Below are 72,089 nucleotides of genomic sequence, written 5' to 3' on the forward strand. Positions count from 1 at the left end.
CGGGCGGCGTCTCACATCCTATTTGTCCTATCCTCCCAGGGGACGCGAGAGACGCTACCCCAACACATTACCAATACATTCAAGTCTTTCTATGAATCTCTCTACAACTTGAACAATACCCGACCCTCCCCAGTACAAATAGCTGACTATATAGCCTCTTCCAACATGCCCACCCTGTCGACGGAAATACGGGACGTTTTGGAGGAGCCTATAACACTGTCCGAAATCCCACAGGCAATTAATAACACCAAGAGAGGGAAGGCCCCGGGCCCGGACGGCCTAACGCTACAATATTACAAGACCTTACTCCCATCCCTTGGACATCATCTGCTACACCTTTTCAATGACCTTACTAAGGGGAGCAAGCTCCATGAGGCCACATTACAGGCACTTATAGCAGTGATCCCTAAAGAAGGAAAGGACCCATCCCTATACGGGAACTATCGCCCAATCTCTCTTTTGAACATGGATCTTAAACTATTTACTAAGATCATAGCCATGAGGCTGCAGTCATACATCCCCGATCTGATACACCTTGACCAGATGGGCTTCGTACCCACCAGAGAGGCTAGAGACAACACCACTAAAGTCTTGAACCTGCTACAGTGGTGTGAAAAAGTGTGTGCCCCCTTCCTCATTTCCTGTTCCTTTGCATGTTTGTCACACTTAAGTGTTTTTCGGAACATCAAACCAATTTAAACAATAGTCAAGGACAACACAAGTAAACACAAAATGCAATTTGTAAATGAAGGTGTTTATTATTAAAGGTGAAAAAAAATCCAAACCATCATGGCCCTGTGTGAAAAAGTGATTGCCCCCTAAACCTAATAACTGGTTGGGCCACCCTTAGCAGCAACAACTGCAACCAAGCGTTTGCGATAACGTGCAATGAGGCTTTTACAGCATCCTGGAGGAATTTTGGCCCACTCATCTTTGCAGAATTGTCCTAATTCAGTTACATTAGAGGGTTTTCGAGCATGAACGGCCTTTTTAAGGTCATACCACAACATCTCAATAGGATTCAGGTCTGGACTTTGGCTAGGCCACTCCAAAGTCTTCATTTTGTTTTTCTTCAGCCATTCGGTGGTGGACTTGCTGGTGTGTTTAGGATCATTGTCCTGCTGCAGAACCCAAGTTCGTTTCAGCTTGAGTACACGAACAGATGGTCGGACATTCTCCTTCAGGATCTCTTGGTAGACAGCAGAATTCATAGTTCCTTTTATCACGGCAAGTCTTCCAGGTCCTGAAGCAGCAAAACAGCCCCAGACCATCACACTACCACCACCATATTTTACTGTTGGTATAATGTTCTTTTTATGAAATGCAGTGTTCCTTCTACGCCAGATATACTTGGACACACACCTTCCAAAGAGTTCCACTTTTGTCTCATCGGTCCACAGAATGTTGTCCCAAAAGTCTTGGGGATCATCAAGATGTGTTGTGGAGAAATTGAGACGAGCTTTGATGTTCTTTTTGCTCAGCAGTGGTTTTCTCCTTGGAACTCTGCCATGCAGGCCATTTTTGCCCAGTCTTTTCGTGATGGTGGAGGCATAAACGCTGACCTTAACTGAGGCAAGTGAGGCCTGCAGTTCCTTGGACGTTGTTGTGGGGTCTTTTGTGACCTCTTGGATGAGTCGTCGCTGCGCTCTTGGGGTAATTTTGGGCGGCCGGCCACTCCTGGGAAGGTTCACCACTGTTCCATGTCTTTGCCATTTGTGGATAATGGCTCTCACTGTGGTTCGCTGGATTCCCAAAGCTTTGGAAATGGCTTTATAACCCTTTCCAGACTGATAGATCTCAATTACTTTCTTTCTCAGTTGTTCCTGAATTTCTTTGGGTCTCGGCATGATGTGTAGCTTTTAAGGATCTTCTGGTGGACCTTACTGTGTCAAGCAGCTCCTATTTAAGTGATGCCTTGATTGTGAACAGGTGTGGCAATAATCAGGCCTGGGTGTGGCTAGAGAAATTGAACTCAGGTGTGGACAACCACAGTTATAGTATGTTTTAACAAGGGGGGCATTCACTTTTTCACACAGGGCCATGATGGTTTGGATTGTTTTTCACCTTTAATAATAAACACCTTCATTTACAAATTGCATTTTGTGTTTACTTGTGTTGTCCTTGACTATTGTTTAAATTGGTTTGATGTTCCGAAACACTTAAGTGTGACAAACATGCAAAGGAACAGGAAATGAGGAAGGGGGCAAACACTTTTTCACACCACTGTATATACTGCTAACACGGAGAACAGACCAAGTGTCTTTCTCAGCACGGACGCTGAGAAAGCCTTTGACAGGGTTAGCTGGGATTTCATGTCTGCCACACTACGCCACATAGGACTGGGCAACACCATGTTAGGATGGATCCAGGCCATATATACCACACCATTGGCCAGGGTTAGGGCCAATGGGATGTTGTCCGAACCTTTCCGGATCACGAACAGGACGCGACAGGGATGCCCGCTTTCACCTCTCTTATTCGCGCTCTCCCTCGAACAGTTCCTCTGCCACATTAGATCAAATCCGAACATAACGGGCATCTCGGTTAAACGCACCCAACACAAAGTATCAGCCTACGCGGACGACCTGTTGTTCTCAATCTCCAACCCAGTGGTATCTCTTCCAAATTTGATGCAGGAATTTGAAACATACGGGACGCTCTCAAATTTAAAAATTTATTTCGCCAAGTCTGAGGCAATTGGCGTGGGGATACTAGCTTACCCACCTCCAAGCTAGCTTTGCCCTGAAGTGGACGAACAAGGCTCTGAAGTACCTCGGTGCGTATATCCCACATACACTCTCGAAACTGTATGAGTATAACTTCCCCCCACTACTGTTGGAAATAAAAACACTTTTGTCCCAATGGCAGTCGGGTATACACTCCTGGATGGGACGTTGTAACATCTTAGAGATGTCCGTCCTCCCGAAAATTCTCTATCTGATGCAGGCCCTACCTATACATATACCTTCCGCCTTCTTTAAAAGGGTTCGATCCTCTTTCACGGAATTCGTATGGGCGAAAAAAAGACCTAGACTCGCTCACAAACTCTTGGTGCTCCCCAAGTTATGTGGCGGTTTAGCCCTACCAAATATTCGAGCCTACTATCAGACAGTTCATCTGGGGAGGCTCATAGATTGGTGCCGCCATCAGGATACCAAGCTGTGGGCCCAGCTGGAACAGGCACAAAGTGTGATTCCACTCCGGAGGGTGCCATGGTGCTACTCGGCTTTGCTGGGTGTGATCAAACGTCACCCACTGATTGGTAACTCGGCGAAGGTCTGAGCTCGGATAGTTTCGCAAACGCCCCTTTCCTCCCAGAACTCGCCCCTGTACCCTGTCATAGGCAACCCCTTATTTACTCCAGGTCTTTACGATGGGAGTCTTCGGAACCTGGGGGAGGCGGGACTACATCAAGCATCCCACTTTAGTGCAGGGGGGCACTGGAAAACGACAGTGGATTTCCTAGACCCTGCGGGCCCATTCCGACTAGACTTCCTGAGGACGCTCCAACTCACACATTTTCTCTCTACGATCCCACCCCCCCGGGGAGACGCTCAGACGCTCACGGCCCTAGAGGTGCTCTGCACTGACGCGGGTGACCTGTCACACACACTTTCACTGACTTATAATCTTCTAAATTCTCCCTCAGCAGACTTTATTCCTCCGGGCCTACTTAAATGGGAGAAAGAGTTAGATTGCCAATTCAACAGCACCAAGAGACAGCGTATACTCAGATTTGCCCACAAATCTTCGATCTGTGCCAAGATCCAAGAAACAAATTACAAAATTATCTCACGTTGGTATAGGACCCCTTCATTACTCCATCAGCTCTACCCGAATACATCAGACCTGTATTGGCGATGCCTCGCAGACAAAGGGACTATGCTGCATATCTTTTGGTCATGCCCGAAACTCACACACTTTTGGAAAGTGGTGCGGGAGACAATTCAACAATTCACAGCCCTGCCTCTCACAGACGATCCAGCTCTTTATCTCTTGCATGCCTGCGACGTACCGGACAGGAAATACCAGAAATCGGTGATCCGTCACCTACTTGATGCAGCTAATGCCTGCATACCACTCCATTGGAAATCGCCCCTCCCGCCGACCATTGACCTCTGGCTGCGTAAGGTGGAGGACATTAGGAAAATGGAGGATCTTATCCTCACAGCGCAAAATAGAGAGGAGACTTTCACTAAAACCTGGCAAGGCTGGACTGCGTTCATATACTCGGCTGAGGGCCAGGCCCTGAGACAGGTGGATACAGGCGGGTGATACTGTATGCAGCATCCAAGATCTGCAGAGCCTGGGGGCCATAGTGATGGGCCCCGCATCTGTAATTCAGAATGGTCATATGTGCACTCCATGATTGGGTAGCACACCTTGCTTCCCCCCTTCTTACATTCCCTCCCCCCTTTATACCCCATACTCGATTTACCCCCCTGTCTTCTCTTCGCCCCTCTGTTCTTCCTTCTCCATTGCTTCACCTATCCCCCCTGTACACTGGAAGTGGTATCGATAGGGATACCTAGTTAGTTAAAAAGAAACTGGGAAGTGAGACCACAGGATGATGTGAAGCCCCAAATCCACATACTGCTGTTTATTCTTTTTGGCGATTATGCCAGCAGGGTATTGATGTTGTACTTCAGATACTGCCTCACTATCTGTAAACTATGTGGAGAGTTTGTATTCTGTTGGTCTGTGTGGACCCACTTCCTGATATAAATAAAAAAAAAAAAAAACACAGATATTAGCATCAAGACTACAACCTCTCCTTAAAAATGTCATCCAACCTGATCAGGCAGGCTTTATGCCTACCAAAGGATAACACCACTAGAGCCTTAGATATTATTCGTTTGGCTCGTTCCCGTAAAATACCATTATGTTTGCTATCTTGCAATGCTGAAAAGGCCTTAGACAGGGTGGATTGGATATTTTTGAAGGAGATGTTGACCTACATTGGTGTAGGGAAGGTGTTTAGCAAACGGATCGAGGCTATATACTCGGCTCCATCCGCTGCGGTAAGAATTAATGAGGTGATCTCCTCATATTTTAATATGAGTAATGGTACAAGACAAGGCTGTCCCTTATCTCCATTGATTTTTATATTAACCCTTGAACCATTATTGCGTCATGTTTGATGAAGTATGGACATTCAAGGCTGTTTGATCGATAAACAGGATCATATAACTGCGGCCTTTGCGGATTATATATTATTTTTTATTACTTCCCCAGAAAACACGTTACCAAACTTATTAAGTGAGTTTGACCGGTATAGCCGACTTTTGAATTTTAAAATTAACATTCAGAAGTTGGAAATACTTAATATTACACTGTCAACTAAATAGGTACAGGCTCTTCAAGCATAGTTTACCTTCCCATGGGCATCATCATTTATGACATATCTAGGGGTTAAATTGACTTCCTCACTAGATAACGTTTTTCAAGTAATTTTCCCACTGCTATTGCGAGAACTCTCTTCTGATTTGGATAGATGGAATAAAGGTCAATATACATGGATGGGCAGGAATGCTATTCTAAAAATTAACATTCTACCAAGACTATTGTACCTCTTTCAGACTCTGTCAATAGTCATTCCAGAGTCCTTTCTGAAATCAGTATGCAATGTTTTTATCAAATTTATTTGGGCAGAAAAACATCCACGTCTATCTTTCCATTATTTGGCTATGCCAAAAACCCAGGGAGGTATGGCTATCCCAGATCCAATAAGATATTATAAGGCAGTGCACCTTGCTAGGGTACTAGCTTGGGGCAGAGACGAGGGATACAAAGCCTGGGTAGTGATTGAACAATCATGTACGGAGATCCCACTCCAATGTCTGCCATGGCTACAGTCAAGAATATTGAGAACCTTAAGATATCATCCCCTAATAGGGGCAACCCTAAGAGTACTTCAACAAAGTCATATGTTTTCCAAATCAGATGGGGAAATTACTCGGATATACCTAGTTTTGGGAAACCCGTTATTCCCCCAGGCTATACAGATAGCCATTTTAAACAAACTCTGAGATGTGGTAAATTCCGATTAGGTGACTTCCTTGAAACATCAAGGTTGAAGACTCGAATAGAAATACAGTTGCTATTTGACCTGCCACTGGATCCGTGGTGGATGCAACAGCTTACCCACTTTCTCAGCTCCCTTACGCGTGGGGAGATATCAGACCGTTCAAATACACCATTGGAAGACCTGTGTCTGTTAGAAACACCATGTACCCATGGGGTATCTGAGATACTGTATTTAAAATGCTAATAGATCCCCCTGTGGGCTTTGTTCCAAGATTCCTTCAAAAATGGGAAAGAGATTTAGGTATTATATTTTACAAAGAGCAACAAAGTCACATTCTATATTTTGCCCACTATTCCTCAACAGCTAGTAATTACCAAGAGCTATGCTATAAAATCCTTACAAGGTGGTATAAAGTTTCATCATTACTAAAGAAAATATACCCAGAAAAGATGAATATTTGCTGGGGCTGGGGAGAATCAGAGGGTAATATGCTTCACATCTTCTGGTCATGTTGGAAGATACTTGACTTTTGGTCCAAAGTGCGAGATATTATAGGACAGTTAACTGATTATGATCTGGAATCTGACCCAGCTAGATACTTTCATCATCTTTCAGAGTTCTCAGAACGTAAATATAGAAACTCTTTGGTCGTTTATCTTTTGGATGCAGGAAAGGCTTGTATCCTGGCCCTATTGAAGCAGATACAATCCCCTTCGATCTCACTGTGGCTTAAAAAATAGCGGATATAACTCAGAGCTTCAATCCCAGTTAAAATATGGTCTTTCCTCAATAACCATGCCACCTCATAGAAAGGAGTAGCTACAATATACCCAATTCTAGGGGAAAAAAACATACCCAGCAAACTACCTTCCTTCCTTAAATGGGAACAAGATTTGGGGCAAGACTTTTCAATTAAACAATGGATGGCTTCCCTACGAAGCATATATAGGGCCACTGCATGTGTTACACTATGGGAATTGGCACAAAAAATTGTTCAAAGACAATACCTGACTCCACATATCCTAGCAAAATTCAAGGGGAACTCGTCACCTAATTGCTGGAGAAATTGTACCCAATTGGGGACCCTATTTCATATTATGTGGGACTGCCCAAGCTTACATACCGTATATACTCGAGTATAGGCCGACCCGAATATAAGCCGAGGCCCCCAATTTACCCCCAAAAAAACTGGCAAACTTATTGACTCGTGTATAAGCCGAGGGTGAGACATGCCTGTCCATCCCTGTGTGTGTGTCCGTCCATCCCTGTGTGTCCGTCCATCCCTGTGTGTCCGTCCATCCCTGTGTGTCCGTCCATCCATCCCTGTGTGTGTGTGTGTCCATCCATCCATCCATCCCTGTGTGTGTGTGTCTCCATCCATCCATCCATCCATCCCTGTGTGTGTGTGTGTCTCCATCCATCCATCCCTGTGTGTGTCTCCATCCATCCACCCATCCCTGTGTGTGTCTCCATCCATCCACCCATCCCTGTGTGTGTGTGTATCCATCCGCGTGTGTGTGTGTGTGTGTGTGTGTGTGTGTGTGTGTGTGTGTGTGTGTGTGTGTGTGTGTGTGTGTGTGTGTCCAGCCTACCTTTGTCCCGAGCCTCCGTCCCGTGCCTTGCCTCCGTTCCGTCCCGTGCCGTGCCGTGCCTTGCCGTCGTGTCGTGCCTTGCCTTGCCTCCGTCCCGTCCCGTGCCGTGCCTTGCCTTGCCTTGCCTTGCCTCCGTCCCGTGCCCTCTTCGGCGGCCATTGTAAAATTCAAAAGCCGCGCCTCCTCCTTCGCCTGTGATAGGCGGAACACTGAATTTCCCAGCAGCCTGTGTTCCGCCTATCACTGACATCGTATCATCCTCGTCCGTAGTACGAGGATGATACGATGTCCGTGATAGGCGGAACACAGGCTGCTGGGAAATTCAGTGTTCCGCCTATCACAGGCGAAGGCGGAGCCGGAGGCGCGGCTTTTGAATTGTAGAATGGCCGCTGTCTGTCTGCTCGACACGCTGATCGAGCGGGCAGACAGCGATGACTCGAGTATAAGCCGAGGGGGGCACTTTCAGCCTCAAAAAAGAGGCTGAAAATCTCGGCTTATACTCGAGTATATACGGTAACTACTGGCAGGCAATCTCCCATTTACTCACTTCCGTAACAGGTATTGTCCTTCAACTTTCACCAGAACTAGCCATTCTGAATATGAATTTACATACGATTCCCAAACAATATCGTAAAGTAGTAACACATACTTTTAGCTGCGAGACTATCCATAACTAGAAAATGGAAAACTGACTCTCTTCCTACTATGACAGAAGTTATAGAATTAACCCAACCCCACCACTCCTACGAATTGTTATTTCCTAATGACAAATCCCTATTAAGGAACAACAACTATGGGAACCTTGGAGTACATGGTACAAAAATTATACTTCCACAATTTAGATAATGCTGATTCTTTAATCATATAGAAGAAAGAACTCCTGTGCGTTTTAATATTTTTTGGATGGCTTTAAAAATAATTTCATAACAAAGTGACAAATATATCACGTGTCTGTTTATCTGAATTGAGCTGCGGAGTAAGAATAGATCTTTATTTTCCTTCATAAAAGATAACTACTGTGTTTGAATTTCCTTTAGGATGTTGGCCTAGGTACTCCAAGACACAGATAGATCCCTGTGAGGGGTGTCTTGGGGTCCAGAAGTGGCCATTATCCATATCGCTATTTATAAATCTTACAATAATTATATTACAGACTTTATTATACAAGTTCTAAGAGACTTACTCTTGTTCAAGTCCCTTTATGTCTATGAATATTAGATACTTGGGAATACTACTTTATTCTTTATTGTGGACTATTTGTTACTATGCTATATTGTGCTGAGAAAACCCTGTCACTACATTATACTGTGTTATGTTACTTTTATTGCTATATATTATTTTTTTTTTTGTAACCCTTGTTGTAACTAACTCTGCTAAAAATCTCAATAAAAACATTTGAAAAGAAAAAAAAAAAAAAAAGAAAAAATAGCGGATATATATGCTATGGAAAGAGGTATCGCAATCATGCAAGGTAAAGAGGAAAAATTCAACAAAAAATTGAAGCAAATGTCCTTTTTGCATGTACCAGTGAATATGGCTGTGTGCTAGTGGAAGGGGAGCAGCCCAAATAGACGTGCATTGTTGTCGGCAGACTGTGTTTGCTCTGAGTTTAGTGCCCCTTCTAAAGGAGGTTGTAGATGAACGATATTTTGATATGACAATAGCTGTGCAGCATTTGATACATTCATTTAGTTTATCCCGTCCCTGTACAACCTGAGCAACCAACATACGCCCCACCTGTAATTCCCCTTCCTTTTAATTCCAAAGCAACAAATAACCCATACCCTTCCAGCATTGACTTCCCTACCTCCATTAATGAGACTTCACAATTAAACATCCCTTATCTCATTCCTTCACCAATTTCATCTATAACTGCCCTGCCAAACAAACCTCTAGAAAGAACATCCACTGTTACTTTACCTTTGTCCAAATTCCCTTTCCCAAGCAGACCACCACAGCTCTTATCCATATATGACAACACAATATTACCCTCCAGCAGACTGCCCCAATTACCAACAAAAATATACGTCCAGCTTTTAAGCAATACCCTATTTCAAACACAATTCCACAAACAACTATTGAAAATTATCAACACTATCCAGTCCCATCAAGCCGACTTCAAGTAGCACCTGCAACTGCAATGTATGACCCAAATGCTCCCCATCAGACCTCCTGAGAAATATACTGAGCTGGCTTTGTGTCAAACCTCTTCCAACAACCATATGCAAATGTATGGTTTACTAGATTGAAGATCGGCTCCCCCAACAGCCAAGAATGTTACATAGTTACATAGTATAAGAAAAAGGAATACGGGACTTTAAATTAGGCTATTGATTTGTGAGGGTGAGATAATTAGAAAATATATTTAATTGGCATATTGAGTCTGACAATACATAACAATGATGCACATAGTAGAAAAGGTTTAATATGTATACACACACACACACACATACATGGTGTTGACCTCATGAATACATTACATATACATATCAAAGGGATGGCATATAAAATTGACAAGAGATTTAATATGGATAAAAAGAATTATTGCAAATTCATATGTGTACACGTCACCTAAATGGCACTATGCAGTGTAATCAATATTGACATGGATGACGACCAAGATGGCCCGAGTTTTTACAATTTGTAGTTGTAAGAAAAACTAACATATGTAAAGCTTATCTTGAAATGTTAAAAAGTTTTGGCATTTTTTTGCTTATCTTTTGGAAAAAAATCGTAATTAGTAGACATGTGCATTTGTTTTCGTCCAAATGCATTTTTGTCCGAATTTCAGGTATTTTCGTTATTGAAAGTACAAAATCCAAAAAACGAAAGATCTGACATAAATAAATGCTTTATTTTCGTTTTCGTTGTGACAACAGTTTGATACAGATAGGAGATTCGACGTGACGCTGACAATAACAATCTGTGTCTATTGAACCTGTGGTCGATTGTGCCTAACCTTACCTCTATTAATCCAGAATTATTCTACATAGAGAGAAAAGATATGACATAGAGAGAAAAGATTTGACAGAGAGAGGAAAGATTTGACATAGAGAGAAAAGATCGCTGCTGGAATTGGGTGGGGGAAGTAAAATAAAAATAATGATGATGATGAATGTTATTGGCTGATTGTAACCAAAGAGGAGGAACAGTAAAATAGCTAGAACTAAGTACACAGGTACAGCCAACTTACTTTCGCTTACGATTGCTAGCTGAGAGAGACACACACACTGAATCATTTCAGAAGACAGTCAATCTTAGTTGGTCCGTTTGTCAGAGAACCTGAATTATTTAGCAATTAAGCATAAGCACAGCAGCAGAACAATAGTGAAGCAAGCTACAGTTCAACTTAACTTTTTCATAATAATCTGCTGCTATTGTGTTAGTGTTGTGAACTTGATAGTGATACTAGTGTTGCTAGTGTTGTGATAGCCTCAGAGGCTGCCCATGTTGTGGGGGGGGGGGGAATTTATTATTATAGATTCTATATTATAGATTGAGATTCTATATAGATTCTATATACCCTTTCTTGTTACCTGTCTGATTAGTGATCACTATCACCAGTCTATTTTCTGTTTGAACTATATACATTCAACATGATCTACAAAGATTCGACAAAGCAGCGAAAAACATACGAACGTCGAATCTTTGTCTTATGGTGTCTGTCGAAAGTTCTAAGAAGATTCGACGGAGCAGCGAAACTATATGGAGTCATACAGTTTAGCTGCTCTGTCGAATCTTCTTTGAACATTCGACAAATACCATAAGCCTTCAATGACAGATTCAACCTTAATTAATTTGGATTTTGGGACGAATGCAATGTTTAACGAAAAACTAAATAAATAAAAATGAATTTCAGGAGTAACTAAATAAATGTATTTTTCAGACGAAAACGAAATTCCGAAACAAAATATTTCAGTGTGCACATGTCTAGTAATTAGTAATGAGTAAAAATGTTATTTTTGCAAAATGTCGCAAGGTTCTATTTTTCAGATAAAAGTTCAATAAAGAGTTGACATAAATATATTTTTAGTGTGCTCATTACAACTGCATTTATTTAGCTGAGTACATAGCTAAAAATATTAACAATGACGTTACCTTAATGTGACTAGTAAGCATTCAGCAGGCTCAACACTGCTCCTGAATGTTGTGTTCTGTCCCTCCAAATTACTGTATAGTAGTGCAAGCAATTTGTCAAAACTGCAATATAAAAATAGCATGATAATGATAGTGTTACAATAAAAAGAGAGCTGGTGTAGAGAGAGAATGAACAGGATGATAGAGAGGGAGAGGGTGATACAGAGAGTGTTGATAGTGAGAAGAAGAGGGTGATAGAAGGGTTAAGGTTATGGTTTTAAAGTTGTGTTTAGTCAGGGTTTGTGTTAGAGAATAGAAGTAGGGTTAGGGATTTCAAGGGGGTTAGGGTTAGATTTGTAAATGACAAGAGGTAGGGTCATTGATTTACAGGGGTTATAGTTGGGCATTACAAGTGTAAGGGCTAGTTTACACTTGCTTTAAAACATGCCACCAGACACGCTTTGTTAAAGCTCTCTGAATGCCAGTCAAAGCCCCTGTCACTAAATAAAATGGTTAGCTTACAGTCCTGTTTGCACCTTGTATTTGCTTGGTGCTTCAATGAGGCTTTGGTGGGGCTTCAATGAGGTTTTGGTGGAGCTTCGATGGGGCTTCGTGGGGCTTCAATGATGCTTTGTGGGGCTTCAGGGGGGCTTCAAGTGAGCTTTGCCATAAACTTCTATGGGGGCTTTGAAGATGCTTTTTCACAACTAAAGAGACATGGGGTATAATTTTTGAAGCAAAACCGAAGTAAAGCAAACCAAAAGCAAGGTGTTAACAGGACTGTAAGCTAACTATTTTATTTAGTGACACGAGGCTTTGACTGGCATTCATAGAGCTTTAACAAAGCGTGTCCGAAACCTTGTTTTGAAGCAAGTGTAAACTAGCCGTTAAGGTGTGTTGAAGCCAAAGCAAGTGTAAATGAGCCCTTAGGGATTTAAAGGGTTTAGGGTTAGGAATTAGAAGCGGTAGGGTTAGGAATTTACATGTCACTTTGCTCACCCTAACATCTCTAATTCCTTATCTAGACATCTCTAATCCCTCTATTTGCTCACCCTAACATCTCGAATCCCTTATCCAGACACCTCTAATCCCTCTTTTAGCTAACCTTAACTCCTCTAATCGCTATATTAGCTAACCCTAACCCCTCTAATCCCTATATTAGTTAATGCTAACTCCTCTAATCCCTATATTAGCTAACCATAACTCCTCTACTCCCTATATTAGCTAACCCTAACTCCTCTTATCCCTCTATTAGCTAACCCAAACTCCTTTAATCCCTATATTAGCTAACCCTAACTCCTCTAATCCCTATATTAGCTAACCCTAGCTCCTATAATCCCTCTATTTGCTCACCCTAACATCTCTAATCCCTTATCTAGCCACCTTTAATCCCTATATTAGCTAACCCTAACTCATCTAATCCCTCTATTTGCTCACCCTAACTCCTCTAATCCCTATATTAGCTAACTCTAACTCCTCTAATCCCTCTATTTGCTCTCCCTAACTCCTCTAATCCCTCTATTTGCTCACCCTAACTCCTCTAATCTCTCTATTTGCTCATCCTAACATCTCTAATCCCTTATCCAGACACCGTTAATCCCTCTATTAGCTAACCCTAACTCCTCTTATCCCTATATTAGCTTACCCTAACTCATCTAATCTATTTATTAGCTAACCCTAACTCTTCTAATCCCTATATTAGCTAATCCTAAATCCTCTAATCCCTACATTAGCTAACCCTAACTCCTCTAATCCCTCTATTAGCTAACCCTAACATCTCTTATCCCTCTATTAGCTAATCCAAATACCTCTAATCCCTCTTACCCCTAGAAGGAGAGGGTGATAGGGAGTAAGAATGAGGGATACCGACAGAGTGGAAAGGAGGAGATACTCCTTCTCACATATTTACTCACCTGCTCACTGACATTCGTGTGTAGTTAAAGAACTTCTCTTCATGTGCACGGATGATCAAATACATGACCTTGTACTGTCCACACTCCTCCCTATTTGCTATAACTGGATGGACCCAGTATCTTCTCCTTCTCTTCATCCATATTTTCCTCCCTTTCTATCAAGACTGCAGCAGTAGCAGTAGCAACTGCTGCCATAACAAAGGGCATAGAAGGCTGAAACATGCGTACCAACATACCAAATGACTCTACCAACACACCACTACACTACTCTCCACAAAAACCAGGAAGTGCACAGGAAGTTAATACCTTTTTTTCCTGTCAGACATTAACATGAGCACCTGTCCACCTCAAAACGCAAGGCAAATTCGCACCTCACACATGATAAAAAAACTGTAAAAAATTTGCAGTAAAACACATCACCATAGTGTGAAGCTAGTTCTAAAGTTAAATAATAAAGAAAAAAAATAAAGCCTGTAACTTTGTCTACTAGCAGCTTGCATACAGCTACTGCTCTGAATGAACCCTTCATTACTGGGTCCAGCTTGCATGAAATATATCTCAATGGCTTGTTTTTTTCTATCATGCTCTTTGTGTAAGAACTCCAGTTTTATGTTTCAAAAAGACAACCTTTTCCTGACAATATTACAATTTCTCTTTGCTTGCACTGTTGTTAGTTTTAGCAAGATAACACAAGTTCTTAGTTTCGGTCTTACATTATTTTCCTGATGTCACAACATAATATATTATAACCAGTGGCGACTGGTGCTCAATTTTCTTGGGGGGGGGGTGGCCCGTGATCCCCCCAGCCATCCAGCCCCCCCAGCCAGCCAATCACATGTTAAGAATTATCACAGCTGAATATTATAGTTAACAACCTCATCTTAATCTGAAGTAACCCCATATAACACATTTTACATTTACATTTTTGTCTAAACCAATTAAAATATATCTATATTATTAATAAAATTGTTAACATCATATTGGAAAATAATACTCAATTGATAATCTCAATATCACATTCTATTTCCAATTACACAGCTATATCTAAAAAGGAGAACATTTGACCTAATTTCCCTTTTTTAAGGCCCTGTTTCCACTATCAAATGATGCTAAATTTGTGTTATTTTAAGCTATTTGCACTTTTAAATGTAACCTTAATTTGATCATGCTTGGTAAACAGGTTCAAAATAACTGTGATCACATTGTTTATCAGAATATTTAACCCAGCACATATTGTTATTAAATACTTGTAGCCATATCATGGATGTCCTTGCCAGTGTTATTACTCCTGTCTCATCCAGCACATTCCTTTTCATGAGAAAGGGGGGGACATGTCTACATAGCTAATATGACACATAAAAGATGTAGCACTAAAAGCTCCAGAATACTGTTTTTCCTATACAATGTGACTCTCATTTCTCTGTCTTGGCTTTTATTTTCATGTTTCAGATGCAGCGGGTGCCCCGCTGGCTGCATCTCCCACCAGCCATGGCCGGAATGTACACAGGCATGGGACGGCTCTCCCCCCTCCCCTCTCCTCTTCTCAGACAGTAATGCAAGCGGTGCTTGCACAGGCAGCCACCCATTCTGCTCCCTCCTCAGCATCCTCATTGGTAGAGAGGAGAGAGCCAATCAGTGGCAAGTGGAGTGGCAGCGGAGGATTGTGGGATGTATGGTCCCAAGCACAGGTGGCCCCCATAGCCCTCTATAGGGACAGGACTACAATGCCCAGCATGCTCTGGAGGGGGAGAGAAAAGAACACCATATTGTCTGCCAGAGGAGCGAGGCAGCCACCATGAGGCTGGAGAAGAGACTGGACCCAGGGGAGAGATGTTGCCTCTCTGGTCAGTCTACCATTTCTTTCCATCCATGGCCGGTCGGGATATCCAGCCTGGGAGGAAATCTCGGGGGAACCTCCAGAGGTACCTGTACTGACATTATGAAGCGTTCCAGTGTGAGGTGACTAGGCGGATTATCCGAAGAGCCTGCCTCTTCCAAAATGTTAGTTTTAGGCTTTGACCGCAGGATTGGTGAGCAGGCACTTGCCAATTTGCAGGAAATAAGGACACTGCAGGCAGACAACGTTACTTTACTTTTGCTCACACTTGCCAGCACCTGAGTCTCAATGACGCCCTGCTAAACAGTCACAGTGTCCACCTTGCAACCCAGATACTGTCAGCATACTGCAGTTACACTTTACCAAGCAGGAGTTCTAAGTGCACCAATTAAAGTGGCTAGCCGAAGATTCAAGGCCTCATTCTTCTTTCAAGGGACTGGAGCTACTGTATTGTATTTAGGTTTTGTGCCGCCCTAGGCCTGACTAAACTCATGCCCCCTAATTTCCCGCAGTTTCTGCACATCTTGCCGGAGGAGGGAGACATCCACCTTTACCTCCTCAATTTTCCCCATGAGGGCACTCTTGCAGTCCAGGATAGCTTCCAAAACTCGTGCATCAGGGTCAGGTGCGGCGGAGGAGGAGGGAGGAGAAGCGCCCTCCGCCGCCATGTTGCCTTTCTCCGCGTGGCGGAATTTAGCCAGCTTAGCCGCCGCTTCCAGCTTCGCTTTAGACGGAGACATGTCCCCTGCGTGTCTGGGGTGTACAGGGCTTCGTAGCAGCGTGAGTAATAGCAAGAAATAGCCTCAGGATAGAAGTACACGGATAACAATCCAGCGGAGCTCACTCACAATGCTCCTCACGCCATGCCGGTCCAGGCCACGCCCCGCCCCCTAATTTAAATATGATCCACCCCTTCCCATCAAGACCACACCCCTTGCTGTTTAAGACCCGCCCTCAACTTTTTGAGTGGGGAGACTACTTCTGAAGGCCTGGGGGGGGGCAATGGATTCCCCTAATTTTCATAGATTTCCTCTCACTTTCTGTTTGGCTATGGGGCAGGAAGTGAAGGGAAATCTTTGCAGTGGGACAGGAATGGTAAAAAGAAAACTGACAGAGGTTATAACCCTCCCTTAGTCCAGGATGATAAGACAGTCAAATTTGATGCCACTTTATGGGGGCACTAGATGAATTTGCCACTCAGCCCAGTTCGCCCCATAAGACTGGCGCTACACTAACAGTGCAAGCCAACGGGGACTCTTTCCGTGCTGCCCCCCTGCGAAGTGCTGCCCTAGAGCGTTGCATATAGTCCTGATACTGTAGCAAACAGTATAGACAGGACACAGAGAAGTCTATGTACATTCCTGGCTCTCGGAGCCTATACTCACCTCCAGGATGTGATTTCTAGACATGTGTAATTAGTTTCGTACGAAACGAAAATTCATGCGAATTTCCGGAAATTCATACATTCGTACGAATCCGAAATACAAAATTTCATTTACAAATTTCGGATCCAAATTCATAACGAAAATTCGTTGTTACGAAAAGTTAACGAACCTAAAAGTTAAAACCCCAGGAAGTCAGCACAGGGATGGTGTGAACCCTACAGGGAATTTCTATGCTGACGAATTTTATACTAAATACGAAATTTCGTTAACGAATTTCGGATTCATATTAACAAAATTGTGACTGGTGATTTGTTCACCAATCAGAGGAAGTCAGGACAGCACAGGGATGGTGGGAACCCCTCATAATGGGCACAGCAGGGGTACCCGGGAACTCAGAACAGGGATGGCGGGAACCCCTCATAATGAACACAGCAGGTGTACAGACCTGGGAACTCAGCACAGGGATGGTGGGAACCCTATGGGAATTTCTATGCATACAAATTTCATACGAAATACAAAATTTTGTTAACGAATTTTGGAATTTCGGATCCAAATTAACAGAAATATGACTGGTGTTTTGTTCACCAATCAGAGGAAGTCAGTACAGCACAGGGATGGTGGGAACCCCTCATAATGGGCACAGGGATGGTGGGAAACTGCCATTCTGCTCCTTGACAGTGAGGTGTGAGGTTGCTAATTCCTTTGCTCCTGTGCTTCCAGAGACCAGGGGCTGGAGTTGCTTCTCTGCCCCAGGAGAGAGGCTGGATCCTGGGGAGGACCCTGACGGGGGCCCCATGGATAGGCCTGTGGAAGATTCTGGGTCCTGGCCAAAGGAGTGATGAGTCCCTGTCTGCCTTTAGACAGAGGATTGTTGGAAAGCTGAAGCGGATTGAGAAAGAAGAGGAGAAATTGTTGATTTTGATGGCTGAATTTAGGAAGAAAAAACAAGTTATTGCTAAATTATACAGCAAGAAGAGGCCGGCTCTGAGGCCTGAGTTGAAAGACTTGGAGCAAGCTGTTAAGAAGCAGAAGGAGCTGGTGAGCTCTCAGAAGGAGAATAGTGGCATATTTAAAGATAAATATAGAAATGAGGAGCGATTTAATCGCATGAGGAGAGGAGCCGCTTCCTGCATGGAAAGTGACCCCATCAGTGAGGAGATGCAGATACCAACAGACTCAGCAGAAAGTGAGAAAGTGGGCCCGGAGGATGAGCCCAGCTCTTCAACACCTCAGACATCTGCTGAGCCCTCAATGGTGGAGGCCTGTCTCCCTCCCTCTGCAACAGCAAAATGGAAAATCTGAGCAGGAGGTTGAGGGAGGTACTGGCACACTGGAGTTCATCACTAAGCTAGAATCCCCAGATTATGATGAGAAGATGGACACCGTTCCTCACTCTGTGAAACAGAGACCTGTTGCCAGAGCAAGATACGCCATCAAGTCTGCAACAACTGGGGGGAAGTCTGATCCCACCATCAGCCATGACATTGTAAAGGTAACAACACAGCAAGCAGATACAGTGTGTGTGCAGGATGGTGATGTGGACTTTATTAGTGACAATGGGCTTGCTGAGGGTTGTAGTGCTACGGGCAGTCAGCCCAGACCCATAGACAATGTGCAGTCTGAATTACCTGCTGAAAACAAAGCTTCAGATCAAACTGGTGTGAGTAACTGTGAGCTTCTGGGGGAAGAGTTCGCAGAGAGGTCCATGGACAATACAGAGACTTTGCCTGGACCAGGCACAGTGGCTGTTCCTGTGAATAGTGGAGGAGACGCTAGGAGCAGTAGTACTGCAACTCTCCAGGAGTCTGCAGCAGCCAAGACTGTGATTGATCCCAGGATTGAAGCCGAGTGTTCAGAGCAGGGGGAGGGGGTGGGTCCTGCCTCTGCTAATCAGAAGACTGCTATCCCAGCTGATTCAGACTCTCTGCCAGCAGGTTTGAATGTGTCTAAGGACAAGACTGCAAATGCTGGTGGTGGAAGGAAAACGTATGCTGGTCTTGCTGCCACAGGTTCTGGGAAGGGTGAGCAAGCAGGGAAGGAGCATGGGAATGTTCTATTTTCCTCCCTGTTTAAAAGGAGGAATGTTGTCCAGTTAAAATGGGAGGGCGGTGGAATCCCCCCACATAGGAGGGCAGTGGTGGATAAGATTCTGCAGATGGGGTTTAGGCCTGCAGATATCTTCGACCTGATCAGTCCAGCAGGTTCCTATGAGTATGATTTGTCCTTTATCCGTGGAGTCTTTGGACATATTTTGGAAGAAGTATGAACACGTGTGTAGGGGCCTGCCAGACTGGAAAGGGCTCATCCCCAAGCTTATATCATGGCAGCCCCTCATTAAAATGGTGACAATTCTTGTCCGCAATGAATCCATACCACAAGGGGATTTGACTGTATGGTTGAGGAGGTATGGGGACGTCCTGATCCCCCTAAAAAAAGATTTTGGACGATCGGGGAATATGGACGGGGGGCATGGTCTGTGCCGCTTAAATTTAAAAGTAATTGATAATGTCGTCCAGCATCTTCCATCCTCAGCTTTCCTAGGGAGGGACAGGCTTTTACCTGGGCCAGCCAAAGCTCTGCAGTAAGTGTGGAGATAAAGGGCATCTTGCATCCTCCTGTCCAGTGATGAAGTGCTCTCTGTGTCAGGGTGTAGGACATTTGGCAAAGGACTGTAATATCATCAGGTGCAATCTGTGCAATGCGGTGGGACATCCTTACAGTCAGTGTCCTGAGGCAATGCACAACAAGCCTGATCTTATGAGAGAGTTTTTCCACCTGGACATGGAGGATGTACAGAGCTCAGCAGCTGGAGTGCCTGTGAGTCCATCTGAGTCTGTGCCAATACCCAATGTGTCTGTGTCTCCCCAGTCTTTGGTACCCCTGTCTGTGCCAATACCCAGTGTGTCTGTGTCTCCCCAGTCTGTGCCAATACCCAATATTTATGTGTCTCCCCAGTCTGTGCGTTTACCTAGTGTGCCCGTTTCTTCCCAGTCTTTATGTAAAACTTCAGTTGCAGAGAATGTGTCCAATTCTTCTGTGTCTTCTAAAATTGCAGAGGCAGTAAGAGGTGCTGAGGCAGGTGCATCAAGTGCAGTGCCAGTCCCCTTCCCCTGATGCTGCAGGGTCTCTGTTATGGGTCATGGGGTGCAGAGGAGTGGGGAGGATGGTGAAGAGGCTGGCCTGGTGGTAGATAAGGGAAGGGAGAGTGGGGGGGGGGGGTGAAGGGGAGGATAGGTGTGGAGAGGCTGTTGACTCCGGTTTGTCCAAGGATGATATAAAGTGGTTGGAGGATAAAAGGAAGAGGGGCAAAAGGAAGGAAAAAAAAAGAGGTACAGTTACCTTAAGTCCTAAGGTTTTGCATTTAGCAAATAAGTTTGAGGTCCTTTCAGATGATGATGATGAGTGGGACTCGTTCAGTTCAGCGCCCTCTATGGATGATGAATGCCAGGGTGCAATGAAGCGCCGCTGGTTCTCCAGGCAGAGGGAGTAGTCAGGCTATGAAACGTCTGCCTCAACTACCCTAATGGCTGTTCCCACTCCGTTTTTATAAAAGGCTACATGCATGGTGACGGTGATGTTCCTTAGTCTGGCTCTCCCGTAGGGATTATGTTGTGTGCATTTTAGTTTGCATCATTTATTATGTTCTTTATCATGTAACCTAAAAGTTAAAAACCCAGGATGTCAGCACAGCACTGGGATGGTGGGAACCCCTCATAATGATAAATTCCTCATAACAAACTTTCGTTATTTTTATGAAAAGTTAACGAAATTAAAGATTAAAAACTCAAGAAGTCAGCACAGCACAGAAATGGTGGGAGCCCCTCATAATGATAAATTCATCATAATGAACTTTCGTTATTTTAACGAAAAGTTTACGAATCTGACGAAAATTCGTATTTCGTATGAATCCGAATTGAATTTCGTACACAAATTACGAAATACGATTTTTTTTCTGTACGAAACAGAATGAAACAAAACACATTTTTTGACAGCACCCATGTCTAGCGATTTCTCGTTATTTTTTTATTTTCTGCAGATTATGAATCAAGAGCTAGATCACAAAAACTCTTCCAGAGGAGAGGTCTAGCTGTACCATGATAGGTCCCGACACAGTTGGGGGATGCTACGCCAGTAGCCCAAGGGAAGATCTTTGGGACACAAATACCATTTGAGGTAAGTACAAGTCAACTATAATTTCCATCCCAAAAAGTTTTCTTGTATAAAAGTATGTGGGTGGGGGGAACACATAGAGGAGAACACGTAGAGATCTCGCCATCACACATACACAGGAGAACACGTAGAGATCTCACTATCACAAATACACAGGAGAACATGTAGAGATCTCACCATCACACATACACAGGAGAACATGTAGAGATCTCACCATCACACATACACAGGAGAACATGTAGAGATCTCACCATCACACATACACAGGAGAACACGTAGAGATCTTAACATTCACACATACACAGGAGATGGACTCTGCTATACCAGTGCAGGTCCTTATACCATTCCCATAACCAGAGGGACTTTCCATCAGCCCTCCCAGGGACCCTGCTATACCCCCACAGGTCCCTATACCAGTGTTATAAATGGAGAGACTTTCTATCAGTCCTCCCAGGAACCCTGCTACACCATCGCAGGTCCCTACAAGACTGTCCCTACAACACTCCCATAACTGGAGGGACTTTTTATCAGCCCTCCCAGGGACCCTGCCATACCATCGCAGGTCCTGACACTGTTCCAGTGATCCAAGGGACTTCCCATCAGCCCTCGGAGGGACCCTGCCATAACACCACAGGTCCTGACACCACTTCAGTAACCGGATGAACTTTCCATCAGCCCTCCGAGTGACCCTGCTATACCATCGCAGGTCCTGAAACCACTTTAGTAACCGGAGTGACTTTCCATCAGCCCTCTGAGGGACCCTGCCATAACACTGCAGGTCCAGACACCACTCCAGTAACTGGAGGGACTTTCCATCAGCCCTCCGAGGGACCCTGCCACAATACCGCAGGTCCCGATACCACTGCAGTAACTGGAGGGACTTTACATCAGCCTTCCGAGGGACCCTGCCATAACACCGCAGGTCCCGACACCACTCAAGTGATCAGGACTTCTCATCAGCTGTCCAAGGACCATGTACCAACACAGGCCCCCATATTGATGGACAATTCGCATCCAGTGCGAATCAATTCAAAAGTGACAGTCAGTGTAACAAGATGAGATCGAGGACCACTCCATATGGTAAGTGTTAGTGTCTCAGCATAAAGAAACTGTAAGGCATTGACTTTCTTTTCAAAATAAAACAAAAATTCTTCAGATACACTCAACAATTATTTTATTCTGTGGTCTGAAGCTCTACATTTGTACCATTTCAGAGTGGCACATCTCTATTAGAGTACTAGAAAGCCCCATTATTATCAGAGCCTGACCTATTTTCTAAGATCTGTAAGAAATTTGTGCACCCGCCATGTCCACTCTACATTTCTTGTTATTCTTTTATTTTCTGCAGATTATGAATCAAGAGCTAGATCACAAAAACTCTTCCAGAGGAGAGGTCTAGCTGTACCATGACAGGTCCCGGCACAGGTGGGGGATGCTATGCTAGTAGCCCAAGCTAAGTCCCGGTGCCCAGCCTGAAGTCCCGGTGTCCCAGCCTGAAGTCCCGGTCTTCCAGCCTGAAGATCCCGTGTCCCAGTCTCAGCCTAAAGTTTCGGTGCCCGTGCCTCAGCCTGTTATGCCAGTGTCTGTCATCCGGCTTTCTGAGCCAATGCCCAGCATCCAGCTTGCCATTACTCAGCTTGCTGAGCCTGTGCCTGTTACCCAGCCTGCCGTTACGGTGTTTGCTGCTCTGCCTGATGTTCCAGTACCTGCTGTCCAGCTCGATGACCCGGAGCCTGCTGCCCAGCTCGATGACCCGGAGCCTACCGCCCAGCTCGATGACCCGGAGCCTGCCGCCCAGCCCAATGACCCAGAGCCTGCCATCCAGCTTGATGACCTGGAGCTTGCTGCCTAGCTCGATGACCCTGAGCTTGCCGCCTAGCTCGATGACTCGGAGCTTGCCACCTAGCTCGATGACCCGGAGCTTGCCGCCTAGCTCGATGACCCGGAGCTTGCCGCCTAGCTCGATGACCCGGAGCTTGCCGCCCAGCTCGATGACCCGGAGCTTGCCGTTCCAGCTCGATGACCCGGAGCTTGCCACCCAGCTCGATGGCCCAGAGCCTGCTGCCCAGCTCGATGACCCAGAGCCTGACGTACCCCCATCCGTTGTTCTGCTTGATGCCATAGACTATGGACAATTACAAATAGTTGGAGAGTCTGAAGGCCACTCCTTTGAGGGGGGTACTGTCAGGAAAAATTCCATCCGCTGGTAATATCTGCCATTTGGCATGCAGTACTGAGGTCCACCAGCAAGTGTCTCCTTGCAGTTTGGAACTGTCAGGAGAGCTTTTCCCTGCTGATGATATGTAATTTTTGGGCCGCAGTACTGGCGGATCCTGGCAGTGTGGAGCAGACAGCACCTCTGGCAATCAGGTGTCACTTGAGGCCAATTACAGGCATATAAATACCCAGCAAGCACTCACATGTTTGTCTTGGTTTCATCCTTGCGCCCTGACCTGCCAGCCTGTTATCTGATCCTGATCTGGATCCTGAGCCTGTTCCTTTACCCTGAACCTGTCCTGTACCCTGAACCTGAACCAGTCACCGATCCCTGTGTCCATTCAGACAAGGAGTTGTGACCTGGCCCCACCCCCTCTCTCCTGATTGGCTGACTGACTTTGACTGACAGTAATGGGAGCCAATCGCGGCATGCTGCTGTCTTAGCCAATGAGAAGGGGAGTCCTGAGCAGCTGTGCAGAATGAAAAATTTTAATTTGCTTTGATTCGTTATTTATATAAATTTGTTTAGTTCAAGGAGTTTCATTCATTTTCGGAATGTGGTATGCTTAAAATAACAACTATTTTAGTGATCAGAATACACATAACTTTTAAGATATGTGGAAGAGACCTAATTTTTACCTCTTTTTTATAGGAACTGAGATGTGAAGACTATGTGATGGCAGCAAGCAGGAGACAAGTCCCCACACCATTGGCGGCTGCAAGTTGGTTTCCAGCACCAGTGGTGGCTGCCACTCAGACTTCGACCACAACAGACTTAGACACAGCTGACCAGTCCTCCCAGGGACCAGGTGTAGCTGCAAGTCAGATCCCTGCACCAGTGGCAGCTGTCACCAAAAGTCCCTGGTTTTTCAGATAAAAGATGCACACATGTCTGATTTGTCCTCCCAGGGACCAGGAAAAGAGAGATCCAACAACACATCAATAGAGCAAAAAGACAAAGCGATCTCCTGGAATGTCTTCTAAAGTACCCGACTCAGATTTTTTGAATAGATGGACTACAAGTATATTCCATACCATAAGCATAGCTCCCAACTGTCCCTGCTTTGGAACAAAGTCCCTCTGTCCCTCTTTCCTCCTCATTTGTCCCTCATTTTGGTCTGATCTATATAGTTGTATAAAATATACACTATTTATCTTTCAAAACATGTTTCTCAGTGCTAAACTTTTCATCCAATTTCGAAATTGCTGCATTTGTAAATGTTAAAAGCCAATATAAAGGAATAATAGTGGTAAAAAAAAAGCCCTTGTGGATTTAACTAATCATTTTTTTTTTTAGTTAATTCTCCTTTAAGGGAGCATGGTGGGGGTGTGGCAGAGGTGTTTCCTATGCCAACATACTTTTACTAGTAGGTGTTCCCCATTCCCATCTTAAAATGTTGGGAGGTATTGGTATTGGATTTAGTTACAATTGGCCCTTATTTTCTGCTGTGCCCTACTCTGTTAGAATGACCATTGGGACTTGGAGAAGCAGGGTTCAAATTAAGGCAACAACATTGCTATGTCCTGTATATTACTACAATATTAAAACACAGAATGCATCTATTACCAGCAATAATATAAACACTGTATACATGTATAGCCCCATCAGTAAGTAAAATAAATGAATTGGGTTAGTGACTGCAAATAACATCCTCACTGAGATACTATTCTTTTGGACAGAAAAGGATTCATGTTTTTTTCTCTGCACAGTGGCGGCCTGTCCATAGGGGGCGCCTGGGCAACGCCACACCCCCACCCCCCCCCCCCCCCCAGCCCCCCAGGCTAATCCTAAAAAAAAAAGAAAAGAAAAAAAGGAAAGAAAAAAGGTTACTTTAAAGCTTGGTTCACACAGGGGCAACCCGCCTTACAGTGCGACTTTGCAAAGCGAATTGGAGGCGACTTCAGCGTGACGTTAAGTAACTTACAGCACGACTTAAAGTTGCCTCCAGGACAGGCGACTTTGGCTGTGGTCAATCAGAGAATAATCAGCTCTCTGGGAGTGAGGGTTTACCTGGGTAAACTAATTTCTTTTCCTGTAAAGTTGTTTCAATATAGATGGAGATCCGACTTGGATGCAACTTTCATTGAATTCTATGGGTACAAGTCGCCTAGAAGTTGCCTTGAAGTAGTACAGGAGCCTTTTATGAAGTCGGAGCGACTTCAGTAGTGTACATTAAGACCACTCTCATTCACTTCAATGGATTTTTTTATGTCCAGTGACTTGGGACGACTTGAGGTCTGACAAGTCGGATCCCAAGGCGCTATAGTGTGAACCGGCACTAACAGTGCCCAGGCGCTGGACACACAGCTGCCTATGGGAAGCTTTCATAGCTTGCAATCAGCTGATTGCAACTGGGAAGCTGATTCGTCTGTGTTTAGAACGTGTTCAGGGCACAGGCAGTGCGCCCCGAACACTCCCACTCTACAATTATTTGTCTCTTAAGCCTTCTGTGCTGTTTGGATTGGCGAGGATCAGAGGACAGTGGGTGGTGCTTTTTTCAGCACCACTTCTGGTTTCCGGGCACCTCTCATTGTGCTGTGGACTATGCAAGGCGTGGTACGGAAGGCTTGAGCGGCGCCTCTGTGATTCTGGGTGGCTAAGGGTAACATAACTGCTGGCACTGTGGACTCAGTCTCCTCTCTCTTAGACTCTGACAGCTGCCCCTCCGCCCCGCACACACTTCCCTGCGTTTCTCTGCTCAATCTGTCATTCTCTAATCTCTTCACTCTACCAGTCCTGAGCGATCTGTAGTACTCCACTGACAACTCCTCACCCCCGGGGCACTTCATGGCCATCTTATTGAGCGGGTGTAGTGTCATATTTTCCTCCCCATCGTAGAATGCTCTGTAAGTGACGTTGCGGCAAAGAAATTCCGCACTGCGCATGCGTGATGCATTCCAAACACTTGCACCATGTGTTCCAAAGGATTTGCGGCAATGCAGACCACTGAAACCATCAAATAATGTCTCGGAAGTGATGTTAAACTTTAGACAGTGCGGAGAGTGGCGGAGAGAGAGCGGGTAACCGTGACTCGGGAGGAGGTTACCTCCCCTATGTGGATTCAGGGAGGGAATTATCTGACGGTTTCAGTGGTCTGCATTGCCGCAAATCCTTTGGAACGCATGGCGCAAGTGTTTGGAACGCATTGCGCATGAGCAGTGCGACATTTCTGGCCGCAACGTCACTTCCGGAGCATTCTACGAGCAAAATATGACACTACACTGGCACTGTCAGGGCCAGTTCTCCTCCAATATATGATCTTGTGGGATGCGGCAGTGTGAAGATTAGCTGGAAGGACTCTGGCCTCTGCACACTGGCATTGCATGGATAATGGACTACTAGCAGCGGGGCAGCTGGGCTTGGGAGTCCGGCTGAGTGGGCACCAGTTCTACTTTTGCCTTCCAGCTGGAGTGCCAGTGTCACCTGTCCTGAACCTCCCTGAGGGTATGTAAATTTCAGCAGCTCCGCCTCCACGGTCCACCCACAGCCCAGCCTGGACTCTGTGACTGGAAGCTGGATGGGTGTACAGTGAACTGTGCTGCCTGTGGAGCTGCCTGTGCTGATCCTGCAGTGTCACTCAATACCTCACTCCTGTGAATGAGGTATTGGATACAGCAGGATTCAGAGTGAACAGCACAGGCCCCTAGGATGCTGAAGACCCCTTGTAGTGACCAATCCCTGCTGTGCCCACACTAGCAGCCACACCCCCTGATGTACACACACAGCATGGTGCTAGATAGGTGTGTGTGTAAAGTTGCAGCAGGCCAAAACTTCAATTGGAGGACATAAGAGATTGCAAAATTGGTGAGTCCACTGTCATAACGGACAAATGTCCCTCTCCTCTGATGCTCTGAGTCTCTTAGAACTTACTATAAAAAGACTGCCACTCCTCTGAAAAGCTGGCTGCTATATACTATCTGTGGTGCTGATCTATATACTATCTGTGGTGCTGATCTATATACTATTGGTGGTGCTGGCTGCTATATACTATCTGTGGTGCTGATCTATATACTATTGTGGTGCTGATCTATATACTATCTGTATACCTCCCAACTTTTGAACTTCAGAATGACGGACAAATGAGGGAGTAAGTGAGCTGCGGCACACGTAACGGCAAAATGTGGGTGTGACCAACATCTTAATGGTGGGAGGGGTTTAAGGGGGGTTGTTAAACAAAACCCATCCCCCCAGTTCTCTCACCAATGCCCCCTCCTCTCTTAGTAATACCCCCCAGCTCTCTTACTAATGCTCCCCACAGCTCTCTCGCCAATGCCCCCCTCCTCTCTTGGTAATAACCCCCAGCTCTCTTACTAATGCCTAATTACTAAAAACCTACCCGATTCCTACAATGACCACTACACTAACCCACCCGATTCCAACAATGACCACTACACTGACCTACCTGATTCCTAAAATGACCACTACACTGACCTACCCGATTCCTACAATGAATACTACACTGACCTACCTGATTCCCACAATGACCACTACACTAACCTATCCGATTCCTACAATGACCACTACACTGACCTACTTGATTCCTATACTGACCTACCTGATTCCTAAAATGACCTACCTGATTCCTATACTGACCAATACACTGCCCTACCTGTCCACTATACTGACTATTACACTGCCCTACTTGTCCACTATACTGATCAACCTGATCTCTACACTGACCGTTACACTGACCTACTTGATTCCTACCCCTCCACTGGGGGAGTATGTCACATCCTCAGCTCTGAGGTGCTCATGCTGAGACTTGCAGTCTTTCACTTTTGGGGGCATCACATCCCCCCAAAATTAAGGACTACAAGTTCCTACTTGAACTCCTCAGCTCTAAGAATGTAACAGAAAAAACAAATATATAGCTGTGCCAATAAACAATGATTAATAAATCATATCTCCTTGGGATATTATCTGGATCTGGTGGCAGAGGAGCATACATATTGCCATTCAAAATACGATACTGTCCTGCGGAACACCATAGTGGCTTGCTGTGTGTGAGGTCTCAGCACTGGGAGATACAGACCCCTGGTATAAGCTAAAGTTTGCGGCTGAGTCACATCTAAACGCTCCTTATACTTTGCCATCTGGTAAGCGCAATCTTGTCTCGGTGGTCGGGCAATCTTTATTATACATGTGTGGAGTCACCGTGGTGTGTTTTTTACAAGACTAATCAGTGTGGACTTTACTATGCAATATTATGTGAAGGACTTTTGCCAGTTACACCGCTAATAGATGATTAATTGTTACTAATTGATTGATTTTTATTTATTAATCATTGTTTATTGGCGCAGCTCTATATTTGTTTTTTCTGTTTATTGTGTGTGTATCCCACAGTTGAGCTGCAGCCTATAGATTCATTTGGATTTATTTATATAATTATTTATTTCATTAATTATTTTTAATTAGGTCTAGTGGGGTTTTTTCTCTCTTTTTTCTAAGAATGTAACTCCCTCCAAAATTGAAGGATTACAAGTCTCAGCATGAACCCGTGAGATCTAAGGGTGTATCTCCCTTGGATCTCACAGTTTCATGCTGGGACCCTTAGTCCTTAATTAAGAGGATGGGTTCAGTTGCAGTGGTGGGGTGGAAGAGTGGCAGTGCTGGGGAGATGGGTTCAGAGTCAGAGCTTGGGAGGATCACTATCTCTCACTTGTTTTCACCTGTTAGTCAGTGGTTGGTTCCCCCTGCCTGCATGCAAGAGAGGGGTGGAGTGGGAGAGGGGTGTGAGAATGGGGTGGAAGAGTAGGTGTGAGAGAGAGGGGGAGAGAAAGAGTGGGGGACAAGAAAAGGGGGGCGGGAGAAAGAGAAGGGTGGGTGAGAGAGAAAGAGGGGTGGGTGAGGGGGTGGATGAGAGAGGGGGTTCATTGAGAGAGAGAGAGGGGTGGGTGAGAGAGAGAGAGGGGTGGGTGAGGGGGTGGGTGAGAGAGGGTGCTCGGTGAGGGAGAGGGGTGGGTGAGAGAGAGGGGGTTGGGTGAGAGAGAGAGGGGGTTCGGTGAGAGAGAGGAGGTGGGTGAGGGGGTTCTGTGAGAGATAGGGGGGTGGGTGAGAGAGAGGGGTTTGGTGAGAGAGAAGGGGTTCGGGGAGAGATAGGGGTGTGTGAGAGATTGGGGTGGGTGAGAGATTGGGGGTGGGGGAGAGAGAGAGGGTGGGTGAAAGATTAGGGGTGGGTGAGAGAGAGGGGGTGGGTGAGAGAGAGGGGTGGGTGAGAGATGGAGGGTGGGTGAGAGATGGGGGGTGGGTGAGAGAGAGGGGTGGGTGAGAGATTAGGGGTGGGTGAGAGAGAGAGAGGGGGTGGATGAGATAGAGGGGTGGGTGAGATAGAGGGTGGGTGAGAGATTGGGTTGGGTGAGAGATAGGGGGTGGGTGAGATATTAGGTGTGGGTGAGAGAGAGGGGTGGGTGAGAGATAAGGGGTTCGGTGAGAGAGAAGGGGTTCGGTGAGAGATAGGGGGTGGGTGATAGATTAGGGTGAGTGAGAGAGAGGGGGGTGGGTGAGAGAGAGGGGGTGGATGAGAGATTAGGGGTGGGTGAGAGATTAAGGGGTGGGTGAGAGATTAGGGTTGGGTGAGAGAGAATGGGGTTCGGTGAGAGATGGGGGGGTGGGTAAAAGAGAGGGGTGGGCGAGAGATTAGGGTGGGTGAGAGATTAGGGTGGGTGAGAGAGAGGCGGTGGGTGCGAGATTAGGGGTGGGTGAGAGATAGGGGTGGTTGAGAGATTAGTGATGGTTGAGAGATTGGGGGTGGGTGAGAGAGAGGGGGTGCGTGAGAGAGAGGGGGGTGGGTAAGAGATTGGGGTTGGTGAGAGATTGGGGTGGGTGAGAGATAGGGCTGGTTGAGAGATTAGGGGTGGGTGAGAGATAGGGGTGGGTGAGAGATTGGTGTGGGTGAGAGAGAGGGGGGTGGATGAGATAGGGGGTGGGTGAGAGAGGGGTGAGAGATTAGGGGGGTGAGTTAGAGATTAGGGGGGTGAGTGAGAGAGAGGGGTGGATGAGATAGAGGGGTGGGTGAGAGAGAGGGGTGGGTGAAAAAGGGGTGGGTGAGAGATTAGAGGTGGGTGAGAGAGAGGGGGTTCGGTGAGAGAAAGGGGGGTGGGTGAGAGATTAGGGGTGAGTGAGAGATTAGGGTGGGTGAGAGATTGGGGTGGGTGAGAGAGAGAGGGGTGGGTAAGAGATTGGGGTGGGTGAGAGAAAGGGGGTGGGTGAGAGATTAGGGGTGGGTGAGAGATTAGGGGTGAATGAAAGAGAGGGGTGGGAGAGAGATAGAGGGGTGGGTGAGAGATAGAGGGGTGAGTGAGAGAGGGGTGGGTGAGATAGAGGGGTGGGTGAGAAATAGGCGGGTGGGTGAGAGAGAGGGGTGGGTGAGACCCCCTTAGCCCTGCCTGTAGTCCCTGTTGTGCCCCCTTGTCTGTGGGTAGGTGTGTCTGTAATGCACCTACCTCCCGCCCATTCTCGTCCCCTGGGCTCTTGGTCAGCCTGTCTTCTTGCTGATGAGAGGTCACAGGTCACTAGGGATGAGCTTCGCGTTCAAGACGAACATCGGCTGTTCGACCATTTGTCGACTTGCGATCTTTATGGGCCGTTTGCGCCAAATTCGACTGGTGCGTCACGGCCCATAATTCACTGCGGCATCGCAGTGCATTGCTGGCTGATGATTGGCCAATCACAGCACCGTCTGTACAACGAGCTGTAATTGGCCAAAGCCAGGGTGACTTTGGCCAATTATGGCTCAGGGGGTTTAATACACGCCCCACACTATATAAGGCCGCCTGGAAGTTGGCCTCGTGTAGTGTGTTTCGGCGTGCTGTTAGAGAGAGAGATAGGCAGTGTCATTTAATTTGATTTGAGTTAGAGCAGGCAGGAGTTGGTGAGTCAGTTAGCTGCAGTGAGTGTATTGTGTATATATATATATATATATATATATATATATATATATATATATATATGCATCATAGGTATTGTCTGTGTGTGTGTGTGTATATATATATATATATATATATATATATATATATATATATATATATATACACACACTGTATTCAGTTTAGCTAGATTCGTTCCTGTGTACTGTGTCCTGTACTGGTGTTCTGGTGTTCTTATGATCCTATACCAGAGGCAGGCAGCTGCGGTAATTACAGTTGATGTACTGTGTACTCTGCACAGTGTGCACCTAAAGCTACCCCAATTGCTGTTGTTCTTCTGATCCTATACCGCAGGCAGCTGCAGTAATTACAGTTGGTGCACAGTGTGCACTTAAAGCTACTCCAATTGCTGGTGTTATTCTGATCCTATACCACAGGCAGGCAGCTGCAGTAATTACAGTTGGTATACTGTGTACTCTGCACAGTGTGCACTTAAAGCTACCTCAATCGTTGGTGTTCTTCTGATCCTATACCACAGGCAGCTGCAGTAATTACAGTTGGTGTACTGTGTACTCTGCACAGTGTGCACATAAAGCTACCCCAATTGCTGGTATTCTCATACTAAGAATACTACAGGCAGGCAGTTGATTCTGCTAGCTGCAGTATAATCAGTATATACGTCCCAGCTTTGTGCAGCTACATCTCCCTGCAGCCCATTAGTATGTCTGGAAGGCCAACAAGGAGAGGCAGACAGTCACGAGCCAATAAAAGAGAGCAAGCAGGCTCTGTGTCTAGAGGCAACAGTGCTGGTCGTGGACACGGTGCATCCTCATCAGCACGTGGCCATGGGACACGCTTGTCCTTTTTTTAGGCAGCTGTCCGCGTTGAGCCACAACATGCCAAAGACTTGGTAGCGTGGATGACCAAGCCATCCTCATCCTCTCTCACCCAGGCTCAGGGTGTCTGACAAAGCAGCTCCCAACGTGGCCTCTTCCCTCGGCTCAATGGCATCAGTCACTCCTTCCCTAGTCCCACCATGTCCTCCTGAGGAGTCCCCCGAATTGTTTGACCACAGTGTTGGGTACATGCACCAGGAGGATGCCCAGGCTTTTGAAGGCTCTGATGATGATACCCAGCCAGAGGAAGGCAGTAATGTGAGCCCAGAGAGGGGATGCCCAAGAAGGACAGCAATCTGGCAGTCATGGTCCCCCAGCTACAGCATACTGCCAGGTTTGCTCCAGTGATGAGGAGGGAGGGGATGATGAGATCGCTGACGTCACGTGGATGCCTGATAGGAGAGAGGAGGAGGAGGAGGCACATCTCCAATGAGGCAGGATGCCCTCCAGGGGCCAGCTTAAGGGCAGCACACGGACTGCATCACAGACGCAGAGCTCTGCATGTGCAGGGCGCTGCCTCTGCGCGTTATTCCAAAAGTTCTTTGGTGTGGGCCTTTTTTGAGACGAGTGCATCAGATCTCACCGCTATTTGCAACATATGTCTCAAGCGTATCTCGCGTGGCCAAAACATGCTTGACCAGACATATGTCGACCTGCCATGCAGTTCGTTGGCAAGCGTACCTAAAAGACCCACACCAAAGAACAAAGCGGACCTCTCCTTGCTCCTCATCAGCTGGGATCTCCAACCCCATTATACCTTTAGTCCTCTCTGAAACCTGCACTGAGAGGAATGAAGGTGTAGAATTAGGTGTGTCACAGCGAATTACTTGCGGGCAATCTGCTATCGGTACACCGACATCCAATTGTACCAGGCAAATTTCCCTGCCCCAGCTGCTGCACCACCGAAAGAAGTTCACTCCCAGCCATGCACATGCCCAGCAGTTGAATGCTAGCTTGGCTAAATTACTAGCACTTCAACTGCTGCCTTTTCAGTTGGTAGACTCTGCCCCCTTCCGTGAGTTTGTGGAATGTACAGTTCCTCAGTGGCAGGTTCCCAAACGGCACTTTTCGCAAGGAAGGCGATTCTGGCTCTCTACCGGCATGTGGAAGGCAATGTCTTGGCCTCAATGGACAGGGCGGTCAGTGGTAAGGTGCATATTACCGCTGACTCATGGTCCAGCAGTCATGGACAGGGATGTTACCTATCTTTCATGGTGCATTGGGTGACTCTGCTGGCAGCTGGGAAGGATGCAGGACAAGGTGCAGTAGTGTTGGAGGTTGTACCAACGGGTCAACAGCTTAAACCCCTTTTCTTGAGAGTTGGAGGCTAGAGACATTTCATGAGTCAGTATGAAGCACTTCTGCCAGTCTACAGGTGAGATAGAGTGGCCCAGGTCTGCCTTCCATGCCTGTGTGTAAGGGGGAAGGTCAGGATTGTAAGCAAAAGAAAATACATTTGAAAGACTACATGTGCAGGAGGGGTGGCCTGGAGCAGCATGTCCTCCAAGTCTGTTAAGTCAGTGAGTATATTGGGTAACGATGGGAAGGTGCGAATGAAGGATATCACCTGTTGCCTCTGCAACCAATGCGTCGAGGTATGAGCAGATGACTCGGGGGGAATGTCTTGAGTCAGAGAAGGGTCTGAGCGTAGGACTTGAGCAAGTCACCTATGGTCCTCCTTACACCAAGGTCCAAAATTAGGGCCGGTGGAAAAGCCGGAGTCCCAAACAAAGGAGTCATGGGTCCCTTCAGGGGAGATAGGGTCTTGGAGGAATTCATTCGGGTCCATATTTGTATGGTTTGTCGGGTGAGGTCGCTCAGGGGTTCCTCTCCTTTCAGGAATTCAGTAGGCGTCCACAGCAATGCACAGAGATCTATTGGGTTAATATGAATCTCTATCTGCACCCACAATTTGGAGGAGGAATGATGAAACCAGTTAAGTATACGCGTGAGCACAGCTGCTCTATAGTATATGGAGGCGTCTGGAGCTCCTGCTCCGCCACGAGACTTGGGGAGCGATAAAGTCTCATAGCATATCCGGGGACGAGCCCCCCCCCAGATGAAGGAGGAGAATAGTTGGCGAAGCTTCTTAAAAATCCAGGAGGGTATGGAAATGGGAATTGTTTGGAACAGATAGAGAAACCAAGGGAGGACGTCCATTTTTAGGGCATTCACTCTTCCTAGCCACGATAGGCATTTTTTTGCATAGTTCGAGAGATCAGTCTTGGTTCTAAGCAGGAGGGGTGCATAATTCAGAGAAAATAATTGGGATCTCTCCCTGAGTATTTGGATTCCGAGGTAGCGGATGGAGGTAGAGCCAGTTTTAAATGGATACCTATCGGAGACCTGGTGGAGGACCTCCTGGAACAGTGAGATGTTCAGGATTTCTGATTTAGTATGGTTTACTTTAAAATTGCTCAACATGCCAAACCTTGCGAATTCCTGCATTATATGTGGTAATGATATGTGGGGTTGGGTTACAAACAATAGCAGGTCATCTGCGAAGAGCGCCAGCTTAGAATGAGTGGAACCAATCGATACACCTGAGATGTTGGGGTTATTGAGTAAGGCTATTGCTAGGTGTTCTATGACAAGGACATAGAGAAGGGGGGATAGAGGACAGCCCTGTCTTGTCCCATTTTGAATGGCAAATGTAGGAGACAGTGAACCATTTACCCGAATTCTGGCGGAAGGTGAGGAGTAAAGGTACATCATTCGGGAAAGCATTTTAGGACCCAGACCTATCTGTGGCAGGGACATCTGAAGGAATTTGCAATTGACCCGGTCAAATGCTTTCTTGGCATCGACCGTCAAAAGGCATAGAGGGATTTCAAGGGGGCGGGCATAGTCGGTAAGAAGCAGTGTTTTCAGGGTGCTATCCCTTGCCTCGGGCCCACTAACAAAATCCACCTGGTCCAGATGTATCAGGCGGGGGAGTAGCGGTTGAATTCTAGTAGCTAATATTTTGGCATATATTTTCAGGTCCACCCCAATTAACGATATGGGCCTATAATTTGAACACAAGGTAGGGTCTTTGTCTGGTTTTGGGATAATGGTAATGTGGGCTTCGAGCGTTTGTGGAGGAAACGCTGAGCCTTCCGATAGGGAGTTAAACACCTTAGCCATAAAGGGGGTCAGTAGAGGAGCAAATGTCTTGTAGAATTTAGGGGTAAAACCGTCGGGTCCTGGGCTTTTATAGGAAGGGGTAGCCGCTATCACCCCTACTACCTCGTCCGCTGTGATTACTTGCTCTAGCTCTTCTATAGTATCACCATCTAATCTAGGGAGCTCAGTTTCCTTGATATAGGACTGTCCGTCAGGTGCAGGGGTGCAGGATGGGCTAGAGGTGACGTCGGACGGTAGGTTGTACAGTGTTTGGTAGAAATCTCTGAATGTTTGCGAGATCATGGAGGGCTCGTTATGCATTTCTCAAGAAGGGGCCCGAATATGGGGTATAAAAGTGGAAGACGTGTTTGGGTGAAGGGTGCAGGCCAATGGTCTACCGCATTTGTCTCGGAATCAGTACTGATGTAGGGCCAGTCTGTCCGTATAAGTACGAGCTGAGGCCTCATACAGGTCCTTGAGTTGGGACCGGGCCAATGAGACCTCCGTCAGAGTCACCAGCATAGGAGCTTGTTTATGTTGGGTCTCAAGGTCCCGAAGCTTTTGTGTTGCTGCGGTTATTACAGCTGAACGAGTCTTTTTCAAGCGGATCCCCTCCTGGATGAAGATTCCTCGCAGGACAGCTTTAAGTGCCTCCCATTGTAAAGGTGGCGAGGTGGTGTCAGAGGCATGATCTGATAAGAAATTAGAGATGGTTTCTGAGACCTTGTGGGAACTCTCAGGGTTCGCAAGAAGGGAATCATTCAGCCTCCATGTCCATTCCCTCACTGGAGTGGAAGGGATAGACAGTGTCAGATAAATAGGCGAGTGGTCAGACCAGACCAGGGAGTCTATTTCACATTCAGGTGACCAATCTAAGCAACTGTGGTCAAGAAGAAAGTAGTCGATACGACTATAGGAGTGATGGACCTGCGAGAAGTGTATAATTATGAGTTGTAGGAAACAGTACCCGCCAGACGTCGATTAAACGGAGGTCGTACATAGCCCGTTTAAAAGCCCTCAACTTAGTAAAGGATATGGATGAGCGAGAGGTGGATGAGTCTAGGAGAGGGTCTAGGGGGGCTTTAAAATCCCCGCCCATGATTAATTGACCCTCTGCAAATTCTGACAAGATCTTCATGTATCGTAGAGCAGTCGAAATTTGATTAGTGTTTGGTAGGTAGAGGTTGGCTATAGTGAATTTGGTGCCCCATAAGGAGATCTTAACGCACACATACCTTCCCTGAGGGTCCGACAGCTGGTCTATCAGGGCAATCGGGAGCATTTTGTGGAAGGCAATAGAAACGCCTTTAGTTTTCTGAGAGGGGTTCGTACTGTGGAACCATCTGTTAAAGTACCTGTTGGAGCAGGAAGGGGTGGAGTCTGTGTGGAAATGTGTTTCCTGTAACAGTAATATGTTGACCTGTTGTTTATGCATTTGGTACAAGATTTGTCCTCTTTTGGATGCAATATTGAGGCCATTTACATTGTACGAGCAACACTTCAGGCTAGGACGAGATAGTACTGTGTGGACCATAGTGGAATGAGGATAGGAAAATCAGGGCATAGACTGAGGGGTGGGGGAGGGGGAGGAGGAGAATGGAAGGGGGGATTTAAAGGGTAGCAGAAAGTATCTTAGTACAGAATTAAAGAGAGAAAGAAGGAAAGAAAAAAAACCTAACGAAGGAGGGCACCTAGAGAAAGGAGCCTGGCAAATCTAAAGGGTCCACGAGAGCAAATCTAAAGGGTCGAACGGGACACCAAGTAAAAATTCACGAAAATAGGCACTATTCGTGCCCGGCCTATTGAGGGTGAGGGGTCGAAGCGGAGAATCTGAGCCGTGGGCCCAGTAGCACGACAGGCATGTAAAACTTCACTGAGGCACATCAGTGGAACAAAACATTAATACAGAGCACACAACGGGTCCTCCATGAGGGGGGGTACCAGACCGCATGGGCAAATAGCTCCATGCCGGCCCAGTCCCCCCCCCCCCACAAAGGAGACATCAGTCCGTGAGACACCTCACGAGAAGGGAGCAAACATTTTTTTAATATATGTTAACCACTTACCCCAACAGGTAGCCCTGGAATCTATCCGGGTAATACTACTGAGAGCGTGGTAGGGTAAAATTATCCGGTGTATAAGAAACCGTGACTAGATACCTATGGAAGCCCACCTGGATATTGGCATGAGACGGTGGACCCGGCTGGTCCATCTGTCGCCTCTCCATCCATATCCAGGTGGGCCTTGACCGCTAAACATTCGGCAAGTAGACCTGTACAGTGAAGTATATTAGAAACACAACCTTGACATATCGAAACAAACATTAGCAACCTGCCATTCTATTGCCTCTCCCGAACCCCAGTCAGATCCAATACACTAACAAAGGGCAGGGAGAAGGTCCATCTCTTTGGTGCACCAGCTATATTTAGGCATTAATGTATGTAACCGACCACCCCATCTCCCATCGTGGCATATCCAACAGGTTATATGGAGGGACAAGTTGAGAGGAGGGGAGAAACAGCAAAAAAAAGGAAAATCTGCCCCAAAAAGGCCTGTCCAGGAGACAAGGGGTAGGTATGAAATTGAGATGGTGCTAGTCATAGTATGGGCATGGAGATAAGTCTAAAAGGTTCCTTGGGGTTACTTTAGTCTTCCGGAGACATAGGGAGGCGTGGTCCAGGATCAACAAAGTGCGATGCATACCTCGGAAATTTGCGGCGTTGCGGAAGAGGGTCACGTGCTTGTACCCTAGTGCGGTCGTCTGGCGGGTCCAGCCAGTTAGGTACATCAGTTGGATCTTGCTCCAAAAAATTGAAAAAGACTGGAAGTTGATCTGGATCAGAAAGGACAAACTTATGCTCGGCCCTGGTCACCTTGATACTGAAGGGGTGTCCCCAGGTGTAGGTTGCTCCAGCTTGACGTATCAGGTATAGCAGTGGGCGGACCATTCGGCGCATGTGGAGGGTGTTGCGAGAAAGGTCTGGGTTTAGGTGGATAGCTGAACCGTCAAAGTCCACAGGGCCCAGACGCCATGCTTTGCGCATAATTTCTTCTTTCAGGGTGAAATAGTGAACCCTGCATAAGATGTCGCGTGGGCGGTCGCTGTGTTCCCTCCTGGGCCCCCTCACTCTGTGCACCCATTCTATCTCAATAGGGGACAAGGCTTCTCTCCCCAGGACTAGGTTGAGGATGGCAGTGACAGATGGCTTCAAGTCCGTACCTGCCGTGGCCTCCGGTATGACTTGTAGTCGTATATTATTCCTGCGGCTCCTATTCTCCCCGTCTTCTATGCGCAGTTGATGTTCACGAATACGGTGCAGGTGGTCCTTGGAGGCCCGCTCAAGGGACGTAATACAGGCTGCATGATCAGATTAAGTATCAGTTAGGGCAGAGATTGCTGTCTAATTAGTGGAGACCTGCTGTTGGATGGCCTGAAGGTCCCTGTGGAGTGAGGACTCAATTTTGACCGCCCAGGACTCAAACTCTGCTTGGAAGGCCACTAGAAGAGTCGAGGCTTCGAATCTAGGTAAGTCTCCTGTCGTTGGAGGGGCCACAGCTCCAGGGCCTGCATCTGGAAGCGGGACAGTAGATGTGCAAGATTTGGACGCTACTCTGGAAGGGTTCGAGTGCTGGGTCGGGGGGTCATCGGATTCCTCGACCCTGTCCGTTGCCGGCTGAGTAGGAGGAGGAAGTTTGCTCTTCCCTGGGTTTCGTGCAGGTGCCATCTTGTCTCTGGGAGTGCGGGGATCAGACTGAGACCTGTGGAGCAGGTATCGCTGTATTGTGCCCTGTTGTAGGTCTGCTGACTCAGTAGATCGAGAGCTGTGCGTGGACATGCTTTTCATGGACGTGCAATGGCTGAGATATAGCCTGTCTGTTACGGACAGTCACGGGCTCAGCAGGACATTTCTTAGTTAGACATAAACAATCCGTTTTTCTGCGGAGAGGAATGGGTGGAGACCCCAGATGGGCACTTATCTGTTCGGGCTGCTTTCGTGGCTGCGTATGTAGAGATCCAGGCTCATAGAAATGTGGAAGCTCAGGATTATGCTTGCATACAGCCACCTGGGTGAAGCAAGATGGCTGCCTTTCTTGGGTTCTGGGGCCATAACAGCAGCCCGTGCATTAACAGGGGAGGGGGCAGAACCATGAGGGTATCCCCATCTATGGTAACAGACCGCCAGGCCAGGAATTCCAGGGGGTGAGGGAGTCTAGGGTGGGGCCCAGAAGAGATGGAGGTGTAGCAAGATGGCCGCCTCTCAGAGTCTCAGTAAACAGGGACCCGTCTGCAAATACTGTGCTACACAAGCAAATGCCCCCTTAACAACCCCTTGGGGGTCTCCAGCGATAAGGTCAGGGTGCTCTTGAGGGTGGATGGGGGCGGATTGAGCACAAGGAGGACAGAGAGGCTGCCGGGTGCACCAAGATGGCCGCCGTCACTTACCAGGACCCTCCTGGGTGAACTGCGGGCGGCTCAGCAATATGTTCAGGCCCCAGGTGGGGGGCTGGATGTCCCCGGTACTCCGGGGGTGTAACGACTGCCCCTGGGCCCCGAATTCCACCAGGGCTTGGCCTCCGGGTGGAGCAAGATGGCCACCGCTCCTCCGTGCAGGCCAAAGCCTCGGACGATTGAGACCCCTATAATCTATACAAGGTCTCAGTTCACCGCTCTTCTTTTTCACAAAGAAGAAACCAGCACCAGCAGGAGACGAGGACTTGCGGATGAAACCTCCAGAAAGTGCGTCAGCAACATACTCCTCCATGGCCTTATCCTCCAAGACCGACAAAGGGTAAACCCGGCCACGAGGAGGTATGGCACCAGGTTGAAGGTCAATTGCGCAATCATAAGGCCGGGGTGGAGGCAAACTACCAGCTTGACCTTTATCAAAGACATCGCCAAAATCACGGTACTCCTCCGGCAAGGAGGGGAGTGAAGCGGTGCACAGGACCTTGGATACCTTCAGGAAGCATGTCTCACTACATTGTGGTGACCAGGAGAGAACCTCAGCACAGAGCCAATCAAAAGAGGGGTTGTGCCTCTGTAACCAAGGATAGCCAATAACCAGCAGAAATCTGGGTGAGGAAATAACTTGGAATTGGATTATCTCATGGTGAAGATCCCCTACGGCCATGGACAACGGAACCGTCTCATGAGTGACATGGGCAGGCTGTAAAGGTCTCCCGTCAAGAGCCTCAATGGCAAGTGGAGTGTCACGCAGCTGCAGCGGAATAGAGTGCTGCGAAACAAATGCAGCATCAATGAACAGGCCTGCAGCCCTAGAGTCGATTAGAGCCTGTATCTCGAAGGACGACTCAGCCCAAGAAAGGGTGACCAAAACCAGGGGCTTGTCCTTCTGGATAACCGGGGAGGAAACAACTCCACCTAAGGTCTGTCCATGACAGGACCTCAAGGTTTGGGCGTTCCCTGGACGGGTAGGACAAGACTTCAAAAAGTGACCTGCCTGGCCACAATAAAGGCACAATCCCTCCCTCCTCCTAAAGGCTCTCTCATCCGCAGAGACGTGTGAAGCCCAGGTGCATGGGTTCATCTTCACTGACCAACTCGGTACCGGGAGGCATGGGAGGTGAGGGAGGCATGGGTGGGACTGCAAGCGCTCCTTAAGATAAAGTCTTTCTCTGAGTCTGGAGTCAATGAGGATGGCAAACGAGATCAAGCGCTCCAGCTCAGTGGGTATATCTCGGGCTGCTATCTCATCCTTGATGGAATCCGAGAGACCATGAGAAAAAGCAGCCACGAGGGCCTCATTGTTCCAAGCAACCTCTGCTGCCAGAGTACGGAATTCAATGGCGTAGTCGGCAACAGTTCTCGTACTCTGTTTGATGGACATGAGGCACTTGGCAGTAGAAGCGGAGCGTGTGGGAACGTCAAAAACCCTTTTAAAGGAGGCCACAAACTGAGGGTAACTCAAGACAACAGGTTTTTGTGTCTCCCACAGAGGGTTAGCCCAGGCCAAGGCTCTCTCAGAAAGCAAAGATATCATGAAACCTACTTTGCTTCTGTCTGTGGGAAACGCCTGGGGCAGCATTTCGAAGTATATATCAACCTGATTGAGAAACCCTCTGCATTGAACTGGATTTCCCCCAAATCGCTGGGGAAGCGGAGCAGAACCAGACATACCTCTTATAGAGGTAATTATCGAGGTGGGTGCCTGCACAGAGACTGGCGCAGCAGCAGGGATGGCCTGCGACTCAGGTTGTACCAGAGCAGCCACCCTGGGGGATTCCAGATGAGCTGTGTGATTCAGGAGCGTTTGTAATGCCAAGGCAAACTGATCCATGCGGTGATCTTGCTCATCCAATTTGGAAAAAATATTACCAACAAGTGGATTGACTGTATCTTCTGAATTCAGGGCCTTCGCTGAGACAGATGTACAATCAAATCACACTTGTTTATTAATAAAAAATAAAAAGGTAAATAGAAAAAAGCGTAGTCAAGCATAGCCTGTAGCCAGATCGGGTAGTCAGCCAGTCCAAAGTTCATTAACCAAATCGGGTAATCAGCCAGGCCGTAAATCAGGGATCTAAGGAGGGCCACCGCAAGCAGGATAAGAAGCCAGGTGGGATGTCAGCAAGCCAGTCTTGAAACAAACAGCAGGAGATGGTTCCCTGTGATGTGACCAATGAGAAGGCAAATGAAAAAGTGAGCAGGAAGGCTTTAAATAGGCAGGTCAGACAAGCATCATCGGGAACAGCTGGTAACTGCGGAAAGAGAAGAGAGCTGGCAATTAGCCGACAGCTGAGTGGCCAGCCCAGAGGAGGAAGGGCTAAGCCAGCCCTGACACAAACCTACAGTCCCTCTCTTGTTTATACCGCCTGTATACTGCTGTTCAGAGTATATAGGGCCTTTCCTTTTTTTAATTTGGGTGCGGTGTTCCCCTTAATATCCATACAAGACCCAAAGAGCCTGGTAATGGACTGGGGGGGGGGGGGGTACCCATGCCGTTTCACTGATTGTCATCCATATTGCCAGGACCAGACATTACATTAAAGCCGCAAGCAGTTTTAAATGACTTTTATTCCTTTAAAAATTTAATTTTGTGCAGGGACTGTTCTAAGCACTGGAAACACGTGCCACTTTACAGGCATACTATAAACACCCCCCAGGTATGATATTTAAAGGAATATTTACATTTTTTTTTCAGTTTAAGCATCATTAAAATCAGTGCTCCCCAAAAAACTGCCGTTTTTAAAACTTTTTTTTGCATTGATACATGTTCCCTTTGTGCAGGACCCAGGTCCCCAAACCTTTTTAGGACAATAACTTGCATATTAGCCTTTTTGATTTAGAAAGTTCGAGTCCCATAGACTTTAACGGGGTTCTAAAGTTTGCGTGAATTTTTCAGTCCGTTCTCAGGTTCTGGTGCAAATCGAACTGGGGGGGGTGTTCGGGTCATCCCTACTGGTCACTGAGCTGGGAGCGGACATTGGAGGAGTGCAGGCAGGCTCTGGGACTCGGTGTCGGGGGATGCTGTGGTGAGATCTTTTCCCACTCCCTGATGTTTCTTGCCAGCCTCTGTGGCTGAGGCTCGTTCTGCTCACCAGGGCCACCCACCATTTGATAAGACCACAGCGCTGGATATTGCTCGCTGCCCTGCATCCTGCCACCGGACCAGCGGGACCATGACAGGGGCATGGCTCAACTCAAAGGTCAGCTGATTAAGGCGTGGAGGAGGAATTTAAATCCTCCTCCGCCTTCAGTGCTGGGCAGTGAGGGAGTCGCAGCCGTGACTTCACTGGTTGCTAGATGCCAGGTGGCTATAGCAACCAGTGACAAGGAGCAGAGTCAGGACAGGTGGAGGCGGTTCCGGAGCCAGTGCTACAGTGGCTTAGTCCTTTTAATTGTGGGGTGGGGGGCACGGAGCAACTGGCACCCGGACACATCTCAAATCGCGGGAAGGTTGGGAAGTATGTGGCTGCTATATACTATCTGTGGTTCTGGCTGTTTTATACTATCTGTGGTGCTGGCTGTTTTATACTATCTGTGATGCTGATCTATATACTATTGGTGGTGCTGATCTATATACTATCTGTGGTGCTGACTACTATATACTATCTGTGGTGCTGATCTATATACTATCTGTGGTGCTGACTACTATATACTATCTGTGGTGCTGATCTATATACTATCTGTGGTGCTGGCTGCTATATACTATCAGTGGTGCTGATCTATATACTATTGGTGGTGCTTGCTGCTATATACTATCTGCAGCGCTGATCTATATACTCTCTGTGGTGCTGATCTGTATACTCTCTGTGGTGCTGATCTATATACTATCTGCAGTGCTGATCTATATACTATCTGCAGTGCTGATCTGTATACTATCTGTGGTCAGGATCTATATTCTATTTGTGGTGCTGATCTGTATACTATCTGCGGTGCTGATCTATATACTATCTGTGGTGCTGATCTACATATCATACAGTATCTGTGATGCTGAGCTGTATACTCTGTCCTGTAATTCTGAGCGAGCTGTATACTCCTGACAATATGCGTGGAAACAAGTTCAATACACAGGACGAAGTGGGTGAATTCTATAAGGGGTGGGGCTTATGAGAAGTGGGAGGGATCAAAAAGGAAGGGTGGGGTCTGGTGCCCCCCCATCCTAAAACTTCACCAGTTGCCACTGTATAAACCCACTCTTTTCCATTGCACAGCTTGAACTGTCTCACAGCTTCAAGAAATATTTCCTTGCTGCCACCTCTGCCCTCCCCAGATACAATAAACTGGTGGAATTGGCACAGACACATTTGATACAAATTTTAGCTGTTCTTGCGTACCTTAAAGCACAGGAACCCCTTTGTACCATTTGTTTAACAAACTATCACAGAACCATTTATTTTGGCCACTTCCCTAAGCACATCCCTTTAAATTCAAAAGGACCTCATGTCACGGTTTAGATTGAGAATCTCCAAACTGTGGCCCAGGGGCCCGATGCAGCTTGCTTTTATGAGGCCCTTGGGGGAATGTTTCATTCACTGACAATGGGACATAATACCCCCCCCCCCCTCACACCAATGAAGGGACACAATTTCTCTCAGTTACACCAAAGATGGGGCAATATTCCCCCCAATGATACCAACGATGGGGAACATTTTCTCCCAATGACATCAACAATGGGGAACAATCTCTTCCAGTGACCACAATGATAGGGGACAATTCCTCCAAGTGATTCCAACAATGGGGCAAAATTCCTCCCACTGACACTAATGATGGGGCACAATTCCTCCCAGTAACACAAATGATGGGGCACAATTCCTCCCAGTGACACAAATGATGGGGCACAATTTACCCCATTGACACCAATGATGGGGCACAATTGCTGCTGATGACACCAACAATGGGAAACAATTTCTTCCACTGACACCACTAATGGGAGCCAATGATAGGGGACATTTCCTCCAAGTGATTCCAACAATGGGGCAAAATTCCTCCCACTGACACTAATGATGGGGCACAATTCCTCCCAGTGACACAAATGATGGGGCACAATTCATCCTGATGACACCAACAATGGGAAACAATTTCTTCCAATGACACCACTAATGGGAGCCAATGACACCAATGATAGGGGACATTACCTCCAAGTGATTCCAACAATGGGGCACAATTCCTGCCACTGACACTAATGATGGGGCACAATTACTCATACTGAGACAAGCAACCTTTTCTACTCCCAATGGCCACAGTCCAGCCCCCCTAAAATCTGAAAGACAGTAAACTGGCACTTTGTTTACAAAGTTTGGCGACCCCTGGTTTAGATAGACCTCTGAGCCTTCACATACCACAAAAATCAAGAATTTGGGGAACATGTTATCATCTCTCACACTTAGAAACAGTCCCTTAACTACTTAAGGACCAGCCGCTGTTGTTAAAAGTCGCTACTTTGACGTTAAATACCATTGTTATGGCAGCAGCTAGCTACCATAACCCTGGTATTTAAAAAAAATGATGGACTGTCTTCTTTGAAATAAAAGTGGTCTCCGTGGGGAATTTGCCACAAGATGGCTTTTATCAGGGGCGGGCGGGAGAGGGGCCCTCCCTCCTGCTGCGCTCTGGTCGTCCCCGCCGTTTACCGGAGCCGTTGATTGCGGCAGAGCCAAATGTTTCCTTACCCCTCATTGCCTAGATGCCGAGTTAGGGAAAGATGGTCCCTGCTCGGCTCCATAGCATTGGAGGGTGGAAGCAACGTCAAACATCCCTTCCGCCCAATGCTCTTAAAGGGGACATTTTTTAGGTCTTTTTTACCCAGATCTCACATTTAAGAGGTCTTGTAATGCTTTTTTTCTATTACCATGTTTACATTCCTTGTAATAGGAATACGAGTGACAGTGTTTTTAAGGGTGAAAGTTTTGTAGCCATTCCATGAGCGGGCGCAATTTTGAAGTGTGGCATGTTGGATATCAATTTACTCGGCATAATATTATCTTTAACAATATAAAAAAAATGGCTAACTTTACTGTTGTCTTATTTTATAATTCAAAAAAGTGTATTTTTTTACCGCTGTGCAAAAACGGTATGACAGAAAGTATTGTAACGACCGCCATTTTTTTCAGTAGGGTGTCTGAAAAAACGATATAATGCTTGGGGGTTCTAAGTAATTTTCTAGCAAAAAAAATTATTTTAACTTGTAAACGCCAAATCTGAAAAATATGCCAGGTCCTTAAGTGGTTAAACAAAGAAAGTCGCCCTGTCCCTCTTTCCTCCTCATTTGTCCCTCATTTAATCCATATAGTTGTATATAAAATGCACTATTTATCTTTCAAAAAGTGTTTCTCCTTTCATTCAATTTCTAATTTGCTGCATTTGTAAATTCCAAAGGCCAAAATAAAAGAATAGTAGTGGTAAAAAAGCACTTGTGGGTTTAACCAATCTTTTTTTGTACAATTCTCTTTTAAGGAGGGCGTGGCAGGGGGTGTGTCCTATGCCTACATACTTTTGCTAATAGGTGTTCCTTGTTCCCATCTCAGAAAGTTGGGAGGTATGCCATAACACTGCAATACGTTCCCTACAAGGGACCCTGCTATACCACTGCAGGTCCCCACACCATTCCTATCATGTAGAGATCTCACCACCACACATACTGTATACAGGAAAACATGTAGTAATGTAATAATTTCTTTCCTACTTTATTTTATATTGCACTATTGTGGGGGAGGGGGAACAAAATAAATAAATGGATTTTTCATTAAGCTGAAAATAACAATTTCAGTGATTACAATACACACACATCTTTCATGATAAGTGGAAAAGAACACATTTTTTTTTTTTTATAGGAACGGAGATGTTAAGACAATATGATGGCAGCAAGCAGGAGACAAGTCCCCGCACCAGCGATGGCTTCCACTCAGAGAGCCGGGGATTACACCACAGCAACTGCAAAGCCGTCTAATAAGCCCTCCCGGAGACCAAATGCAGCTGCAAATTTGGTCCCTGCTCCAGTGGTGGCTGACACTGAGAGAGCTGAGACCTCCAGATCAAAAAACAAATGGACATCAAATCAGATCCCAAACAGATCTGATAACACTGCCAGACAACGCAGCAAAAGCACAAAGCGACCTGAAAAGTCTTCCAAAGTGAGCATAGTCTCCAATAACTGGAGGGACTTTCCATCAGCCCTCCAAGGGAACCTGTTATACCACCACAGGTCCCAACACCATTCCAATAACTGGAGGGACTTTCCATCAGCCCTCCAAGGGAACCTGTTATACCACCACAGGTCCCAACACTATTCCAATAACTGGAGGGACTTTCCATTAGCCCTCCAAGGGAACCTGTTATACCACCACAGGTCCCAACACCATTCCAATAACTGGAGGGACTTTCCATCAGCCCTCCAAGGGAACCTGTTATACCACCACAGGTCCCAACACCATTCCAATAACTGGAGGGACTTCCCATCAGCCCTCCAAGGGAACCTGTTATACTACCACAGGTCCCAACACCATTCCAATAACTGGAGGGACTTCCCATCAGCTCTCCAAGGGATCCTGCTATACTCCCCGCGGGTCTAAACACCACTCCAGTAACCGGAGGGACTTTCCATCATGTGGAGATCTCACCAACACACATACTATATACAGGAGAACATGTAGTAATGTAATCTTTTTTTATATTGCAGTATTGTTGGGGGGAAGGGGGGCAAAATAAATAAATGGATTTTGTGTTAAGCTGAAAATAACAATAAATACATTTCAGTGATTACAATACACACACACCTTTCATGATGAGTGGAAGAGAACTCATTTTTTCTTTTTTTTATAAGAACGTGTGAAGACAATATGATGGCAGCAAGCAGGAGACAAGTCCCCGCACCAGTGTGGCTGCCACTCAGACTTCCACCACAACAAACGCAGACATGTCTGACCAGTCCTCCCAGGGACCAGGTGCAGCTTCAAGTCAGATCCCCGCACCAGTGGTGACTTCCACTCAGAGAGCCAGGGCTTCCACCATAGCAACTGCAAAGACGTCAGCCCCCCAGGATCTCACCAGATGATCAGGCCCTGTGTGTAAAATGTAAAAGCAGCAAAAATCAGCGCAGTACAACCCCTTTACAGAAAGCTGCTGAACACCAAGGGTCAATCGCCAAATCCCAAAATACAGTATATCAAACAGATAGTGCAGCGCTCTAACTAAAATAATTTTTAACGTATTAAAATGAATATTATTATAATGTGTGTAAAAGTTCAGATTAACCAGTTCAGCCCTGGAAAATTTGGCTGCTCAATGACCAGGCGTTTTTTTGCGATACGGCACTGTGTCCCGTTAATTTACAATTGCGCGATCATGCGACGCTGTACTCAAACAAAATTGACGTCCTTTTTATCCCACAAATAGAATTTTCTTTTGGTGGCATTTGATCACCTCTGTGGTTTATATTTTTTGCGCTATAAACAAAAATTATATAAACTATCAACAATTTTGAAAAAAACGCAATATTTTGTACTTTTTGCTGTAATAAATATCCAGATTTTTTTTTTAAAAAGCTAATTTTTTCCTCAGTTTAGGCCAATATGTATTCTTCTACATATTTTTGATAATCGCAATAAGCATATATTGATTGGTTTGCGCAAAAGTTATAGCATCTGCAAAATAGGGGAAAGATTTATGGCATTTTTTATTATATATTTTTTTTACTAGTAATGGCGGTGATCTGTGATTTTTATTGGGACTGCGACATTATAGCAGACACATCGGACACCATTTAAAACCATTGACAATTATACAGCGATCAGTGCTATAACAATTCACTGATTACTGTGTAAATGTCACTGGCAGGGAAGAGGTTAACACTAGGGGCAATCAAGGGGTTAACTGTGTTCCCTCAGTGTGTGTTCTAACTGTAGGGCAGGCATGCCCAAAGTCCAGCCCGCGAGTTTTGAACGGCCCGTCTGGTTATTATTATTATTATTGGTAATTATATAGCAACGTAAATTTGTGCAGTGCTTTACATATACATTCTACATTCACATCAGTCCTTACCCTCAAAGAGCTTACAATCTGACTCACATATAAGGGCCAATTTGGACAGAAGCCAGTTACCCTACCAGCATGTCTTTGGAGTGTGGGATAAAACCGGAGTACCTGGAGGAAACCCACCAGGCACAGGGAGAACATACAAACTCCAGGCAGGTAGTGCCCTTGTTGGGATTCAAACCAGTGACCCTTTTGACTACTAGGCGAGAGTGCTACCCACTACACCACTGTGCCACCCATCTATTTGAAGATATATATCTTTTGTGTCCCCCGAGGATCTCGCAGCACCGGGACCATAAAAGAAGTACATGCCTTGGAGGGGACAGGGAGGAGGCGGGATGAGCGCCGCACACACAGGAACATTTCCTGTTTACGGGCTGCCTCTGTAATAAGGAGTCCCGTCTCCGGTGATGCCATTGGACGACTGTTCTGTGCATGAAAGGAGGCGGGACTTTATATTAAAGGGGCCGCCATGTAAACAGGAGATTCTCCTGTAGATAATCTTTGGCGCTTGTGAGTGCATTCCTGGCAATGGTGGTGCATTCCCAGCAATGGTGAGTGCATTCCCGGCAACGCTGAGTGTATTCTTGGCAATGGTGAGTGCATTCCCGGCAATGGTGAGTGCATTCCCGTCAATGGTGGTGCATTCCTGGCAATGTTGAGTGCATTCCCGGCAATGGTGGTGCATTCTTGGCAATGGTGGTGCATTCTTGGCAATGGTGAGTGCATTCCTGGCAATGGTGAGTGCATTATTGGCAATGGTGAGTACATTTCCGGCAATGGTGAGTGCATTCCCGGCAATGGTGAGTGCATTCCCAGCAATGGTGTTGCATTCCCGGCAATGGTGAGTGCATTCATGGCAATGGTGCCTGGCAATGGTGGGTTCTGCATTCTTGACAATGGTGAGTGCTGCATTCCTAGCATTGGTAGGTGCTGCATTCCTTGCAGTGGTGGATCTGCAGATGGGCACTGACCCTTATTTTTCTTCACAGTTCTTTATTTAAATTTTTTTTTTCCTGAAACTTCCCTCTTAAAGTGAAGGTGCGTGTTATACGCCAATAAATATGGCATATTCAAATAATACACCTGAGCTCATCTCTTTACTCAGACACAGCCGCAAAGGCAAGAGAATTATTTTGGACAGTGTATTAGTGCTCGAACAAACACATTTAGAACAAATTTTAATGGTTCAAAGAATGTCAGGCAAAATGGTCAGCCTTCACTTCATCAAATCTGGCCCTCTTTGAAAAAAGTTTGGACGCCCCTGCAGTGTAGGTGGAGGGGACTGACTATAGGAGATGACAGATCGTGGCTCCTAGCTATTAAGAACTCACAATCAGCCTCTCCTGTTTACACACACACATCCCTGTTCTGCCTCTCGTGCCCACGATCGTACACGGTTGACAGTCATCATGATGACAGCCGGCTACAAGCATCGGCACCCCTGGAGTTCAGCGCACCTGCTATCCCACTTAAAGGAGCCGAGGAACAGCTACGACGGCTTGCGGGATTGTGTCGACCTGCCACAGTATAATGACAGCGGCTGGTCGGCAAGTAGGTAAGGTAAAAAAAATGTCATTTTAAAATAAGTGGATCAGAACTAATTTTCTCTTCTTTTTATAGGACGTGAGATACAAATACTGAATGAATTACCAAGCAAAAAACAAAATAAAAGAATAAGGTTCAGGTCTAAAACTACTCTGCATTTTTAACCACCATCTGGTCGATGAGCACTTGAATGGTACACCAGCGCTTCCTCTATTGTGCTCACCCAAAAGGCATTTCCACTTACGCAGAGCTGTGCCTCACATATCCTACCTATTCTGGCAGGCTGTCACAAAAGGAGAGAAATAAAGAAAAAAAAGAAAGGGGGGGAGAAAGAAAGAAGGAAAGGAAAAGAAAGAACGACAGAAAGAAAGAGAGGGGGATGGAGGGAGAAGAAAAGAAAGAAAGATGGAAGGAAAGAAAGAAAGAAAGAACAAAATGAAAAAAAGGGAGGTGGAAGGAGAAGGAAAGAAAAAGAAAGAATGGAAGATGGAAGGAAAGAAAGAAAGAAAAATAGAACGGAAGATGGAAGGAAGGAAAGAAAGCAAGAAAGAAATTGCGGTCACTACTAATCATTTACCTGCTATCAAGCTTGAATCCATTGTTATGTCACCTGCTACCCAGCCAGATTCCACCGATCCTTTACCTGGTGACCAGCCTGACTTCATAAATACGCCACCAGCTATAAAATCTGATGTCATTGATCATCTACCTACTGTTCAGGCTGACACTACTAATTCTTTGCCCTCTATCTAGCTTGACTCCATTGGTACTTCACCTGCTGCCCAGCCAGATCCCACTGATTGTTTACTCACTGACCAGTCTGATATGACACCAGCTATCCAGCCTGATGCCACTGATCCTCTACCTACTGTCCACTCTGACTCTACTAATCCTTTACCTGCTATCCAGCTTGAATCCATTGGCATTTCATCTGTTACCCAGCCATATGCCACTGATCTTTTATCTGCTGACAAGCCTGGTGTTGCTTATATACCACCTGCTCCCCAGCCTGGCTCTGCTAGTTTTGTGCCTGCTGCCCAGCCAGTCTCTGGTAGTGATGGACGAACGTTTCGCCCGGCGGTCGTTTCGCGGCGAATTTCCGACATTCGCGGTCCGCACGTTCGAACGCCTTTTTCCGTCGTTCGCCGCGGCGGACTTACGTGTTTAATGTATACAAGAACTTTAACCTTTGGTGACACGTTTATCATGTGATACAGGACAGCCAATTGAGACATGACAGCACATGGACACTTGTACATTCCCCCTAACCTATAAATACACCCGATCCGGTGGCCATTTTACATTCTTTCTTCTGTTACGATAGGGACAGGTTCCTGTGTGGAGTAGGGAGAGATAAACCACTAGCTATTTGGTACACAAAAGTTCTTTTCAGGACTGGTATAGGTGTTAGGTGTTGATAGGTTTGCTGTGCTGCTGATTCTTGCAGCAGCCTGAGTGTCTTTTGTTAGTTTAGAGAAAGGGAAAGGACGGTGTATGCTACAGGGACAGCCAGATTAGTCTTTCATCATCATCATCATCATCATCATCATTAGCTGTTACTATCAAGGTCCACAAAAGAGCTGTTCCAGTAACCACTAATCGTTCTCTTTTTTTGCCAATTTGTATAGGGACAGGAAGGAAGCAGTGTTGTCAGGCAGTGAGGGTAATTTTAAAGACTTGCTGTTATTATTAGTTCCACAAAGGTTCTTTTCAGGACTGGTATCAGTGGTACAGTAATAGGCTTGTACATGTATAATATTCTTTCTTCCAAATATAGAAAGGATATTATACTTGACTGCTGCCCTTCTGCTGCAGTCTGCTAAACATTCACAACTCACTTGTTCCACAAAAGTTCTTATAAGGACTGGTAACTTGGTATAGGGTGCTACGGTACATAGGCTTGAGTGCGGTACAGTCTGCTGTTCTGTAAGGACCGCTATCGGTCCACAATAGATAGGGTTGACGTGCACCACTGCTGACCGCTGCCCTATACTGCAGCAGTCCTTCAGCGGTATAGGGACTGACGTACAGTCTGCTAATCACTAACACACAACCTGCTTGTTCCACAAAAGTTCTTATAAGGACTGGTAACTTGGTATAGGGTGCTACGGTACATAGGCTTGAGTGCGGTACAGTCTGCTGTTCTGTAAGGACCGCTATCGGTCCACAATAGATAGGGTTGACGTGCACCACTGCTGACCGCTGCCCTATACTGCAGCAGTCCTTCAGCGGTATAGGGACTGACGTACAGTCTGCTAAACACTAATACACAACCTGCTTGGTCCACAAAAGTTCTTATAAGGACTGGTAACTTGGTATAGGGTGCTACGGTACATAGGCTTGAGTGCGGTACAGTCTGCTGTTCTGTAAGGACCGCTATCGGTCCACAATAGATAGGGTTGACGTGCACCACTGCTGACCGCTGCCCTATACTGCAGCAGTCCTTCAGCGGTATAGGGACTGACGTACAGTCTGCTAAACACTAATACACAACCTGCTTGGTCCACAAAAGTTCTTATAAGGACTGGTAACTTGGTATAGGGTGCTACGGTACATAGGCTTGAGTGCGGTACAGTCTGCTGTTCTGTAAGGACCGCTATCGGTCCACAATAGATAGGGTTGACGTGCACCACTGCTGACCGCTGCCCTATACTGCAGCAGTCCTTCAGCGGTATAGGGACTGACGTACAGTCTGCTAAACACTAATACACAACCTGCTTGGTCCACAAAAGTTCTTATAAGGACTGGTAACTTGGTATAGGGTGCTACGGTACATAGGCTTGAGTGCGGTACAGTCTGCTGTTCTGTAAGGACCGCTATCGGTCCACAATAGATAGGGTTGACGTGCACCACTGCTGACCGCTGCCCTATACTGCAGCAGTCCTTCAGCGGTATAGGGACTGACGTACAGTCTGCTAATCACTAACACACAACCTGCTTGTTCCACAAAAGTTCTTATAAGGACTGGTAACTTGGTATAGGGTGCTACGGTACATAGGCTTGAGTGCGGTACAGTCTGCTGTTCTGTAAGGACCGCTATCGGTCCACAATAGATAGGGTTGACGTGCACCACTGCTGACCGCTGCCCTATACTGCAGCAGTCCTTCAGCGGTATAGGGACTGACGTACAGTCTGCTAAACACTAATACACAACCTGCTTGGTCCACAAAAGTTCTTATAAGGACTGGTAACTTGGTATAGGGTGCTACGGTACATAGGCTTGAGTGCGGTACAGTCTGCTGTTCTGTAAGGACCGCTATAGGTCCACAATAGATAGGGTTGACGTGCACCACTGCTGACCGCTCACCTATACTGCAGCAGTCCTTCAGCGGTATAGGGACTGACGTACAGTCTGCTAATCACTAACACACAACCTGCTTGTTCCACAAAAGTTCTTATAAGGACTGGTAACTTGGTATAGGGTGCTACGGTACATAGGCTTGAGTGCGGTACAGTCTGCTGTTCTGTAAGGACCGCTATCGGTCCACAATAGATAGGGTTGACGTGCACCACTGCTGACCGCTGCCCTATACTGCAGCAGTCCTTCAGCGGTATAGGGACTGACGTACAGTCTGCTAAACACTAATACACAACCTGCTTGGTCCACAAAAGTTCTTATAAGGACTGGTAACTTGGTATAGGGTGCTACGGTACATAGGCTTGAGTGCGGTACAGTCTGCTGTTCTGTAAGGACCGCTATCGGTCCACAATAGATAGGGTTGACGTGCACCACTGCTGACCGCTGCCCTATACTGCAGCAGTCCTTCATCGGTATAGGGACTAAGAGTTTTGTCACAGGGTCATTTAAAAAATGACAGGCAGAGGAAGAGGCAGGCCCTTCCGCAGGGGTGGTAGGGGTAGGGCAGGAGCAACAGGCTTGAGCCAAAGTGGGAAGTTGCAGAAGGTGCGTTCAATTACTTTAAAGGATGCACCAGACTTGGTTGAGTGGCTCGCTCAGCCTTACTCTTCTGCACCCTCCTCATCCTCTCGATCTGCACCCTCTTCTTCACTCTCTGCTATGTGCACCCCCAAAGACACTACCACCAACAACACGACCACCACCACCACCACCACATACCTTCCGCTTGAGTCACTGGAATTATTTTCCGATCCATATCAAGAGGACATTTCTGATGCGCAGCCACTCTTGGTATTGGATCAGGAAGAGGAGGTAGCAACAAGCGCTACTCAGCAGTCTGACGCCAGTACCCAGATCAGCCCAAGGAGGAGGTTGGTCCCCGGTGTTGCTGCCTACTCCGAGATCTCTACTTATAGCGGTGGGGAAGGTGACGTTGATGATGACGTGTCTAGTGATGTCACGTGGGTGCCCACAAGAGAGGAAGAGGAGGGGAGTTCAGAGGGAGATATGGACCAGCAGATAGGGAGGAGAAGCAGCAATGACTTACATTGCACAGCAGGGACAAAGCAGACTGCAAATGTATCAGGAGCGAGTCATCGACCATGTACGGTCACATCTGGCGCTCCCAGGACACCGGCACATGGCTCCGCAGTGTGGGCTTTTTTTAACGTGTCCGCTGCTGACAATAGCGTTGCCATCTGCAATCTTTGCAGTCAACGCGTTAGTCGCGGTAAGCCCAATACTCACCTAGGGACGACCGCCTTAAGAAGGCACATGAGCAGCCATCACCGAGCCCAGTGGGAGCAACGGAACACACAAAGCCACACTGCAGGCTCTCACCGTCCAGCCTCGTCTTCTACTTCTCCTTCTCCTCTCTCCTCACAATTGTCCTCCACTCCACCTTCCATCACGCCAAGCTCACATTTTTCTGCAAAAAGGCAGGCTTCCGTGGGCCTAATGTTTGAGCGTAAAAAAATGATGACGCCGGATAACCCTCTTGCCCAACGGTTGGCGGCTGGCTTGTCAGAACTCATAGCCCGCCAACTACTGCCATATAAACTGGTGGACTCGGAGGCCTTTCGCAAATTTGTGGCCATTGGAACACCACAATGGAAGGTCCCAGGAAGGAAGTATTTCTCAGAGAAGGGCATCCCAGAGCTATATGGCCATGTTCAGCGGCAAGTGAATGTATCTCTGGCACACAGTGTCGGTGCCAAGATACATCTGACCACAGACACGTGGTCTAGCAAACACGGGCAGGGAAGGTATATCAGTTTTACTGCCCACTGGGTGAACCTTCTGACGGCCGTCAAGCATGTAACCCGTGGCACCCGTGTAGATTTGGTTTTACCGCCACGGATTGCATGCAGGCCTGACTCTTCTTCTCCTCCTCCTACTCCATCCTCCTCCCTCTCCTCCTCAGCTGCCTCCTCCTTTTCCGCTGCTAGCGTCTCTTCCACTGCACCGCCCAAGCTCCCCAGAACCTATTCCACATGCCAGGTGAGACGTTGCCATGCCGTGCTGCGTCTGTTGTGCCTGGAAGCAAAGAGCCACACTGGCCCGGCACTCCTTTCAGCTTTGCGTTCACAGGCAGATGAGTGGCTAACACCGCTCAATTTGACAGTTGGTAAAGTGGTGTGTGACAACGGTGCCAATCTGCTTAGCGCATTGAAACAGGGCAAAATCACGCACGTGCCGTGCATGGCACACGTCTTAAACTTGGTCGTGCAGCGATTCCTTGTCAAATACCCTGGGGTCCAGGACATCTTGCGGCAGGCAAGGAAAATCTCGGCCCATTTCAGAAGATCTTACACGGCCATGGCTCGCCTTGCTGACATTCAGCGGCGACACCATCTGCCGGTCAGACGTCTTATTTGCGATTGCCCGACGCGATGGAACTCAACCTTCTATATGCTTGATAGGCTGCTCCAGCAGAAACGTGCAGTTAACGTCTACCTGTATGAACTCTGCGAAAGAAACGGTTCTGGGGAGCTGGGTTTTTTTTCACCGCGCCAGTGGCTGCTCATGCGCGACACATGCAGACTTCTGCGGCCATTTGAGGAGATCACCAAACTGGTCAGTCGCAGCCATGGCGCCATCAGTGACATGGTACCTTATGCCTTCTTTCTGGAGCGTGCATTGCGTCGTGTCATTGATCAGGCTGTGGAGGAGCAGGAGCGGGAAGATGAGGAAGTCGCAATGCTGGATGAATTCCCAGGGGGGGCTACTCTATCTGAGACAAGTCAACAACAGGAGTCTGATGAGGAGTCAGAGGAGGATGGTGCCGGGGCGGATGAGCAGGAGCAAGAAGAGCATGCTTTAAACCTTTCTGGGATCCCTGTTGTGCGAGGATGGGGAGAGGAGAATGAAGAGGACGACATTATCCTGGATGATGAGCAGGAGCCAGGCCACCACACCGCTTCCACTTTAGTGCAAATGGGGGCCTTCATGCTCCAGTGTTTTAATAGGGACCCCCGTATAAAAAGCATGAGGGTCAAGGACCAGTACTGGGTGGCAACGTACTTAGACCCCCGGTACAAACACAAAATGGCGGAAATGTTACCGCCGTCGCAGAGGGCTGTCAGAATGCAGCACTTCCAGGCCTTGCTTCGAGAAATGCTGCATTCTGCTTTTGCGTGCGCTGGCAGAGGAGCAATTCCCACTCCCAGAGAAGGATTTGCGGGTACCAATCCAACAGCGCCTGCAAGAAGAGGCCGGTTTGAAGATGTGTTGGTGACTTCGGATATGAGGTCATTCTTTCAGCCGACCCATCGACAGGTGTCATCCGGATCCAGCATCAGGGAACGCCTAGACCGTCAGGTGTCCGACTACATTGGGTTAACGGCCGATGTGGACGCTCTGAGGAGTGATGAACCCCTAGACTACTGGGTGGGCAGGCTTGACCTCTGGCCAGAGCTTGCCCAATTTGCAATCGAACTGTTGGCTTGCCCCTCATCCAGTGTCCTGTCCGAAAGGACGTTCAGCGCAGCAGGGGGGATTGTGACCGATAAGCGTACTCGCCTAGCTCACCACAGTGTTAACTACCTCACATTTCTAAAAATGAATGAGGCATGGATCTCGGAGGAATTCAACACATGTGACCAGTAGACCATGTATATGTCTATAAACTATTTTTTTAATCAAGCACACAGACCTTCTTAATTCATTTGGCTCACTTCCTTGACCCAAAAAAGCACACCGTACTATATGCCCCTACCCTCCTCTTTGAAGAGGTTGAGCGGTGTCATATTTCTACTGGGGCTGCTTATGATATCCCTGTGCTGTGCTGACTTCCTCCTGGGGGTTCTTATTATGAAGGGATCACACTATCCCTGTGCTGTGCTGACTTCCTCCTGGGGGTTCTTATTATGAGGGGATCACACCATCCCTGTGCTGTGCTGACTTCCTCCTGGGGCTGCTTACGGTGCTGCTGTCAGTGCTGTATGTCACGGTGCTGCTGTCAGCGCTGTATGTCACGGTGCTGCTGTCAGCGCTGTATGTCACGGTGCTGCTGTCAGCGCTGTATGTCACGGTGCTGCTGTCAGCGCTGTATGTCACGGTGCTGCTGTCAGCGCTGTATGTCACGGTGCTGCTGTCAGCGCTGTATGTCACGGTGCTGCTGTCAGCGCTGTATGTCACGGTGCTGCTGTCAGCGCTGTATGTCACGGTGCTGCTGTCAGCGCTGTATGTCACGGTGCTGCTGTCAGCGCTGTATGTCACGGTGCTGCTGTCAGCGCTGTATGTCACGGTGCTGCTGTCAGCGCTGTATGTCACGGTGCTGCTGTCAGTGCTCTGTATTACGGTGCTGCTGTCAGATGCCTCTATCACGGTGCATGTGTCATTCCGGTATGTCACGCTGCTGGTGATCATCTCCTGCACCCTCTTCTTTGCCTACCCTGGTCCCTGACCTTCCCTCTCCTCCATTGCCTTCATTAGCTCCATAGTCCTGAATTGTTAGAACAATTTCCCAAATAAAATAAAAATGCTTGTAGTTATCGATCCCAAATTCACCTCATACATGTATTATGTCATTGTCCAGATGGTGGGACTACGTTTTACCCCCTAATAATTACCACGTGGCCGCAAATTCGACATGAAGGTTTGCAAAGTTCGCCTCCCATTGAAGTCAATGGGGCCCGCGGCGAACGTTCGGTTTCGCGAACGTTTGGGTCCGTTCGCATTTCGCTTTCGCGAAACGTCCCGTCGGAAGTTCGTCCATCACTAGTCTCTGGTACCAGGGTCAAGATATCACCAGCTCCAGAGGTCTAATACCTCAGCATCTCCATGCTTGTTGCATGCCTGTCATGGGTTACCTGTTTAGTCCAAGATTCCTGTAGACAACTTTCAAGAGCCATTTGCTTATGTTGTGCCAAAGGCTGGTGGACCAGATTTCTGCTTTTTATTTACAGCTCCAGTAGTAGAGGTGTTCTGGGTAAGGGCAGATTTCCATCAGAATTTTGTCCTGATCCATGTGTGCCTCTGTGATTCCAAGGGTCTTAGGGGACCTTTGCTGGGGAACCAATGTCTTGGTAAGACCTGGGTGACTGTTAAAATACACTTATGCCCTGTACACAAGGTTGGAATTTCCGACGGAAAATGTGCGTTCGGATCGTGTTGTCGGAAAATCCGATCGTATGGGGGCTCCATCTGACTTTTTCTGTCGGAATTTCCGACACATGAAGTTTGAGCGCAGGATCTAAAATTTTCCAGCAACAAAATCCAATCGTTTAAATAATGATCGTGTGTAGACAATTCAAAGTGCCACGCATGCTCAGAATAAATTAAGAGACTACAGCTATTGTCTACTGAACTGTTTTATAGTCCCAACATACATGGTTTATGTCACCTCGTTAAGAACGATCGGATTTTTCGATAACTTTGTCCGACCGTGTGTATGCAAGACAAGTTTGGCACAAAATCCGTCAGAAAAAATCTGATGGATTTTGTTGTCGGAATGTCCGACCGTGTGTACAGGGCATTACACTTACAGGTCCAGTAGTAGAGGTTTGTCCTGATCCAGTTGTGCCTCTGCGACTCCAAGCATTTTAGGGGACCTATGCTGGGGAACCAATTACTTGGAAAGACCTGGGTGACTGGTAAAATGAAAAGCATTATAGGTTAAGGACTCCATGGGGGTTATTTACGAAAGGCAAATCCACTTTGCATGGCAAGTGCACTTGAAATTGCAATGAAAGTGCACTTGGTAGTGCAGTCGCTCTAAATCTACAGGGTAGATCTGAAATGAGTGGACGCTCTGCTGATCCTAGTGTTGTACTTCTTAAAGGATCTGATCTGCAGGTAACTCAGCCAGTTTCCAGACCCCAGCAGCAGGGCACTCAGCCAGCTTCCAGACCCAGGTGGCAGGGCACCTAGCCAGTTGCCAGAACCTGGCGGGAGGGTATCTAACAGACTCAAGGACTATCAATTTTCAAATCTTTTTATCATATTATAGGGAAGTTTTAAAGCAGAGCAGGTTGCTTTCAACCAAACTATAAAGACATTATATGGCTGGTGTTATGGCTAATCACCCATACAACACCCTGAGAACTGCAGATCAAATAGAAATTAGGATGTAAGCTTCCTTGCTTGTAAAGGATAAGAGGTCAGTGGACACAATAATAACCACCAACAATGGTGTCAGTGGGTGCAAAATCTCCATCATTGGTGTCAGTAGAGGAAATATTAACCCCCAAGCATTGATTTCAGTGGACACAATAATTCCTGAACCTAAGTAATATGCCTATTTGGATGTACTGTGCCTGCAAGGCTGTGCTAGAGAACTGCAACCTGGGGGCTGGCTTGCAGCACAAAATCCACACCTCCAGTGGCTCTGGTGAAGACCTGGTGGCACCTTAGACCCTGTGAATCTGGCACACCTCCATTTGCATGCGGCCACACTGCTCCAACTCCAAAAAATAGTCACAAAAATAGCCGAATTAAAAGAAAATTTTAGTCCATTCAAAGATACGTTAGAATACAAAGAAAAATCTGCTCAAATACAAAAGTTTTTGGCTAAAGCTGATAAAGGCATCAAACATAAAAATCTTAAAAATACCAAAGGGATTGGAACGACTATAGAGAACACAAAGTATATAAGTGTCAATAATTAAACATCAATGAGGGTATTGACTCCAGGGAGTCATCACCAAATAGAGAGGCTCAGGCAGAGGCCATAAGAGTGGATGTGGTGGAAACACCCACCCACCCTAGGGCAAATAATACTGGGACTACAGGGAGGAACCCTAAAACTAACTATGACAAACCAAGTATGCACCTAGTGCTACCAACCTCTTGTTAAGCCAATGGGAAGACAAAGCAATTTTCAGAAAAAATATACCAGTTATTTTCAAGAGCTTCATAGAAGACATTGTGATCCTATGGAGAGGAAGTGAGGACACATTTATATATTTTTTGGAATTTGAATACATAAATAACAATGAGTATGGATTGGTGTTCACTGGTAATTGGGATAAGCTGTCTATCAATTTTTTAGGATCTGGTTCTTTTCAAACAGGATGGCCATGTATAAAACCTTAAGGGAAACCGATAGAAATCGATCATCCCAACATCCAGCTATCATCACTCAAGGTGGTTAAGGGGTATCCCCAAGGGGCAATTAATGTGCATTAGGCACAAATATAACAGAATAGATGATTATTTACATCAGATGCCCTAATTTAAAGGTTTATTAATAAAGGGTATAACAGGGAAATATTAAAATCAAAAGGGGGGCGTGGGCGGCGGAGGAAGTGAATGGCCACGTTGTAAAGGAGCTCTGAAATAATGAGTCTCCCTGTAGCGGCTACAAGCTATACAAAGCAGCCCTGAGCACTTACACCTTCAGCGGAGGGTTAGAGGCACATGCAGGATATCATGAGGAAAAGGAAGGAGAGAGGGGGGCCCCGAAAACTGAGCGATTTCAGGAGCACGACCGGGACTCCTGAATAGAAAGATGGTGCCGGTACGTGTCATCACACAGAGACCAGCAGACAGGCAGCGCAATCTAAAGGGGAGAGCAGCCATGCTGATTCACACAAGCACACTGATGAATACTCCCTAGCTGAAATCAGCAGACCTATGAAACATAGAAGGCTTTCTCTGTCTGAGGATCAAGTAAGTGGAACAGTGATAAATTAATCTGACATGCTGCCTCCCAAAAAAACTAAATGCATTTCCTACATCAGGACAACCCATAATAGACTCTGATATTAAAGAACTGCTATTATCCTTCAGAGGAGCAATACAGCAGGATATGCAATCATGCATGAGGAAAACTAATGTTGAGATAGAATCCCTAGGGGAAAGAGTGGATTATGTGGAGAATAAAATTTGTGATTTCACTGAAGCTCAATATAAACTAGTAGATTCCCACTTTGAGCTATAAGAAGAAATAAAAAAACCTCAAACTGAAGGTGGCGGACCTCGAGGATAGGTCCAGACGTAACAACGTCAAGTTCAGAGGAATTCCTGAAAATATAACAAATACAGATCTAAAAAATAACAAATTCTGAAAAAAATTATCTCAGACCTAATACCCTCAATATCACGCCAAGAAATGGTGATCAACAGAGCCCATAGACTGCCCAAAACCTCACATATCCCAGAAAAACTATCCAGAAATGTTATAGCCAAAATATATTTCTTCCACGTAAAGGATCTCCTGATGCAGTTTGCCTGTCAGAATTCCCGACTTCTGGACCTGTATGCAGGCATCCTTCTGTATTCACACCTCTCTCAAGCGGCCATATTAGCAAGGAAAAACTTGAATTCTATTACAAAGATCCTTCGGAACCACAAAATAATCTACAAATGGGGGTTCTCCACCAAGTTACTGATTGATAGGAATAACACATCATACTCCATACACACAATAGAAATGTGTTTGAAATTGCTTGAAAAATGTAGGTTGTTACCTATAGAAGTGGATAACCCACAGGGGAAATCACACCCAGAAAAGATTGCACAACAATGGCAACACAAGCCAAGTTAATCGCCTTCACCTACAACAATGCTCCCACAAGGAATTAATGCTAAATCTCTCTGGTGATCTTTACTCAGGGAACTTGTTGAATAACAATGAAGAATTTCTCCCCAAGTTTAAAGTGCAGGACGCAAAACCGGAAGTAAACATCACATACCGGAAGTCGTTACGACGGACCAGAAGTGGATGCCGCGGACCGGAAGTAACGTTAGAAGTGGCATGGAACGCCGTTACACTCTGAGTCTGGCCTACTTTTAGCCACTGACATGTAAGCAGCCATTTTTTATTTAGTAAAGTTTATAATATTTTGGGTAATTTCGGAGGCCCATTTATTTTACATGTGGATACCATTATGGAGTTTAAGTGACCATTCATTTCCTATACCTAACCTGTATTGCTGGATTGATTGACTTACAATCACAGATGTGGGGATAAGATTTTTATAAGAGCGCTTTTCCCAAGCCCATGAGGTAAGGGCACTGAGAGGGCATTATTCTTTAAAGAGACTTGTCTCTTTTCTCCCCCCTCTCTTTTAGTTGTTAGGTGTGGGTAGGATAGGCTTCCCTGAAGAGAGTTTTCAGGGATCGTCTAAAAGCTAATAGAGTAGGAGATAGATGGACCGATTGGGGTAAGGAATTCCATAGGCTTGGAGAGGCTCTAGAAAAGTCCTGGAGACAAGTATGGGAGGAGGTGATGAGAGAGCTAGAGAGCAGGAGGTCTTGAGAAGAATGAAGAGAACGATTAGGTTGGTATTTTGAGACTAGGTCAGTGATGTAGCTGGCTTGTGGATTGCTTCATAGGTAGTTGTTAGTATTTTGAATTAAATTTGTTGGGTGAGTGGAAGCCAGTGGAGGGATTGACAGAGAGGAGTAGCAGAGACAGAGCGGTTGGTAAGGTGGATGAGTCTGGCAGCAGCAGGAGGCCAATGAGGAGGGAGTTGCAGTAATCGAGGCGGGAGATGACCAGGGAGTGAATCAAGAGCTTTATTGCGTCATTGGTTAGAAAGGAGCGTATTTTGGAGATGTTCCGGAGGTTGAGGTGGCAAATTTGGACAGTGATTGGACATGGGGCTTAAAGGAGAGTTCAGAATTCTGGACTACTCCTAGTACCTTGGCATTTTGGAATAGGCTGATAGTTGTGCCATCAATTTTGAACGAGAGATCAGGGGAAGAGGCACGTGGGGGAGGAAAAATTCTAAGCTCGGTTTTGGATAGATTAAGTTTGAGGAAGTGGTGTGACATCCAGACTGATATATCTGATAGTAACATATTGATACGCGAGGAGAATAAAGGAGTGAGTTGAGGGGTAGAGAAATAGATTTGAGTGTCTTCAGCATAGAGATGGTATTGGACCCAGGTAAGGAGGTGTAGATTGAAAATAGGAGAGGTCCAAGAACAGAGCCTTGGGGGACCCCAACCGAGAAAGGAAGAGGAGAGGAGGCAGTAGAATTGTAGGTAACGCTGAAAGTGAGGTAAAATAAGTAGGTAGAAAACGAGTGAAGGGTACAGTCACGGAGACCAAAAGCATGGAGTTTTTTGAGGAGGAGGGGGTGGTTAACCATATCGAAGGGAGCAGAGAGGTCTAGAAGTAGGTTTACAGAATAGTGTCCCTTAGTTTTGGCCATTAGTAGATCATTTGTTAGTTTTAGAAGAGCAGTTTCTGTGGAATGTTGAGGACGAAATCCAGATTGAAGGGGATCAAGAAGGCCATTATCAGCGAGGTGGACGCTCAGTGGGTTGTAGACTAGATGTTCAAGGAGTTTGGATAAAAAGGGGAGAAAAGAGATAGAGTGTAGGTTGTTAAGATTGGATGGGTCCAGTGAGGGCTTTTTAAGTATGGGGCACGCAAGTGCATGTTTTAAGCAATTGGGGAAGATGCCAGAGGAGAGGGAGAGATTGAAGATGTGGGTTAGAGAGTGTAGAATCAAGCTAGAGGGTGACTGTAGCATTTGTGAGGGAACAGGATCCAGAGGGAAGGGGGTAAGATGTACGCTAGCAAGTAATTTAGTAACCTGTTCTACATTGGTGGGGTTGAAAGAGGGAAGTAATGATTGTACCTGTGGACATTAGGTGTAAGGCAAGGAGGGTGTCTGAACAGTTGAGATCTCCTTCCGAATTGTATCAATCTTCTGTTTGAAGTGATTGACGATCTCCTGAACAGTGAGTGAGTTAGTAGGTGGAGGCAGTGGAGGCCAAAGTAGAGAGTTGAAGGTAGAGAAGAGTTGACGGGGACGGGATAATACGTTTTTAATGAGAGTGATGAAACAGGTCTGCTTGGCAGTGAGGAGGCTGGAATTGTATTTTTTGGAGGGCATATTTATACTGAAATCTTTCTGGGACTTAGTCTTACGCCACAGGCACTCAAGAGCACGATTGTGTTTTTTCAGACTTCTAGTATGATCTGTTTGCCAGGGTTGAAGGGGGCGGGGCCTGATTATGTGTGTAGTGAGGGTGGTCAGTGTGTCCAGTGAGGCTAGAAGTAAAGTGTTGTAGACAGAAGTCGCTAGGTTGGTGCAGGACAGAGGTGCGATTTTGTCATAGAGGTGGTGATCAGAGAGAGGGTAAGGATAGTTGGAGAGGTTGCATGGAGTGCATAGGTGGGAAAAGACAAGGTCAAGGGTGTTGCCTTCAGAGTGAGTAGGAGCATGTATCCATTGTTTCAGGTCAAAGGAGGAGGTTAGACTGAGAAATTTGGAAGTTGCAGGAATGTTAATATTGATATTGATATTGATAGCATATAAGTTTCCTAAGGTAATTATTCCTAAACTTCTAACTATCAAAGCCACATTGTTAACATGGAAAAACCTCTCTTCTAACTTCCACCTTTCAGAGGAATCACAGATTATTACTATCCCAATGAAAACCCTAGATTATTGTAAAGCTTGAGTAGCTATGAAAAAATGGACTGACCAAGGTTATAATTTTTATGATAACCTCACTACAAGAGACAAAGAACTATTACATGATAAACTTCATATACGCAAACACTTGAAAAACTTTAAACCTAATGAAGGCTGGACAATCCTTACCCAAATCAAGGAATTCCTTACAAATAAGAAAAATATTAAAACTAAAAGTATTTCATTCTTTTATAAAATACTGTCCTCATACCCTAAATATGAAAAAAATGACAACATACTAAAATGGGAAAAAGACCTGTCCCAATCATTTTTAGAAGAAACCCGGTATAAAGCCATGTCCATTAACAATAAAGCCTCATCTTGTATTGAATATTGGGATAATACCCAAAAAATATTGAACAAATGGTACCTAACTCCCTACAAATTATCAAAAATGTTCCCTTCATCATCCTTAATATGCTGGCGTTACACAAACCAAACCAGCACCCTGTATCATGTTATGGATTTGTAAAAACCTATATAGCTTTTGGAACTCTAATCAAATTCAACCCAGCAATGGCTCTATTTTAAGTATGAATCTAGACTCCTTTCCAACACAATACAAAATAATAGTTGCCAACATCCTGAGAGCCGCAAGACTTACAATTACCCAATTGTGGAAATCAATAGAAGCTCCCAATCTCACTGATGTTATTGTAAGAATGAACATAAAGGTCATTACGAATTAATGTTGGCCAGAAAAAAATATAACACAAATACATTTAAGAAATATTGGTATAACTGGATAATCCATCCTAAAGCTTCTATTCGGCTGAAAGAATTGTATCTACATTCTTAGTTGCATCATCCTTACTTTCCCCTACTCTAAAAACATTAATAACATAAACTACTAACCTCTCCCTTTACACTGCCTTTTTTTTTTTTTTTTTACTTCTTTTACTACTTTTACTTTACTAGGAATGAGATAATACATGTTCTTTAATTATATAGGCCTTACTTACAGTTTGATCCCATTGGGGTAAACAAGGCCACATCAATCAGATAACACAACAATCAAGAAACATGAATATAAACGTTGGTTTCTATAATTTATCTACTACTACAGTAAGCATAATTTCAAATATGAGAGCATAAGGTGTATTTTGTGTTCTGTTTTATTTTTTCTCTGTATTCTCTTTAAAGCAATACAAATTTTGAAATAAAAAAAATATAAAAATCAACACAAAAGCAGGTTAAATAAATGAATAGAGATCTACTACTAGAAGATAAATCAAGAAATAAAAAAAAAATGGGTATGAAACAACTTTTCTAATGGATTATACTAGAGAATAAAAATCTCTTGCAAATATCATAAAAAAAACACTGGCCTATAATATTAAGAGTGGTTTTCTCCCCCCAAAAAAAACAAATTTATATAAGGTTTAAAAAGAGATGGGACTTTGAATGAGGCATGTCACTGAATGGATACTTTAATTAAAATTGTTTATTAAGTACAAATCACATCATGAAAAGTGTCAATCTGGGATAAAGGACACAATTTACTATGGTACTTTAACTTTTATTTAAATACATTTGTTTAAATATACAGTTATTCTACAGAATATAATACAACATCATTAACAATGCAAATGCATAGACACACTCATCCATTCATAAAATCAATAAACATAAGAAATTGCTCATGGTAAGCCAAGCTGGTCTGGGCATCAGTTGGATATATACCCGACGCACGTTTCATGGCTCTTGCCAATCATCAGGAGTAAAATTTAGATAACGTAGAGGAAAAAGTCTGAGGAATAATCTAGCCCCCTAAAAATCTGGATCCTCCCGGGAAGTTGGTCACATTATTAGACCAGACTGGCTTATTTTATTGTGGGAGATGTGTGGGGTACAGAACTTTAAAAAAAGAAGAAAATTTAACTCATTTAAATCAAATAGTTCAGGTAGAGAGTTCAAAATGAAGAGATGTATAACTTGGCAGACTACCCATGCGACCATGTGATCTTCCAGCCTGTTCATGCAATATGTAGGTCGCACAACAAGAACATTGGGAGTAAGGATTAATGAACATATTAACAATATTAAAAAATTATTCCCTAAACATCATTTATCAAACCACTTTAAACTTTACCACAACCAAGATTCCCAGTTTATTACTCAGGTGGTTTCCATAAATGAATCAAATGGATTTATGATCTTAACAGTTTATGTCCTACTGGTTTAAATATTGATATAGATTTAAATTGTTTTATTTTGGATTTTTAATAGTTTTACTCTATAAAGTCTGAGTTTGTTCTATTTACTCTGAATTAGTATAGTAGAATGTAAAAGTTCGGGTACCCAAGCTCCACCTGCAGCAATTAGCCAAAGTGACCACAACCTAGCAATGCACTCCTAACCCCAATGGTGTGCATCTGTCACCTGGCAGTATGCATTTGGTCACTCTGCTTCTGCGGCTATGAGGATCCATTCTAGGGTACACCTGGGGAGCTTGCACCAGTGATGTAATTGAATATCTACTAAGTGTTGCACATTTAGAAACTTACCTGTAGGACAGTCTTTAAAATTAGAATTTAATACCATAAGAAGCAGCATGAAGAATTCAAATGCCATCCGCCATCTCATAAATCATACAGGCTATTGGTAATTTTGTTGGTATAAGAGTGATACTGTAGCCAAGTATTACAAATAAGAAACCACAGACATCATTTGTATAGCCAAAACAATTGTACAGAGAGGAGTAAGGAATCGGAAACACTGTAGCAGCATATCATCCAGAGGCTCATAGAGATTCAATGACTAAACTAATGTGGCGATTCATTAAATTAATTGTAGCAGCATCTCCTTCACTTGCATTCCACTAGCGCATAGACACAAGCATATATGTTATGCCAAGATCTCACAATACCTCTCAAGTGACTGCAGAAGTCATGAATTCATCACAATGTGTACTCTCATCTAATTTATGAATTAAGATAATATAGGCTGCTGGCTAATTGGTATCACAGTGAGTGATAAGAATTTATCATGCATATGTGTATACAAAACCAGATCAAATTTAACCCAACATATACATTATAAACTTCCTTTTTAATCTACAAACATTAAAAAAAAAGATATAAGCATACAGTATATGGTCACAGGGAGAAAGAGATGAGAAGCTTAGGAGAGAACACATAAAACATGTCATATTTTAAAACATTACATTATCATTATATTAAGCAGAACCAAGTATCCCAAATACCATATATATTAGAGGTGCACCAAAATTTCAGCCGCCAAAAATTATCGGCCGAAAACTGTGTTTTTTCATTCAGCCGATAGCAAAAAAACAGCCGATACCAAAAGGTGGCGGAGTCCACCCCATGTGCCGCCCATTGCGGGAGCGTCATCCTGGCTCGCACCAGTCCTCCACTCGCTCCCCCTCCCCTTGATCTCTGCATGTCACGGACCTGAATTGTCCAGGCCGTAGTAATAATGGTGTGACGTGATTACAGGAGGTGGGACATTGTTACTGCAGCCCGGGCAATTCAAACCCTGCTATGTGACAGACGGAGATCACCACCATGATCCGGGCACAGGCAGGCTGCATATGATGGATACTGGTGAGGCTGCTGTATCAGTTTTGCCACCAAAATTTTCATTCAGTGCACCCCTAATATATATATATATATATATATATATATATATATATATATATATATATATATCCTTTTGGTCCAAGAAGCAAGCAAAGTTTATGTCTTCATTCAAACTAGGAACATTGGTCACATTTAACGGAGATATCTATTTTCCAACTAAAGAAGCTTTTTATTCCAGGCCCTTCAGGTCTGGTATGGATTTTAAGGGGAATCCCATGCCAAAATAAAAAAAATGGCGTGGGGGTCCCCCCAAAATACATACCAGACCCTTATCCGAGCATGCAGCCTGGCAGCTCAGGAAAGGGGAGGGGAATGAGCAAGTGCTTTTCACTCATAACAGATCAATCAAGAGGGTTGTCAGTCACGACCACCTGCTGCCACTACCAACCCACATTTTTTTTTAAAAAGCAGGAACTTTCAGAGCTCTTTTTTTTTTTGGAGCAGGGGTGGAAGTAGGTGATGATGGATCTACATCAGGGGACATTGTTTTTTATTTTTTTCATAAAGCCCTTTTCAAAAACTTGCATTGTGTCTTTATTCACTTTTTTGAATGGGTAGGGGTACTATGTACCCAATACTCCTTCACATAGGGGGAGAGGGGATCTGGGGGCCCCCTTGTCAAAGGGGGCTTCCAGATTCTGATAAGCCCCCTGCCTACATATCCCCCCAACCACCAGCCCTGGTTGTGGGGAAGTTGTCTTTGTCCCCAAACCCCCCCCCCCCCATGTTAAGGTCATGTGGATGTGGCCTGACATGGTTCAGGAGGGGGGGGGGCTCGATCGTTCCCTTCCTTTTCTGACCTGTATGCTTGGATAAGGGTCTGGTATGGATTTTGGGGGAGGCCCTATGCCCTTTTTATTATTTTGCCATGGGGCTCCCCTCAAAATCCACACCAGATCCGAAGAGCCTGGTATAAATTAGGAGGGGGGGGGGGGGGCTCACGCCATTTTTACCCAATTTGTTTATTGCCTGCAATTCTTTTTTTTTTTTTTTTTTTTTTTTTTTTACACTTTGCTGTCAGCGGCAGAATCCCACTGACAACTGATGAATCAATAGTTGTTAAGGACAGATCTGCTGGCTTCCAGGGCCACATCTTAACAACAGTTTGTTAAAGACGAGCAAAAAAATTAAAAACACAAAATGCATGAAAACTGCCTGCAAAAGTACATTAAAACTGTAAAACTCTGAAAAATGCCTTAACCACAGCCGCATAGATGTGAACCTAGGGTTAAATGCAAATTGGTGCATTTTTGCTTCAATATACTTTAATAGCGGAGCTGCAGAAAAGCATGCAGGCAATTTTACAACAATTTACATTTTTTAATCTGCCCAACAACAAACAGCCCAAAAAAAACCAAAAGCATAAAAAATGCAAAACACATAAAGAAAAATGAGAAAAAACTTGTGCAAAAACACAAAATGCGCTGCAAAAAGCACTGCAGAAATGGATCAAAAGCAAACTACATAGGGGTGAACCAAGCCTTGCTAAAGGCAAATGTAGTTGCTCCAGAGCTTAGTAAATGAGGGGAAGCTCTGCTGACTTCCATCATCCAATCATGTGCAAACAAAAATGCTGTTTTTTTTCATTTCCTTTGTATGTGATAGGGTACTCTTTGCAAAGTGAAGCTGTACCTCATTTACTAAGCTCTGGAGCAACTGCACTTGCCAGGGCACAGTCTAGTAAATCAACCCCAGTGTTTTACAGAGCAGATTTCTACAGCACTATAATTTACTAAAAGAAAAGCAGAGCTCTATACTGAACTGAGTGGATGAGCAAAGGACGATGCAGATCTCTGCGGCTTAGCCATGGAGGGGATCTTGAAGCTACACCAAAAGCCTTCCTGTGCTTCACTACTCACTCTGCTTAACAAGAAAATAGATTTGAGATGAAGCAAAAGGAGAATGATCACACATGGTCTCCTAACAATCATTTCTGTAAATGACAATGACAGCCTTGAATCCCTGATATGCCGTGTACTGGACAGGAACACTAACCATATACCTGCAGAAAATGAAAACACAATAAAGACATTTTACAGGTCAGAAGTGTGAAAACCAAAATATAAATGGAAGTACTAGAGACCTGAGAGCAGGGACGGACTGACCATTTGGCCACTCAGGCACTGCCCGAGGGCCCCCGGGCGACTAGGGGGCCCCATCAGGGCTGCCAGCCTCAGTAAAACCAGGTATGTAAAAATCTGTGTTTTTTTTTACATCTGTCTCTGAAATGTCGCTTACTGACATCCTTTTGTTCTAAAAATCCTGAGATTATAGCTGCCCCACCTCTCCAGTACCTTCTCAGCCAATAGAAACATGTCTGTGTATACTGTGTGTACATGTATGTGTATACTGTGTAATTGTATACTGTGTGTGTGTATACTGTGTGGCCCTATAAACTCGTGCCCCCCCCCTAATTTAAATATGACCCACCCCTTCCTGTCTAGGCCACACCCCTTGTTGTTTAACACTCGCCCTAGTGGGGACACTAGTTCTGAGGGTGGGGAGGGGGAATGGATTCCCTTCATTTTCATTGATTTCCTCTCACTTCCTGTTTGGCTATGGGGCAGGAAGTGAAGGAAAAGCTCTGCAATGGGACAGGGATGGTAAAAAATAAAAAATAAAATCCAAAATGAAAAAAAAAAAAAAAACGGTTGCCTATAGTTCTACTTTAAGCACAAATTTCTGATAATTTTATGGAGAGGACTAAGAAGATATAACCATGCCAGTGGTGCAGCAGAAAACACATAGCACAGTGAGGACGGTTTGTAATCCAGGATGATAGGACAGTCAAAATTACAAGCGACGCCCCCTCCACACAGTTGCGGAATGCCAGCTGCCCGCATACCAGAAGCAGTGCGGCCGCTTTATGGGGCGCTAGACTAATTTGCCTCTCAGCCCAGTCCGCCCTATAAGACTGGTGCTACACTAACAGCGCAAGCCGGCGGCGACTCTTTCCGTGCTGCCACCCTGCAAAGTGCTGCCCTAGGCCTGGGCCTTGTCATCCTAGGTCAGGATACAGCTTTGCATATGGGCATGCACACACATATTCAGGGCTCTGTATATGTAGCGACCAGGTATGACTTTGGATTTATGTCACTGATCACTGAATTAGGTACAGTGTTTATAGTTGGGCCTGTGGTGTCAGGGGACAGAAGAGAGAGGTCTGACATAAGAGAGGGTCATTCTTCTACTCAGCTCCTGCCTGAACTCATAGAGCCAAATTCAAGTAAAGTGATAACCAATCTGGTATAAAGTTGCCATTTGTGATTTTTGAAGTGTTTACCTCTGCTCTTGGGGATATTTACGGTTGTGGAATCCTCTGACAGCAGCCTGACCATACTATTGAGTTACATTGCTCTTGATTCTCAGTTATTTCTCTTCAGTTAATTCATTTGAAAATATACTTCTAATGTCTATTACATTACAGTAAAGACAATTTCTGTGTTTTATCATTACATAGTTACATAGTTAGTCAGTTTAAAAAAAGACACAAGTCCATCCAGTTCAACCACAAAAAAAAATTATTTGATTGGTGTTGTTGCACTTACACTATTGCCAGGTGTGCCAGAGGGGCTTAGACTGTTCTTGGGGTTGAGAAGCAGAGTACTGAACCAAATAT

General features: G+C 45.7%; 1 long non-coding RNA gene across 1 annotated transcript; it reads left to right on the forward strand.

The window, feature by feature from the left end:
* The first annotated feature begins 18,746 nt into the window (after window positions 1–18,746).
* LOC143940017 (uncharacterized) lies at window positions 18,747–24,624 on the forward strand. The gene is made up of 3 exons (XR_013263806.1): window positions 18,747–18,853; window positions 20,869–21,005; window positions 23,872–24,624. It is a non-coding gene; the product is annotated as an uncharacterized LOC143940017 (long non-coding RNA).
* The last annotated feature ends 47,465 nt before the right edge of the window (window positions 24,625–72,089 follow it).

This window comes from Lithobates pipiens, unplaced genomic scaffold (assembly GCF_037356315.1).
Source record: "Lithobates pipiens isolate NorthernLeopardFrog02 unplaced genomic scaffold, aLitPip1_a1.2 Scaffold_3, whole genome shotgun sequence".
NCBI lineage: Eukaryota > Metazoa > Chordata > Amphibia > Anura > Ranidae > Lithobates > Lithobates pipiens.